The sequence below is a fragment of the Puma concolor genome, chromosome B2 (genome assembly GCF_028749965.1).
Source record: "Puma concolor isolate L17-30 chromosome B2, mPumCon1.1.hap2, whole genome shotgun sequence".
NCBI classification, from domain to species: Eukaryota; Metazoa; Chordata; class Mammalia; order Carnivora; family Felidae; genus Puma; species Puma concolor.
In genome coordinates this window covers 20,348,208-20,420,296 of record NC_141671.1, presented here as the reverse complement: position 1 = coordinate 20,420,296, position 72,089 = coordinate 20,348,208, and the positions used below count along the sequence as shown (strand labels likewise).

General features: G+C 37.3%; 1 long non-coding RNA gene and 1 pseudogene across 1 annotated transcript; both read left to right on the top strand.

Moving 5' to 3' along the window:
* The first annotated feature begins 27,847 nt into the window (after nucleotides 1-27,847).
* Nucleotides 27,848-62,281, top strand: LOC147580783 (uncharacterized). Its single transcript, XR_015250780.1, has 3 exons — nucleotides 27,848-28,103; nucleotides 29,307-29,440; nucleotides 62,057-62,281. It is a non-coding gene; the product is annotated as an uncharacterized LOC147580783 (long non-coding RNA).
* LOC112853633 (elongation factor 1-alpha 1 pseudogene) lies at nucleotides 49,249-50,602 on the top strand (annotated as a pseudogene).
* Nucleotides 62,282-72,089: the final 9,808 nt, after the last annotated feature.

The window sequence follows — 72,089 nt, the reverse complement described above, 5'->3', positions numbered from 1 at the left end:
TTTTTTTTTCAACGTTTATTTATTTCTTTTTGGGACAGAGAGAGACAGAGCATGAACGGGGGAGGGGCAGAGAGAGAGGGAGACACAGAATCAGAAACAGGCTCCAGGCTCTGAGCCATCAGCCCAGAGCCTGACGCGGGGCTGGAACTCCCGGACCGCGAGATTGTGACCTGGCTGAAGTCGGACGCTTAACCGACTGCGCCACCCAGGCGCCCCAGGGACTAACATGTTCTTACGTTAAAACTGAGCATAGGGCTGTCTTGTTCCCAGGATTTCCTGAGATGAGGGAAAAATCAGATTCACAATTGCTTTTTGATGATTATTAAATTTAAAATGTAGAGCCTCAGCTGATACCTGTCGCCACTATAATACCTGAATGTGAGGAACTTGCCGGAGACCACGCTGTTGGTTGGTCTCAGCAGAAAGGTCCTGCAGTAAAATTGCCTACACCCACGAGGCTCCTATCAACTGCCCTGGGTGAGTATGACAGCAGTGGTGTGATCTTAGAGCGCTGCTTCTCAAAACTTCCATGTGCACATTTCAGGAATCATCATTCAGGAATCCTGATTATATGCAGAATCAGGTTTGGTAGGGAGAGCCCTGAGATTTGGGGTTTTGATTGGTTGCGGCCATTGCTCGTGGTCAGTGAGTCACACGTTGGTAACAAGGTCTTAGACTCTCATTGGGCCTGTGACTGGGGTGTGACGATTTGCTATTCTATCTCAGAATAGCTGGTAGAAAATTCGTGGACCTGAAATTTTCCGAGCCAGTTAGGATTAGAATTGAGTACACGTGCCTAATAGTGGCTTACACAAGATAATTTCTTTCTCATGTAGAAGTCCTGAGGTAAGCTGTCTAAGGCTGGTATTGTGGCTCCACTGTGTCAAAGACCCACGTTCCTTCCATCTTGTTGCTCAGCCCTCTTTAGTACCTCACTTCAGGTCCAAGATGGCTACACGAGTTGCAACTGTTTAGGTTGGAACCAGCCAGAAATAGCAAGATCCTAGAAAAGGCTATGCTTATGCCTCTAATAGTATTTCTTTGCATTCACATGAAATTTTTCCATTTACATAGTAGAAACTTCGTTTACATAGGCCAAACAGTCGCATGGTCCCGCTCAGGTGCAAGGGAGTCTGGGCAGGAATGTGCCTGTCGAAAATGGGATTCTGGGTTAAGACAGGGGAAGCTGGGTTTGGGAAGCAACTAGCAGTTCCTGCCACAGTATCACTGTACTGATTTTGATTGGAGGAGTTGCACTTTCTCAGTGCATTAAAGCTCAGCCCATCAATTAGCTATGTCACCTAGAACTTAACCTATACAGATCTTAGGGTTTTTTTGCCTGTAAAATGAGAGGCGGGGACCAGGTGACTGAAATAGCAGGAATGTCCTAGAAGGAGGGGTTAAGTGGAACTGCCACCCGTGGTGAAGACATACTGGATGAACTCACTGGCCTGTTTGGCAGGCCAGAGTAACATCAACTTCCACATACACTCAGGTAGAGCTTGCTCTTTTGTAATATAGCCCTCTCGTATTCTTCCATCCAGCCTGCCCTCAACGTGCCATGTGGTTAACTGTGGGAATGACACCCCATTATTCCCCTCTGTCCTTTCCTCCACAGGGATAGCACTTTCACAGTCTTTACTAGGTAGTCGTGAAAGAGTAACATCTACTAAAATTTGAAATAAAATGCTATTTACTTAGAAGTTATTGCTGATGTTTAAAGTAGGGCCCTTGTTTCCAATCCCAACTTTAATATTTTCCTCAGAAAGAATGAAGGTCATATGTGCACAGCTTTGGAGGAATATAGCAGTGTGCATATGTTTTTTTGTCCGATGGCATTATCTCTTCTGGTAAAGTAGAAGAAAAAAGTTGACACGTACTGAAGATCACATTTAACTCTGGAAACTTAGAGGGGGTTTCGTAAGAGTATATGTGTTGTACAATTTAAAGAGCTCTTTTAAGAATAGAAAAAATCACAGGCCTATGAAGTTGTATTGATGTTTTGCATTAAACCATATAATATTCCATAAGATTCATGTGGTTTATGAAATACCATATTCTAACTAGAAGGCACCCATACCTAATACTGCTTAAGCTACTATCACTGAGTGTGTATGTCTCTGATGGGTTATACATATGTGCAACTTTGTGCAGGGAGTATGTAATAATCTACATGAGGGCATTTTATGAATCAATTTTTATCCTGTGTTATAAAGCAAATTAGACTCCAGGGACTTGTGTATTTATTAAATTCAGCTTCCCTCACTTGCTTATAAAAAATAAATTTGTCCTTCTTTTTAAAACAATCCCCTTGTATAAAACTAGAAACTAAGAAACCCTATTTTTTTAGAGTTTAGATTTTCTGTTTTTTTTTTTTATGTTGGCATTTTAAAAAAGGAAAAAATCTCAACATTACAAGAACTCTCAAAACTTTACAAAATTGAGATATAGATATTACTGTAACTTGAAGTAATATCATATATGCTTTTAATTTTTATAAAGTGAGTCCTTTTTTAAAAAGTCTCTAGGGACACCTGGGTGGCTCAGTCGATTAAGCCTCTGACTCTTGGTTTTGGTTTAGGTCACGATCTCATGGTTTCATGAGTTCGAGCCCTGTGTCGGGCTCTGTGCTACAGTGCGAAGCCTGCTTGGGATTCTCTCTCTCCCCTGCTCTCTGCCCCTCCCCCACTCATGCTGTCTCTCTCAAAATAAATAAATAAACTTAAAAAATATGTATAAAATACAAAATAAAAAAGTCTCTATGTCATTCAGGGTTCAGCCAGAAGACAAAACCAAAAAACAAAAACACAACACACAGTAACTCAAGCAGGTAAAGTTTACTATAAACAATTGTTAATTGGTAACTAGGGATTAGCTACTAAGAGGTAAAGAGGACTCAAGGAAGATAGAGTAGTTAGTGACTCTATGGCTAAGGCAGGGTCCACAAGAAAGGGACATATTTGGAGAAGGCGTGCCACAGCCCACTGGGCAGGTGGAGAAGCTCTTTTTGGTGCTTCAGACTGGCAAGCGAGAAAGCCGCTGCTGTGATCCCAGTGACACTCACTGGGAATCAGCCAGAGCACAAGGGGAACATTCTGGGAAGTTGTCCACTAGACATCTTCCAGACTATCTGGGATCCTGACTGGGGAACCAGCCAAATTTGCTAGGAGGCTGCTGAGGTGTGCTGCTGAAACTTGCCAGGTAACTGAGTGCCCCTGGGTGCCCCCAGGTGCTGGCCTACACTGCAGGGGCAGAAGAGAGGAGAGCATACTGTGAACGGAGGAAGAGACTCTTTTCTCCCCCAGCATCCCTCTGTCACCCTCTACTGACAAAGCTTAGCATGAAGACCAGTAGACGAAGAAATGTTTGGAGGGCCCATCTTCAGAGTCACAAGGCAGAGTAATGAAGGGTGAACTTGGACCGGAAAAGTAATAAATTGACAACTGGTACAATCACTCCATTTTTTTCTTTTCTTTTTTCTTTTCTTTTCTTTTTTCTTTTCTTTTCTTTTTTCTTTTCCTTTCCTTTCCTTTCTTTTCCTTTCTTTTCTCTTCTTTTCTTTTCTTTTTTATATTTTAGTCACTGAACACAAATATGAATTGTTAAAAATGGAAAAAATAGGCCATCTTTTGCCACTGTAATCTGAAAATTATCCATAACCAGTGATGTAGGGAAGTAATATTCATCTAAGCAAATTCATGGAAACATACCATAATTTATGTATTTATATTATTTTATTAAGTTTATTTAATTTGAGAGAGAGAGTGAGCACGAGCAGAGGAGGGGTAGAGAGAGAGGATCCCAAGCAGTCTCCATGCTGTCAGCATAGAACCTGGCGTGGGGCTCGAGCCCATGAACCGTGAGGTCATGACGTGAGCCAAAACCAAGAGTTGGAGACTTAACTGACTGAGCTACCCAGGTGACCCAAAACATATTGTAATTTAGAAAGGGTGGTCTATAGGGTCAAATTAAAGCATTTAAATCAAATTGAAGCATTTAACAATATATATATATATATATATATATATATATATATATATATACACACATACACACACTCACACATATATGTATATTTAATGTTTATTTATTTCTGAGAGAGAGAGCACAAGCATGGGAGGGGCAGAGAGAGAGGGAGACACAGAATCTGAAGCAGGCTCCAGGCTCCCTGTCAGAATAGAGCCTGATGTGGGGCTTGAACTCATGAACTGTGAGATCATGACCTGAGCTGTGAGATCACAACCTGAGCTGAAGTTGGATGCTTAAGCAACTGAGCCACCCAGGTGCCCCTGAAACTGAAGTATTTTAATCTGAAATATCTGAGAGATTACTTAGCCCAATTCCCTCATTCATAAAACTGGGGGGAGCCTAAAACCCAGAAGAATTCAATGACTTTAGCCTTGGGGCTGAAGAGTTAGGGAAAATGCTCATTCAATGAATATTTCTTTAGTAAATATTTATTTAGTAAATACAGGTGCCAGGTGTGGTTCTAGGTGCTGGTGAACAAAATACATCCTGAGTTCACAGAGTTACACTTAAGTTGAGAGAGTCACACAACAAATGGATGAACAAATGAATCCATAATAATTCAGGTATTAGACAAGTGCTATGACAAAAGAGCTGGGAAGGAAGATAGAAAATAATATAAGTGGGAAGGGAAAGGGTAGGTTCTGCTGTTTATGTTATATATTATATTTATATTTATATTTATATTTATATTTATATTTATATTTATATTTATATTTATATTTATATTTATGCCATTTGAACAGATCCTTGAAAGGAGTTCCCCATCTCCCAATTCAAAATATTCAAATAAACAATGACTTTTAGCAAATTAAATATATTTTCTAGTTATGTCATACCTTTTGTATTTCTATTCGTGTTTTTAATGGTAGAATACATATGAATCCATTTAGATATCAAGGTTGAATAGTGTCATAGTTTCTCTTCTCCTGTCTTTCTGTTATGAAGGGACCTCAGGTTATCTGTTTGCACATTGTATGAGTTGATAACACTTTAGGAAACTGTAGGCAGATGTAGCTTGCAGGAATATGGGCTACAATGGACACAAACTACACCTCCAAAACTCAGACTGACCACATATTTTGACAAGTTTCAACAAGGTTACTGGATTTCTGGCTGTTTAGATATTATACATGTCTTAAGGGCAATGTTAAAAATGCTGAAAATCATTCAACAGTCAGTGTCCTACATAAGATGATATTTCAGCACCAAGATATTTCTTAATTATATGTATTTCCACTGTGTGTGTAAGCAGGGGATAAAAGTTGCTGAAATACCACGAACAATGGCTGATGAAATTTTGCACCGCTCTATGCACAGAAAGGGAGTTGAACATTTGATGGTTAGGGTGCGATCAGGCTATTTCCTGACAAGTATAGCTGACTTTTAAAATCAGCATAACTGATCCCACTGTCAGGCTCTAAAAACTTCATCTTAGGTAGGCAATGCAGCCACAGATATACAGTTAAGTTTTGGAAACTAAAAGAAAAAAATGTTCATGATTCTTCTGAAAATGTCATCAAATTTTAATTTGATTTCAACTGGACCTTGTGCAACACAACCTGACTAATCTTTATTTCTCTATAACTGGCCATTCATCCTGTTCTGGCATTTTTGGTTTGTGACTCTGTTAATCAATGTAAACTGAATTGCATTAATGTTCTGATTTGTCAAAATGTTCTTTCAAAGGAGATTCTATTAAAATTCTATAGTTGTTGAAAGAAAATAATTTTCTTTTAAGATAACTCGTTGGTTATTTTTTTTGGCAATTCATTGGTTATTAAAATCACTTTGTTGAATTCCTGTTTAACAACATTTGAATGAAAGTATCTGTGGAATTTAGTCAAAATTGCAATACAAATGGAGATCTTTGAAATGTGTTTATTACCTTGTTTAGATCTCTATTTTAGAGATTTGGTCATTAATTCAGCCCACTCTGTGTAAGGGTGTTAAACTCTGAGACCAAATCACTACAAAATTCGAAACGTTCTATGATGGAAATAATAACTAAAAATCCTAAAATTCTCATATATCTTTTAACTCATGTGAACATGATACTTGACTTAATGCATCTCAGGGCTTACCTTACAATGATCAAAAAACCAAAAACTCAGATGAGAAAAATTATTTCCTTTCCTGATTAAAAAAAAAAAAAGAGAGAGAAAAAAACATGTACAGTGTAATAAAAAGAGCATAGAGACTACCAGAAAACTGCCAATTATAATTTTCTCTTAGATCTCGTCCTAATAAGTTTTTAGTTTGTTTTCTAAGCAAATGGGGTGATAATTAAATGTGCCTGGAGGCCTCCTAGAAACATCCAATTACTCCCCTCGTGGAAATCTTCTCCTCAGTTGCAGGATGATAGACAACCGCTGGGGCATGGAGTTGTGTTGGCCACATTAAAGGAAAAAAAAATATTTTGTAAAGAGCAATGAATGAGAAGGGACAAAAGTTTTAAACAGGTTCTTCATGTCTTGTTACTTCTCAGATACATACCTTATGTTGAATAGCCAGATCATTTTATTATTGCAAATGCCACGGTTGTAATCTTTTATTGCTTGCAGTAGAGGCCTACAGCATTAAGTTAGTATAAAATTACATATAGTTTAATATATCTGTACAACACCTTTAAACAAGCTTCTCTAGGCAAGAAGGTTATCCGTCTTATAAATCTATTATTCCATTGTACATCTTGATAGCCTAGCATTGCTTCTAGCCATGTTTAAGCATTAAATAGTGCATTATTATTTCACATAAATCAACCAGAGATGTGTGAATTCATAAATTTTGCATTTGCACAGACAGTATTTTAAACGTTTTACTGCTTCGTGGGAACGCAGAGCACAAGCCTGTACACAAATCAGGACCTGAGAAATTTCAATAAAATTTAATATCACAATTACATCTTCTCACAGTCAAGGCATGCATATTTTAGAAGTATTTTAACTAAGTCCAAAAATAAAAGTAAAATTTGAAAGGTGGCTTTTTTGTTGGAGTTAGTCAGTTATTGTCATAATAAGCTAATGAGCACTTTGGTTTTTTATTCTTTGTAGCAAAATGGTGTAAAGAGGATAAAGCCTTATAAAAATTTGAAATGAAAGAAGAAATACAATAAAACCAGAAATCGTGGTAATTGTCTGTAATTGGCAAAATAATGCAGATAGAAGGCAGTCCAGAATTGATATGCTTGTATTATAATTAATATACAGCTCTATAGATTGAGGCTGAAATAAACTTAAAAAAAGTCATAGCCTAGGCTGTAAGTCATGGAAGGGTAAGAATGAAGACTTTTCTAGGTATTTTTAGGTGATTCTTTCAGATTTGGAAGAGGGATACTTTCTTTTTCTTATTTCTAGGCACTTTTTTTTTGGGGGGGGTGTGCTGATATTTAATGTTTTTTCAGTGTTTTCATTATTTTTCCCAGAAAATGTTCCTTTTAAGGTTTTGTTTAGTAGGAAATGTCTATAAGATTTCATGTGCAGGAGTTTGGGGTCCTAGGAAGATTTCTGCTTTAGCATGTGTGTGGTGAAAATTACTTTCCTGTTGAAATAATTCCTAATGCATATAATTAACGGAACAAATGCCACACTAATTTGAAAATGACATATTTATCACCTAGAAACAGGTAATGTAGAAAGATAAATTGCTGTGAACATAGAACTCGCTTCCAATCATCATCAAATTCTGGGCAGAAAGCTGATAGGAAAGAAAGGAAAAGAAAAGCAACATCCTCATGAATTTTTTGGACCGCTTAACTGAGACACTTCTTTGAGTTGCCGGTAGGTGATTCCTGGGGAAGTAAGTGGCAAAAGGATAGATACAAATAATATCTTACCATGGACCTTTCCTTTTGTAGTGAGTGTTTTTTTATGATGAGGATTTATTACAACAGGAAACCAGTTTCTGCTTTCCTTTATAAACTTTAGATTTTTTCTCTGCCATTCTGAATCTGCCCTTTCTTTCTTGATGGGCTAAAAGTTCAAACCTAAGGTTAACAGGACCAGAAGATCATTGTTTGGAGATTAATCTCTTTAGGGCGATAAGCAAAAGACAGACACAGGGAGTCTTTAGAACCCTACAGCTACTCAGAGTAATGACAAGCATTACCATACCCAGGCAGGCTTTGGAATGTTAAAGAAAGCAGATCTAGTTACCATCCATAAAAAAAACTAATGGAAACTTCTCTCTTACTCTGATGAATGTTGAAAATGGAGTGGCTTAAATAAAAAATCACTTCCCTTATTATGATGTTTGACTATTTAGCATTCATTGGTTTGGGGTCCATTTAGTTTTTGATGGTATTACTCCTTCTCGCTTCTTTTTACTGTGTGAAAGTTTCATCTTATTGTCTGGGTCTAGACTATCAAGGATATAAGGGAAAAAAATGATTCATTATAGAAATTACATTTTCTGAGCTAAGCCAGAAGGCACTGTCTTTACTTTAGCTCTTGTATAAGCAAGACTTAGTGTTATGTATATATTTTATGTGTATATAATGTTTACTTAGCAATATATATATTTATACCACACAAGTGGCCCATGCTACCATTACGCAAATCCCTCTATTTTTCAAAGGCTATATGGAAACAATTGATGGCTGAGGAAGGAGCATGTATAAACAAACATGTTTAAAAATTCTCAGTGTGTGTCAACACCATTTAAATAAATATATGTGCTTTTTTTTTTTTCATCGCACTACCATTAACTGGTTAGAGGGGAAATTAGAAGGAAGGGATGGACAGTGAATATGTTGAATTCTAAAGCAGAATGAATTTGCTTCATGTCTCTTTCTCTCTCTCTCTCTCTCTCTCTCTCTCTCTTTCTTTAAAAATCTGGTTGCAAACATGGTTGTCTCTATTTGAAACACAAATGGATTCTTTTGTTTACCTGACTCATGGATTCAATTTCCGTTGGAGACACCACAATTAAATTTTGACAAATAAACTTTAGCACATCATCAACAGCACGGTCTCTGTGTTATATTGTTCTATCTTCTGTTTGTATGTTTATTAATTCGCCTCAAATAAAATGTTCAGGTTTAAGGAGAAATGAAGACAGTGGGCCACAAACAGATCAAGAATTGATCGGTCTTAATTTTCATAAATTTTTGCCTCTCCCTATCTATTTTGTTAGACATGTTCATTAAAGATGTATTGTAAGCTGTTATATTGAAAAGTGTGATGTCTTTTACACTATTCATCTCCTCAAATGAGCTCTATATTAATAATCCTTAGATTTTTATTAGAATCTGTGCAGCTAGGTAATAGGAATATGATATTGCCTTTTATTAAGAACAAAGCACCATATTTTCTAAATAAAACTGACCACCACAGGAAGGTAGGCAACATGATTTTGTTTTGTTCTGTTTTCTCTGTGATCAGTTGTTACTGACTATTTATATTTGCTGAGAGGCAATGTAGTGTAGTAGAGAGGGCACAGCTTTAGTATCACAGTACCTTGGTTAAAGGACTGAGTCTATCATTTAATGAACATTTCCCGGTAGACATGAATAACTGTCCACCAAGCTTTCATACTGTAGAGGGATGGCTGGCAAGGATATACCCTGCCAGAGCACATGTCATAGTGTCACCCCACCCCTTGCATATAAGTGCAAATGTACATTTGGGATTCAAACCTGGTTCAGCTTGACTCCAATGACATGGAACGTACCACCGTGTCTCCACCTACAAAGTGATAAATGTAGTTTGCCCCTTGAATACAAAGGGATGGACACATCAAAGACCCTGTCTTAGCCCACGTTCTTCAGAAAACAGAGTGTGAGACAAGGGTTATGGTGCAGGTGCCTGATTTGAAAGATACAAACTCAGAGCAAAAAAAAAAAAAAAAAAAAAAAAAAGACGAATGTGGGAGTAAGGGTTGGGGAGAGAAACAAAGCAAAGTGATGTGGCATGTCCTTGCACTGGCTTTTGCTTGGACGGAGCTCAGAGCTCAGAGCAAGCCACAAAGATGCCCTGTAGGTTACTTGGCAGGTGTGTTTGCCTAGCACAAAGGATTTCTCTACAACTTGCAGGGAATCCATATCTCTGAGTAGTTGTGGGAGTAAGGAAGAACAGGAATGTAGCTGCCTGCACACTCCCTCCCACTCTTACTGTGTATTGTTCCAAGTTCCTCACTAGAGATGAGTTAACTTCTCTGACCTTTGGGATTGCATCATTTGGCCCATTGGATGGACCCTCAGGATGCCGGATCACACGGTGTGTGTGGTGCAGTGTTCCATCTAAGTCTGGAAGTGACTTTTAGGCATGGCTGTCCAGTGGAAACTAAAGGATAGGGCCCAGCATGCCCAGGGCTGATGGTTGGAAGACCCAAGCATAGAATTGCAGGGCTTGACTGGACAAAGATGATGAGGGTTTAGAAGGCAGACAGCAGAAAGGAAGTAAGAAAAAACACAAGAGATCTCTATCTGAAACAGAGCCTTCAATTGATTCATTCAGCTACTGTTTACCAAATGCCAACTGTGAGGGGCATCTGGCTAGCTCAGTCAGTAGAGCATGTATGTGACTCTTGATCTTAGTGGCATGAGTTCAAGCCCCACATTGGGTGTAGAACTTACTTGGGTACCAGCCACTGATAAAGAAACAGCAATAGAAGAAAAAAAAAGTTAAAAATTTTCTGCCTTTATGAAAATGCATTCCAGGAAAGGACAAAGAAAAAAGTGAGATAAATGAGTATAATAAATGACATCTTGGAAGAAGACCAAGATGGAAATGTGGATATAAAGTGTTTGTAAGCAGGCGTAGTCAAGAGACTCCTGAGAGGATGACTTTTGAATAAAGACCTAAAAGAAGTGTGGAGCAACCATGACAATATCTGAGCATGAGTAAATACAAAGGTTCTGATCTGGGAAAGTGTTGCTATATTCATACAAGAGTGAGGAGGTCAACGGGGCTGGAGAGAAGTGAGAAATCAGAGTAATATGAGATAAAGTCTAGATCATGTTGAGTCATAGAGGTCATTGTAAGGAGTCCATCTTACTTATCATTCAAACATTTTAACGTGTCGTCTCACTTGTTCATCACAACAGCACTGACAGATAGGCAGTCTTATCCCCATTTTATGGAGGAGCAAACTGAGCCTCACAATGGTCGGGTGAATTGTGCAAGGTCATAGTTAGTAAAAGCTCACATTGGGATTGCTGGGATCTTCATTAGTAGGAGAAATAAACACACCTGAGCAAACAAAAGCCATATCAGCTCTACTTAGCTTTCAGAACCAAAATACTGAAGTGTTACCAAGCATTGTGAATAATGACAGGTCATAGCCTTTATGAGAAGCTATCCTCATTTATTCCTCAAATAACCCTCTGAGGTAGGCACTATTTTTTTTTTTTTTTTTTTGGTTTTGCAGATGAGGAAATCAGATAATCTTAGTCACTTACCCAAAGTGACACAATTGGAAAGTGATAAATCAGGAGTTGAACATATTCATTGTTTTGTTTTAGAACCTGTGCTGTTAATTAGGATGACACATTCCCTCTACAAATACTTTAGTTATTATTGTTATGTGTCATATTTTCTTTCTCAGAGTCCTTGTCTTTCTTCCTCTTCAATGTTGAAATATAACCATATTATCCTTTGTCCCTTTCAGATAATTCATTTGTGGTCTATACTTTTCTATTTTGAAGACAATGAAATAATAATAATTAACAACTTCTTTTGCTTCCTGGACTATTTTTTATTGCTACCTCTAGAGTTGTGCCAAAATATTTTCATCTCAGTGGTTCTTTTTTCCTGATTTTTATCAACATTGTTGTTCTTTGCTCTTTATTTCTTACTGAATTACATCTTTTGTAAATGTTTCAGCATGTATCAGTCAGCGAATAGAAAACACTCAAAGTTTATCTTCATGTGAATTCATATTTATTTTGCTTTTGTTTTTGAGTTATGATTTAGGCAGGTGTAGACTTTTACATTTACAGCTCTTCCTCCCTTGTTTTCTGTCATCTATTTTTACTAATGAGAATATTACTCATCATTCAATTTTTCTTTTTTGTATTCATGCTCTTTGGATTTTCTTTCTGTTTTTTTTTTTTTTTTTGAACTCTACAGTTTCATTACAATGTTTTGATATAGATTAAAAAAAACTAATCTGCTCAAATTTCTGTTTCCTTCTTCAGTATAAAGGTTTATTACTTGCTTTTTTTCTAGAAAGTTCACAGTCATTACTTCTTTGGATATTACCTTTGTCTTCCCTCTATTCCTGTGGAACTATTACTAAATATACATTATTGGATATTCTTTTACTATTTTCTAAGTCTCTTAGCTTTCTTTTTATATTGTCCATATTTTATCTTTCTGATCTTTCATCAATTCCCTCATCATTTGTGCCTAATCTGCTATTTAACTGAGCTACTGAATTTTATCTTATTTTATTTTATTTTATTTTATTTTATTTTATTTTATTTTATTTTTATTTGAGAGAGAAGGAGAGGGTGAGTGGGACAAAGGGGCAGAGGGAGAGAAAGAGAATCCTAAGTGGGCTCCATCCTTAGCACTGAGCCCGACGTGGGGCTCAATCCCACAACCTTGAGAACATGACCTGAACTGAAATCAAAAGTTGACACTCAACTGACTGAGCCACCCAGGCGCCCCACCCATATACTGAAATTTTTTAAGTCAAATTTATTGAGGTCAAATTTACATACCACAAAATTCATAGATTTTAAGTATAAATCTTGATGAGTTTTGAGAAATGTATACACCTGTGTAGCCATCTATCCAGTAGTCAAGATGTAGAATATTTTCATCATTCCAGTAAGTCCCCTGGGTTCCTTTGCAGTGATTTCCTTCTGTGGCCTGTCCCAGGCAACAACTTATTTATATCACAAAATTGACTTTGCCTGTTGTGAAACTTCATAAAAATAATCACATATAGGATTTATATACTTGCATATAGTTACTTTCAACTCAAAATGATGTTTTTGAGTTTCATCTGTATTACATTTATCAAAAACTCCTTCTATTTTTGTGCTTTGTGGATATTCTGTTTTATGAATATGCTACAGTTTGAATGGTGGATGCCTAATTTTATTCCTCTTCATACACCCCTCCCCCAGAAAACCCTATAACAAACTAGATTTGCAAATTCAACTATACATGACTCACATTTTCAGCATTATGGAATAGAAAAACATCAACTTTCAAATTATTTTAAGTAGAATAATAAACCAAATTCTAGAATGTTCTTGCTGTCTGAGCTGAGAATATACAGAGAGGGAGGAAGGTTCATAAGTCTCCACAAAGAAAAGTGTAGGTCAAACACATAAATCACTCCCAGAAGAAAAAAAAGTCACAGGGGAGGGGACAAAATACTGAACAGAGAGCTGGAATTTGGTAGTCTGCTCTACTGTCTAGAGGGAAGGGCCTTCAAAGTGAGTGGGACCAGAAATAACATCCTTGAGGAATCATTGTTTTCAGGATAAATCAGATATATAGAGAAGGAATGGTATCCTTTGGAGATGTGCCAATGAGGCAAAGAAGAAATAAGAGAAAAGAAATTAAGAATTCTGAAACAAATTGTGAAAAATTGGTAATGCCTTACCCACTCATTATTATCCATCAGAGTGTCTGTATTTTATTAAAATAACAGAAGAGGGCACTCTTGAACTAGTAACCCCATCCACGAATGGAATAAAAATAGAAAAAAAAAAAGCAGATTGTAATCTGCTACTTTACATAAAAGTACTGCAAAATGATAACAGAAAATCTAAATCAGACAATTTCAACTGTTGAATATTCTCCCCACCCAAAAAACCACAAGCAGAAAAGTGTAACATCATTCCTCAAACTGAAATAAATACTCTCTAAGCATTTGGAAATATTAAAAAAAAAATCCTTAAATCAAAAGTTCAAAATCTAATAATATAAATGTATAAAAAATCAGTATAAAATTAAATAAGAGTCAAATTAGATAGAATTAAAAAGAAGAAAATTGTATCAGAAATGGAGACTACATTACAAGGTATCCAAGGGACAATAAATTCAAATAAACATTTAAAATTAAAAGTATTGCTTCCATCCTAACAATGACAGAAAACCAGAGACTCTATAATAAAGTTTTCAGGCTTATTCTGTGAGGGCAGCTGAGACTGGAAGTGGTGACAGGAAGAGAACAAATATATACAGTAGCTGAGTTGACTGAAAGATAGGAGTGAAAAAACACTTATTCATGGAGGGGGTGAGTGGGAGATAGGAAAATTCTTTGCCCAGGGTTTTATACCATTTTTATACCTATACTGATACCATTAAAGTCCTGCTATTTCTAAAGGAGGGGAAATTCCTGCCTAAGATACAAGTCAGAGTTTTGCTGTGACAAAGAGTGAGTGGAAACCCCACCTCTGAGACCCTGGCATCCAGAGAACTCTTTCCATTTCCCAAGAAGAGCATGGAGAATAAACGAAAGCAATATGCCACTAGAGGAAGCACAAGAGGGTGGAAAAAGGGCAACTATATAGTGGAGCGTACAGAGAGATGACTGAAAGCTGAGTTGGAGCAGCAGTACTAAGGAAAACTTCTGGAACCCAAGCCCAAAGTACAAGAGAATGTACCCCACCACTAGAAGAACTGAAGCATATGATATAAGAAAGGTAACTGTAGCAGTAGCGACATCAAAACCCAAATCCTGCTCAACCCATGGCTAGTTTTTCTCAAATCCTGACCCTAATGCCTATGACAAAAGAATAAATATCATAAATGATACTTATTTCATTATGTACTCTTCTACACATAATGTTCTACATACTACGCTACTACGGATCTGTACATAGTGTTCAATAAAAAGGTAGAAGGTACACAGAAAGCAAGAAAAAACAATGATTTGTCAACAGATACAGCAATCAATAGTACCCCATTCAGAGATGATCACGATATTGGAACTATCTGAGGTGTAAAAATAACGATGGTTCACATGTTAAAAGATTTAGTGGAAAAAGTGGATCACATGTATTAACATATGAAAATTTTTCATAGAGAGTCGGAAACTATAGTAATGCAATGAAAAAGAAATGCTAGAATTATATCCACATCCGCATGGCACAGACACCATCGCGCATAAAAAATGCCTTTGGACAGTTCAGAAAATAACCTGATACAGCTGAAGAAGGCATCAGTGAGAAAAATATCAGGAATGTATCATTCCTAAAATGATCAAAACTGACATATATAGAGAAAAAAAAGTGAGGTAAAAGGAACAGAGCATCCAGGAGCTGTACAACAATATTAAATGATCTAACATATCTTTAATTGGATCCTAGAAAGAAAAGACTGAAAGATAGAAAATAGGTAGAAGAACTATTTGAAAATATAATGGATGAGAATATTCCAAAAAGAATGAAAGATATCAAACCACAGATCCAAGTAACTTTAAGAAGCCTAAACAGGACACACACATGCGCGCACAAACACACACACACACACACACACACACACACACACACACACACGTCAAATCATTATAAACAGCTATTAACCAAAGATAAAATAAAATATTAAAGGAAGCAAGAGAGAAAAAAGATCAATTATGTAAAAGGAACAAACTGTTTTATAAATGTCAGAAACTATGCAATAATATAGAAACTGGCAAATCAATTCTAAAATATTTATAAAAATGCAAATGATATGGAATAGTCAAAACATTTTTTTGAAAGTGTCAGTGTTGGTGTACTCTCACAATCCAATTTTAAGACTGAATGCGTAGAGACATAGATTAATAGAATGAATAGAAAGAAAACAGACTTACATATATACGATCGATTGAATTTTGATTAGATAATTAGTGATAAAAGGATATTATTTTTTAAATATGATACTGGAAAAATTGGATATTTGTATATAAAAAAAGAAACAAGCCTACACAAAACAGAAATCCTCGACCTATGCTTCATACCAAATACAAAAATGAATTTGAAATGGAAAATATACCTAATGTAAAACTCAGAACTATAAAACTCCATAAGATTCTAAGTCTGAAACCATAAACTAGATCCATGTGACCTTGGATTAAGGAAAGATTTCTTAGGCAGAATACAGAAAGCTGAAATCATAAAATCTACAAGGAAATAAATTACAAAATACATAATAAAAAAACCCAGCTTTCTCCAGAATATTTAAAGAATTTTTACAACTCAATCATTAGAAAATAAAGAACCTACTTTTAAAAGTACGCATAAGATTTAAGCAAATACGGATTGCAAGTAACTACTGTGGAAATACGGATTGCAAGTAACAATATGAAAAGATGCTCAATAATATATCACATTAGAGTAATGCAAATTAGACCTACAATAACATATCAGAACACATCTATTAAGACAGCTAAAATTAAAACAAAACAAACTAGCTGAAAATACTAGAATCTGCAATGGATAAGACAAATTATAACTCTCAACACATTGCTGGTGTCAATGAAAATGGTATAGCCACTTTGAAAAACTGTTTGATGGTTTCATATAAACTTAAGTTATACTTAGCAACAACCCAACAGTCCTAGACCTAGGTACTTACAAAAGATGGAAGAACACACACACACACACACACACACACACACCTATATCTGAATGCTATGGTAGCTTATTCACAATTCCTAAAAATCAGAAACCACACAAATGTTCATAACCTGGTTAACGTGTATAAAGAATCTTCTGTTCTCTTCCTACTTCTTTTCATCAATGTATCAACTAAATAGCAAAAGTAACAGCAGCAACTGTTTTTTGACATATTTTTCCCTTTTCTCTTTTATACTATAACAGCATAAAAAGTATAAAAAAGAAATTTTGTCACAAAGTATGGTCCTCAATTTTCCATTTCAATGTTTGTGTAGATTTAACTATACATATGTATGTATATATATATATACATACAGATATGTATGTATATATACATGCATGAACTGCATGGGGTCATTCTAATGTGGAGTTTTTCAATAATTACAACACAGTATTGTAAATCTGTTTTTCTCTTCCTTACATTTTTCTTAATAACATTTTTTCCAGCTTACTTTATTGTAAGAATACAGTTCATAATACACATAACATACAACATATGTGTTAATCAACTTGCCCTTGCCCTTACTGACAAGGCTTCTGGTCGTCAGTAAGCTATTATTAATAGTTAAATTTTTGAGGAGTCAAAACTTATCTGTGGATTTTTCAACTGTGTGGGGGGTCAGTGCCCCAAATCTTGTGTTGTTCAAGTGCCAACTGTGTTTGCAGAACTTGTTAAGAACCTGGAAATCTCTCATAATAAAATCCAAGAAGCTAAATCACATCAATTATAACATGAAAATGACTGAAATTTTGCTATCAGTTAAAAAAACTGATTACAGAAAGTTGAGACTTTTATGCTGAATTCTGAGTATTGCATTTCTGTGTATTTTTTAAATCATCAAAAGCATGTTACAAATCATGTCAAAAAATACAAATACTCCAGCCCTTTGGGATGGCAAATGACACAGAAGGTGTCTCTGTATCCCAGAGAGCGGTCTAGTGCACATGAGAAGGAGTGGCTGGTCACCCAGCCCCTTGTGCCCCACTTCCCGGAGTGGAACCAGGATGAAGTTTGCCCCTGACCCGCTGCACCCAAGTTTCTGCCCAGGGGCTGAGTTTGCCACTGAACACCTACAGTTCCTGCTTGCATTTCTATGACTATTCCTTTCAGCTACTCCCAGTAAGCACATACTGGCTCGTGAACAGTCATGGACAATGACATAGGTGGAAAAGTGGAGCAGGAGAGGGTTGGCAGAATCTCCCTAGTTCATAGAAACTGACCCTTGGGCTAGACTTCATAGCAGGACCTTTATGATAGAAATTTTTTATGTCAGATACTGTTCCCCAATCCCAATATTTTCTAACATTTCCTTAAAAATTTGCACAAATTACAGGTTACAACGAATCAGAAAAACAATTATGCTTCCAAGTTATTCCTACTTTTATTTACTTATTTTTTAAATGTTTATTTATTTTTGAGAGAGAGACAGAGAGAGACAGAGAGAGAGGGAGAGAGAGGGAGAGCACAAGCAGGAGAGGGAGAGAGAGAGAGAGAGAGAGAGAGAGAGAGAGAGACATGCAGAATCCAAAGACTCCAGGCTCTGAGCTGTCAGCACAGAGCCTGATGCAGGGCTCAAACTCTCAAACCCTGCGCTCATGACCTGAGCCAAAGTTGGACGCTCAACAAATGAGCCACCCAGGAGCCCCCATTTCTACTTTTAAATTAGAGTACACTTCAGTATTTTAAACTTCCTTAAAATTACATCCATGTGTTAGTATGACTTCATTTCAAATACCTAGCTGGGATCAGCTGTGAGGGGTTGGATGCTTGAGGGCAGGAGTTGGTAAATTGGAGATCAGGGCAGGCCTGGATAGGTGGTTATTTTGAGAATATCTGACCAGCAGGAAGGAGATACTCAATGTCTGTTCTATAGATGAAGCTTTGGGATATTGAGAAAGTCATTTGATTTTTCCCTCCTTTCTCCTTTATTAATATTTCCGGCTTCTTACCAATGCCTCCAGAACACTGAATTCAAATCAGCCTATTAAATAACAAGAGACAGAGAAGTGACACAAACATCAGTTGAACCCCTAGATTCCATAAAAAAGAATGACTATATTAGACTATATACTCAAAATCTGATTATGTGCTTTTTATCATCTTACATAATCTTCACAAAAACTCCCACACACAAGAAATATGAGGTTTACTTGTATTGTGAGCTAAATAGGCTTGGCATGGTAACTTAACAATGGTAAATGTTGTACTGTTTCTTTTCTGGGAATATGCTTTTTGGATTCTGAATAACAAACCTTTGGAAAAAGAAGTATTTGAGACGGCCTGGAGTTGCATTTTATGTTATATGCAAAATTTAAACAAGCACCTTGTGCAATAATTTTCTTAGAAGAACCACCGTGTTCCAGGGAACAATAGTAAAAACTACCTTTGGGACCATATGTCCAACACTTGCTTTTCCATAGTCTCCTCTTTAAATATCCTCAAGTTAAAGCATGCAAATAAATAGAAAACAGCCCCTCTTATTTATAATCTCCAAATATCATCCATAGATTGCATATAACTTTTTGAAATGCTAATCATCAACTATACCTGTGCATAATATCTGCTGAGGTTCACATCTATTTATTTCACCAACCAGTTAATAAGACATCTTGGATGTAAAGTCATTTAGAATTGTGATACATGGAATCATATGGAAGCTGGCTTATAAAACAAAAGTATGCTTCCTATTTTTTTTTTTTTAATTTTTTTTAACGTTTATTTAATTTTTTGGGACAGAGAGAGACAGAGCATGAACGGGGGAGGGGCAGAGAGAGAGGGAGACACAGAATCGGAAACAGGCTCCAGGCTCCGAGCCATCAGCCCAGAGCCCGACGCGGGGCTCGAACTCCCGGACCGCGAGATCGTGACCTGGCTGAAGTCGGACGCTTAACCGACTGCGCCACCCAGGCGCCCCCTATTTTCTTGACAGACTGCTCAAGAAACCTCAGAAAACTGAAAACTTCCATAAAGAATAACACTTGTTTCAAGATAAAAGTCTTTTACTGGGATAAATGTTTAGTTATAAACCTTGTATAATTGCAAAAATGCAGTATCCTCACGTGTTAATAAGAGGTAAATAGATAACTCATTTTCCAATATTTTTTATGAAAAAAAATTCAGATTAGAAGCTAGGATATAATTTCCCATACTTTCATATTGAAAATTATAGCACATGACTACATTTTGAAAACGTAAGTAGTTTGGGAGTCATATCTCTACCCATATTTAACAGGAGAGGGGAAAATGTACTTAGTGCTTTAACAGATAGTGAGATATTATCGTTTTTCATTCAAAATGTTTCAAAAACAGTTTTCATTCTCCTAATCTTAATAACATCCAGGAGTTTGAGTGTATTTCATAAGGATTTTGAAATGTAGCTAATTTGGTGTTTAGTTAATTGAATATCTTAAAGTAATGAGTTCAAAGACAGAATGGAGGCTCATCTGTTTTCAATATGTGAGGATTACAAGTGAAGATACATTCTCCACCCTCCCAAGTACGTTCACATGGACAGAACCAGCAGGGTGTACTTCTGTGGATGTGGTTGGTTAAACTCCAGAAATAAACAGGAAGCATGAAGAGAATGAGGAGAACTGAGAAGATATCAGTTCAGGCTACAAAGACTGAGGAGTCAAGGCCAGCCACTGCAGGGGCCAGAATCTTGGAAAGCTCATAGAAAACACTATTTTTCTGAAGGGCTGTAGGTAGATTATTCCCTTCACTGTCGCCCTTCTGCCTACACCCTCTAATCTCAAACTGTATTTGTGTAACTATGGGCCCATTTAATTGGCCTTTTGCTCATTTCAGGGCTGTGATTTTTTGATCTGCTCCTTTCAGCTGGTCAGACCTTCATATCAGAACTTTGACTTTCTACCAGCCTTTGGCGATCAAATTTTCCTAACTCTCTACTCTTCAGCCAGCTTTCCTGTTAAAGGACCCAGCAACTCTGCCTTAAATACCTTTCTCTTCCTTTTCTGGTAAATTCCTATCAGGTTCAGGATCCATATCAAATGTAAGTTGTCTAAAGAGACTTGCCCTATCCCATGGATTGGTCTTCTGATGTGACAGTTATGTTCATACCTATGCCCCACTCTATTCAGCCCTGCACCACTTTGTAGCACTTACCACAACTAATGGATTAATTACCTGTGCAATTATTTACCGTCTGCTTCCCTTGTTAGAACTTAAGCTCCCATGGTCAGTAACTGTGTTTCTCTCCTCATTCCTATGCCTAAACTGCCACAGTGACTTGCCATTGTAGGCGCTCAATAAATGTTCATTGAATGGGTGAATAAAGGGACATTTCTCCTTCAGAAAGATCACCCTCATTTATACCAGCTGGTAGAGCTATCACTAGTCTGAAGGAGAAATTTTTCTTGGGTCCTGTGCTGTGTAGACTTACTCATTCTTAGCATCTCCATCTATTAGCTTTGTTTAACTTTTGAAATACAAACCTGAACAAAGACCAAGGCTGTAACATGTACTTACCGTCCTGTTTCTGTAAGTTACAATTTACATTTATTACATTAATCTGAGATCATTCTGAGTGAAGTAGGATTATTCAATCTATATTTACTGTGATACAAGGTATAGAGCCTATGTTTGGTAACTCCTAGGCGTTTAAAGATAGTTTTCAATGTTTAATAAAATATGCTATCTAGAATTCTCACTTATAAATTCAGATTTACATGCCATATTAAATATATAATTAAGATATTCATTACTGAAATGTTTTATTTCTCATAACCTCGATATTTAAAATATGAAATATTTTCTTTAAAGTGTATTTATGTATTTACTTATTTATTTATGTATTTATTTATTTATTTATTTCTGAGAGAGAGAGAGAGAGAGAGAGAGAGAGAGAGAGAGAGAGAATCCCAGGCAGGCTTCCCACTGTCAGTGCAGAGCTCAACGTAAGGCTTGATCTCATGAACCATGAGATCATGACCTGAATCAAAACCGAGAGTTGGACGCTTAGCTGACTGAGCCACCCAGGTGCCCCAATATGAAATATGGTCTAAAAGCTTTTCTGGAAGGTGTTTCTGTTCAATGCTGTGGTTCAAACATCTTTACAATCCTTAGTTTTCAGTTGGTATTGATTATGTTTTGGTATTAAATAATTTACAGATCCATTTGACAATTTACATCTAACAATATTAGAAAAAGCAACTGCATTTATTTTTGGTAAAAATATGAATGTTTCAGGTGCCTCGGTGGCTCAGTTGGTTAAGCATCTGACTTCAGCTCAGGTCATGATCTCACGGTTCATGGGTTTGAGCCGCATGTCGGGCTCTGTGCTGACAGCTCAGAGCCTGGAGCCTGCTTAAGAGTCTGTGGTTCCCTCTCTCTCTGCCTCTCCACACTCACAGTCTGCCTCTCTCTGTCTCTCAAAAAGTAAATAAACGTTAAAATTTTTTTTTTTTTAACATGCATGTTTCCTAGTGAGAAAAAGACCACTTGACTGGGATTCAGGAGCCTGGGATTTCAGTGGGAGTTTTGCTAATAAATGACTGGGTGGCCATGGGTGAGATAGAACGACCTCTTGAGCCTCAGTTTCCTGGTCTATAAAATGTGACATATTTTAGTGTTTCCTAAACTGCATTGCTCTGGATACCAGTTCTGCAAGACGTTAGTATTCCATGCTAAAACTGCGATAAAATAAACTTGGGAAAATTTGAGATAAATGAAGTTAGTAGGATTTTTTTCCTCTGAGATTTCTTGGTACTTTTTCTATACAATCTCCATAATTAGGAAGTTTATGTATGATCTTCAAAGTGATTTGGCCATGGAACTCTTTTTTTTTTTTTTTTTTATAATTTTTTTTTTTCAATGTTTATTTATTTTTGGGACAGAGAGAGACAGAGCATGAACGGGGGAGGGGCAGAGAGAGAGGGAGACACATTTTCAGAAACAGGCTCCAGGCTCTGAGCCATCAGCCCAGAGCCTGACGCGGGGCTCGAACTCACGGACCGCGAGAGTTGTGACCTGGCTGAAGTCGGACGCTTAACCGACTGCGCCACCCAGGCGCCCCCATGGAACTCTTTTTAAAGAATTATCTATTGACAAAATTATTGGTAGTCATTATACTTTGTAAAATCCTTAAGGTTCTAGTAGAAATTTAATTCATGGCTATAAAAGTACTTTTTAAGTTAAAACAACAAAAAAAGGAAAGATTAGTAATGAGGAGGAGAAGATGAGATTCAGATATTAAAGAAAATTTTATTGAGTACTTTTGTTCCTATTTTTAATTTTTAGATTAATTTGAGATGGAGGTTTATATGTCTTATGGATTAAATCCATCAGATACAATATTTTTATTTTTTTTATTTTATTTAAGATATTTTTATGGTTTACTTATTTTTGAGAGAGAGAGAAAGAGGGAGAGAGAGAGAGACAGAGTGCAAGTGGGGGAGGGGCAGAGAGAGAGAGGGAGACACAGAATCCGAAGCAGGCTCCAGGCTCTGCAGCACAGAGCCTGACACAGGGCTTGAACTCATGAACCATGAGGTCATGACCTGAGCCAAAGTCAGACACTTAACTGACTGAGCCACCCAGCTGCCCCAGATACAATATTTCTAAATTATTTCTCTCTTTATAAATTTTAGAAGCATAGAGAATGATAAAGAAAATGTGAGAACAGACAATTATAAGGGAAAAGAACCCAGAAGAGTAGAAACGTTCTTGAGAGTAGTAGAAAAGTTCTTGTCTCTTCTTGACGACATAAGGTAGAGTTGTACTGGCAAACACTGGCATATGTATCTCCTCTGGGTGCATAGGAATGTCTCTATGGTCTGCCCAAATCCTTTTAATCTGGATCCAACCTGTTTCATCCTAAGACTCCCAACACTTAGTGTTAACTCATGAGAAATCATCAGCCCGACATCAAGTAGATGACAATAACAATCACAAATCCCATGTATCATACACATGCTACTGAAGGAATTTAATTACAGAAGAAAATCTTTTCAATTGGCAAAGTGAAATAATGATATAAAAATGGAATTTGGAGGTTGATCAAAGAGATACAACCTTGTGCTTTATGATAGACTTGAGGACAAAGAATTTAGTTGCTTTCAGTGGAGGCACATTTCATGACTACTGACTCTATTGCTTGATCTGCTGGTGTCAGCTCTGACCACTACAAGGATCCTGCCACGAACTTGAGTGCCCTCAGTTATGGCCACCATTTGTCAGTGGTGATGCGTATAAGGCCCAAAGAATGTGTTTAGAGTGGAGAAAGATCTGACTAGTGTGTTAGGCCCCTCTACTGGAGAAAGTGAAAGGCAGGGATAAAATAAGTCTCTGAAATAAACACACACACCATGACCGTATTTTGTTTTGAAACTTTTGTCTAGACTTTTCTTTCATTTCCTTCCAGGTATAGCTTGGCTTACCCTCGTAGTCCTAAATTAGGTAATTAATTCACTTGAATTAACACCAAAATGAGGCATTCTGGATAATATCCAACTTGGCTCTTAGGTTTTACTATCTATTACTGGTTAAAATTGACACATATCTTATGAAAATATTGTAATGTTTTGTTAAAAATTATGTATTTCATTTTTTGGATATGGAAGGTACAAAGTAAGTCCAGGGGGCATACAAAGCTATCTTCAAATTTAGGAATATTTTTTCAGGTAATGAGTAGATGATTTTGGTTTATCCCAGCATGCAGCATTTAATTTCTAGGTGATTCCAATATAATGAAAGATTTCATTCTGGACAATTATTTAATTCTTTTTGATAAAAGTTATTAATTCACTAATCTATACTAAAGGAAGTAATTTGATCCATGGATTGTTTATTAAAGTATGATGAGTGGTTATACCAGAAAAATAAAAGTCACCCAAACCTATTTCTTAATAGAAAAAGAAAGGAGAAACAAAAACGATTCATGAGAGGCCAAGTTCCAAAAATTCCCTTTCCCTCAAATATTTTAGTAATAAGAATATATTTTGAGTATTTCCATTAAGAAGCAACACTACGTGAAACCTGACCTAATAGTCATGAGACTAATTTCATGTAATACCTATCAAAATCAGGGGTGCCTGGGTGGCTCAATAGGTTAAGCATCGAACTCTTGATCTCAGCTTAGGTCTTGACCTCAGGGTCATGAGTTCAAGCCTTGCATTGGGCTCTGCACTGAGCATGAAGCCTACTTAAAAAACAAAACAAAACAAAACAAAACAAAAAGAAAAACAAAAAACCAACAAATAAAACCCTCCACCACACTGAGCATGGAGCCTGCTTAAGATTCTCTCCCTGTCTCTCTCCCTCTGCTCCTCCCTCACTTGAGCTCACTCACACTCTTTCTCTCTCCCTCTCAAAAAATAAAATAAATAAAATAAATCATGGTAATCCTCTTGGATACAGACAACATGTGCCATGTTCCTTTGACTCTTTTCACCTTGTTTTTCTAGGATAACTCGCAGGAAAAATTAATGACATCGCCTTTATGAAGCCACTGTTTGGTGAATATACTGTGTCCTAAACACATCTACCTTCCTTTTTCTTTAATGACGGTGCCATTCGTAGTTCCGTTCGTGTAATCTGCAGTTCATATTTGTAATATGGAATAAAATTTAAGCCTCAATAATTTTAATTTTTTTTTTTTTAACATTCATTCATTTTTGAAAGGCAGAGAGAGACAGAGCGCGAATGGGGGAGGGGCAGAGACAGAGGGAGACCCAGGAACAGAAGCAGGCTCAGAGCTGTCAGCACAGAGCCCTACGCGGGGCTCCAACCTACCACCGCGAGATCTTGACATAAACCGAAACTGGCCGCTTAACTGGCTGAGCCACACAGGCGCCCCAAGCCTCTGAATAATTTTAAACAAAGCATCTTGGGGGGAAATTTTGTAAAAGAACTTGGCACACCAGCTCAAGTTGCTTTTGTTAGCAGTGGAGTAGGCAGCTATTAAACTTTCATTTTGGCATTTATTATGACTTTATAAAGTCACTTACCAGATTATCATTTAGTAGGATGAGGAAGCCAATTCTACATAGTCCAGGTTATATTATCTTTGGAATAAATTATTCAGATGATCAATCTGATTCTTTAATTATGTAGGCTTGGCCAAGAAGTTACTTCCTTAAATGAAATTCAAGCAACACGAAAAAAGAAAGTTAACTATACAGAGGAAGCGCCTTTTTGTTTATTTCTGTTGAAAAATAAACTTGGTGGCTCTTGTTACTTGAAATTCAGTCTAACTTTCAAAGAAAACTTCGTTTTGTGTCAGAAAAACATCTCCCTATAGGCTAATTGCATATATTGTAAAGGAACTTAATCTTTTTTCATTCTTTAAATTACAACTCATTTATTTAAAGGAATACTTGTCAAAAGAAAGCTTTAAGTAGTGAGTTAAAAAAGCAGTGTTAAATAATTGAATTGACTGTGATAAAATTGCCTTAGTTTAAATAGACTAGTCTGTTTAATGAATTGTGCTTTTATAGGGTGAGATAAATCTAATGTGAACTCAAGTGGCTACACCAGAAACACTGAATTTGGATAGATTGTAAGAAAGCCAAGATGAGGCATTTATAATATCGCAGTTACATGTGATTTTAGTAAAATTGTCGTTGACTACAGAACAGTATTTTTGTCAAGGTTAATAATAATGAACTTAAAAATATTATGAAGAATCTTACATACATATTAAACAATTCAGATCACCTGAAGAGGAGGGACTATATTTGTTATTATTTTTTCTCCTGTAAAAATAATAACTTGAGTCTTAATTAGGAACATAGCACTCAACTTTCAATTTTTAGGAAGAGACTTCGCTTACAAACTTTCAGCATTGCAAGAAATCATTTTGGCAATGAGATCGTGGCAGGAAATTAATTTTGCATTTTAAAGTAAATTTGGCAGGTTTACTTTCCTGTTTAATGTTGAAAAGGGTTTTTATAACGTACCATTAAGCTACCATGTAGTCAGCCTGTGTAGCAATGCTTGGTTATCACTTCAAAAGAGAACCTTCGCTGGAACATTTTGTAGCCCTTGATTATACTTCTTGTGTTGTTAAGTGTTGAAATACATTTTATGTGCTTAAAAACAGAGAAGCAACTTAAGGAGAAAAAAAAACTAGCCTAAAACAAGTACAAACATACGGATCTGTTCTCATCAAAAAAGAATCATGAACTAAGACTGGATCATGTACTAGGTTGGCAATTCATGTTCAAATTGGCGGAATGGTGGAGACCAAATTCTTTGTTGCATAGGTCAAGGCTAAAAGGAAAGAGTAGGGCAAGATATTATCAGTTCACACATACCATTGAACCATTCTGCAATTTAAGAGCTATCTCTTCTTTTTATCTGACCCATGAAATTCCTATTTTAGTACTTATTATCTGAGAAGTAGCTTGTTAACTTAAGGCAAAATTCCTTTCACCATCCACACAGAGACTTCCTGCGTGGTATGTAGATTCTTACTCTGAGGAGTTTCTAATGATTGCCGTGAAAAAAATTTGAGAAACTCAACAGATGAACATGGGGGAAGGGAAGGAAAAATAAGATAAAAACAGAGAGGGAGGCAAACCATACAAGACTTAAATACTGAGAACAAACTGAGGGTTGCTGGAAGGGAGGTGGCTAGGGGGATGGGCTAAACGGGTGACAGGCATTAAGAAGGGCATTTTTGGGGGGATGTCTGCTGGGGTCTTATGTAGGAGATGAATCACTGGGTTCTACTCCTGAAGCCAAGACTACATTGTATGTTAACTAACTTGAAAATAAATTAATAAAACAAAACAAAACAAAACAAAATAAAACAAATCCTTTCAACAAGCAACAATAAAAAATATGAAGTCAAATTCAAGTTTAAAATGTGTGACGAGGTTTCAACCTGTAAAACCCTGATTTCAAAGTCACGGTCTAGTTTATATTAGCAAGCAAATTGGGGTGTTGATATAACCTGAATAATTCGAGTACATTCCCAAACTTAATTTTCTTTAATTTTAGATTTCATATCAACTTTTTTTATAATTAGATTTTTTGTTTTTTTATTACAGAAATTATGCACGCTTGCTACAAAAACTTATAATGACAAGAGAGGAAAATAAATAATACTCATAATTTTATCCATTTATCCTATGCTCTGTAACAATTTGAGTACCTAATATGTACAATACATATTTTGTGCCTTTATAGAGTTTATAGAATATCAGAGATAACAGATATTAAACAGAGAGTCACAAAAGGATTCTATGATTGCAACAGACTCCAATGCTATGAAAACAGAGTCCAAGGTTCTCTTAGGATGCATGACATGGGGACCTATTGTAGACTAGGGGAAGGGGTGAATATTGTGACAATGTGTTTCAGTCTGAAGTTTGAGCAGAGCCTGGGTAAGAGGGTGGGAGTGGTGAATGGGAGAAGAACATTCTAGATGGAAGGAACTGTGAGTGGCCAGGCCCTGAGGATGGAAGGCCACTGGCAAGTTCCCAGAGGCCCAAATGCCTGGGGAGTGGTGAGCAAAAAAGGAAGGTGGCAGAGACAAAGCTGGAACAGCAGGTCAGAACCAGATCATGTGGCACCTTTGAAGGAACTCAACTTTTCTAAAAACAATGAGAGAGAAACAATATTAATAGCTTGAGCCAACTTGTTCTTTCTCTTTCATTAATTCTCAGAGGATCAGCCATTGTACGCTGTTTGTAACTTGCATCTGTATTCATTAAATGTTCTTCCACAACAATTTTGTTTCTGCTAATTAGTTTCATTATACGGATTTTTCATAGTTTACTTCACCACACTCCTATTTTATACCTTTGAATTTTTGGTTGTTTTAGCTATTATTAACACTGATGCAATGAATATCATTGTAGAGACATATTTGTACACATTCGTAACTGTTTCTTTGGGAAAAATTCACAAACAGCACAACAGGATTTCGCTGTCAAAGGATAAGGACATTTGCAAGCTTTTAATATGAACTGCCAAATTGCCTTCCAGAAAGATTGGAACAATTATTTCCATGGTAGTGTAAAAGACCATCTGTGACAAATCTACTTTTTGAGCCTAAGTTATAGAGATGACTGGGGGAAATTTTCAGGTTCTATGAGATAGTCTTAAATAGCTATTTGCAAAACTGGAATTTACTTGGAGATTCTTAGTTGATAATTAAATCTGAGCCATGTGCCTGGAAATCTATAAAATTCCTGTCTTCCAATCTGATAGGTTTCAGTTAAGTATGAATCGCGTGTGCTGATTACTAAAATATGTTGTCAGCTTCAACGTCTGTAGGTGACATGTCGTTTTTTTACATTTGTACAGGTAGTGAAAAACTTTAACTTATACATAGGACACATAGAAACTCTGCATTTCAAAAATTTGAATTTGGGGCAAATTATTGAAATTCATGATTAACCCATGAGGCTGGGTCCCCCCAAATACAAACACATTAAAAAACAGATTTTGAAAGTGTCAAGAAATATTAGAAAAGTATCCTTTACTCAGTATGATTAAGTCTATCTCAGATGCTCCAAGCTATTTTTAAGCAATTGCTTGAAATTTTCAACACCAGAGCTGATACACTATCACTGGGTTTCTCACTAATTCCAGCTCTTACTCTTGGCAATACACCCCAGCTTTGATCTGCCTCCGGCTCTTTGGCTTCCACATTCAGATTTTGTTCTCTCTGGCTTTTACTCATTGCTTTCCTTAATGGATTTTGGCTTCTCCTAACGTTCTGGGTTTTCTTTCTCTGTACAACCTCAGATGGGCAGACCTTCGTTACCCTCATGCCCGGCTCACCTCACTATGGCTGTCTGGAACACATGCCCCTGTGAACTGTCAATGAGACCCCCCTGGCCTTGTCATCTTTGAGTTGGGGCAGATATTTGAACAAAAAGGTATGTATTTTCTTAACTGTTCAAATAATTGTGTAAACGTCCCAATAAGCCATAAGGTATTTATGAAAAGTTTCTTTCATGTAATTTTGGCAAAAATATAAAAATAAATGACACCTTTCCTATTTCCATGACAGTTACAGTTAATGCTTATAATAACATGTAACTTTGAACTAAGAAATTAATATTTTACTTGAATTAATAAGTGGGGATACAGTATTTTATAGCACAATCACCCTGAGTGACACAGACTTGTGTGTTGCAGACATACATAATTAAGTGCTAATTTAAGTGGCTAATTCAGCAAGGGCTCTAGGACTTCAAGGAGGGAGAGGGGGCTCAGTCACTGTTTGAGTAGTTAGGGAAAGTTTCTTGGATAAAGTGGGCCTTCGAGAGTAAATATTATTTAGGTAAGCAGAAAGGAGAAGACAGAGCACAGAGGAAGGGACTCATTTTGGCAAAATGAAGGAAATGCATGAAGCATGGCATGACTTGAAATGACAGAAACATTTCAATGACGTGTTCAAGTTTTGCCATACTTTGTGCTGTGATCATTGACAAAGTGGTTTTCTTCAGACATAAAATTAATGCACTTGACTGACCCACCTTTGTCGGGGTACGTACTTTTTTAAAAAATTTTTTTAATGTTTATTTTTGAGAGACAAAGAGAGACAGAGCATGAGCAGGGAAGGGGCAGCGAGAGAGGGAGACACAGAATCTGAAGCAGGCTCCAGGCTCTGAGCTGTCAGCACAGAGACTGGCGTGGGGCTTGAACTCGCAAACCACGAGATCATGACCTGAGCTAAAGTTGGATGCTTAACCAACTGAGCCACCCAGGCGCCCCTGTACCTTTTCATTGTATTTCCTAATAATGACATTGGCTCTATTCTGCCATTCATCCTGTTTTATTCTTACTCAAGAGTATGTGAAGCTCATAGAACAAGTACTTGGAAAATTATTTCTAAATGGAGCAAATGGAATATAAGAAATCGAATGGAGCAAATAGTTATTTAACACTCCCATTTCTTCAGCCTCTCAGTTGTTCTTTTACCTTTCCTCTCTCTTGCATACCACAATCAAATGCTCATCACGAACATTTTTTTTTGCATTCACATTCTTCAGTCTTCCCTTCAGCAACTTGTACAGGTCCCTCCGAATTCAAACATAGTATAGAATAATAGAATAATATTCCCTCAATTGGTGTCTCTGGTATCATTTCTCTCTACTCCACTTTCCAGACAGACTGGTAATTCGACTACTTAAAAAATACTGCTTTTATTTCAGGACATTTCCTGATCCAAACCCCTACACTGGTTTTCCATCATCACCTGAAAGGCAGAGTTCTCCACACCACCCAGCCTACTGCATCTCCTGCTAGTGCCCGAAAGGTCATTCCTCAAAAACTCGCTGGTTTTTGTTTCATTCCCCACTGTGGAATATTTCCACCTCTGCCTTCTGAATTCACCATGGCCGGTTTCAATGTTTACTTCCTTCTTCACTAAGCAAACGGGCCTGTATAGATCCTACTGGCCGGCTGACTCCTTTTCTGATCAATCCTGTGTACAGAGCTTTCTTCCATTATGTCCAAAAATGAATTAAAACTTAGGTGGCACCTACAATTGATCAATCTTGTATTGTTATTTTATGTTCTTCTATATTATATGGTTATTCCAAGTAACGGATAACCTCTTTGAAGATGGTGACAGACTTTCCATTACCCCACCCCCACAGAGTAGGCCTTACTTATGGCATTTATAAGTCCTGGATTACACTCTGTTTGTTTTTTAAGTAACCTTTAAAGGTATGTATCTCACTGGTAATAGGAAAAGAAAAACAGGAAGGAGTGAGGGAGATCTGCTTTTCATAGACAGGACACTCAACTTTTCAGCATTTCTTTAGGAAGTTCATGCTGTTCAACTGTTGCATTCACCTTGGTCTCTTCCATAGCATTTCACAGGTTAATAAAACCTAACACTTATCCAGTAGTTGCTACATGCCAGGCATTATACCAAGTGTTTTACATGAATTCTCTCATTTAACATTCATTCTATTCCTATGAGATAGACATTATTGTACACATTTTGCTGAGGAGGAACTAGAAGCTTCCAGATCAGTATCAGAACAAGTAGATGGTAAGACCAAGATTTTCATTCAACTGGATTCAATGCTTTTTCTTTCTTCTACACATTTCTCTTCTTAAAGAAGATTCCTCAGTGAACCAAAGTGGAAATCAAGAACTTTTGTAAAGCTGAAAGAGAAGTATAATGTGGATGATTGGGAAGAATATTTTTCTTTTTGTAGGGAAGCATGATTCCTTGATTACACAAGGTGACAGGAGGTAGATGAAAAGCTGGTCCTTAAATCAGTGTAAGCATTTGTCCTGGTCAGGTAGAATATTGAAAGGTGATTGGCTTTTATAGCTAGACATGACATTTGCTGGCACATTGATCTGTTACTTCCAAGAATAGTTGTTATCTCCCTGATCTTAGCCATAAGATTATTGATTTCCATGGAAGATGTGGGAAGACACTGGATGTAGAATGAAGACGATTAGAAATGGATCTGAAAGTATGAAACATTTTAGAAAACTGATGGAACAAAAAAGATTTTCATTATCCTGCTTCTTCTTATTCTGTCACCATGAACTTTTCCCCCTGTAAAGGAATCTATCTTCCCAAGTGGGGAAAAATGATTTTTAAAAAGATAAGCCTGAAAAAATTAATTTAAACTTAGCCATATTAGGGTGGCATTAAGGCACTCCCGGGTATATTTTATTGGTCCATTAATATAGGCCCCGAGTGGTTGAATACACCTAAGGCATGTACTGTATTAATGAACCAATAAAACATGCCCTGGAGTGCCTTAATGATATATTACAACCATTTCTATTACATACATAAATGCACTATTTGCTGGCTGTCTTGCATAGTTTTAAAGAAAATCTTCAATTAACCAAAAATATTGCATCAAGAACTCTTACCCACAATAAAAAAAAAAAAAAAAAAAAAGGCAACAAAGAATCCTGTAATTAACTTACTGGGCTAGTTACCCATGAGGTGATTCTGGATTGATTTAATCTTTGGAGCTTTTTCACTCCACGACTTAGGAAGAACTAGTTCTTTGGATTTACAATTGGATACTTTTAGGAAAGGAAACAGATGAAAGCTGACAGAATTCATGCATTCCTTTCTTACTTCAAATATCCCACCCCGGCTTCTGGTTATAAAATTAAATAGATTTTAATGACTGGATCCAAATGTTAGCCTTCTGTGTTCACATTGAAAGAATATATTTTAGGAATTTGGGGAAAATTTTTTTGCAGAGCAATAAAGAATGCTATACACTCATAGGCAAACATGACAGGATTGCGAACAGTATGTGGGATCTGGTAAAAATGTCTTCTCCTGACCAACGTGGTGTCCCACTTATTTAACTCAGTGTTAGCTCCGCTGTTTTTTCACTGGAGCCATCAATCCAGACACATTTCTATGAGTAGGAGTGGGTGAAAGAGGGAATGGAAAGAAGGAGATATAATGATGATGAGACTGGAGATGACTTCTTTAGAGATTATTAGACAATGTTTTAATTATTTTTAGATCTATTATCTGTGGAGCAACCTTATGAGGGGGCTACTGTTCAATTTGTTGCATCGATGGGATATCCAAAGTAAAACCAGAAACTCTTCCACAGGTAGGTCTTGGGTTTGATCCCAGCCATCTGAATCCAAAGCCCATACTCAAGTGGGTAAAGTTTGGTGTGGCCACTCTGAGAAAAACAGAGAACTATTAAGTTAATGCTTTCTTTGGATTGCAAGCACCTTTAGAGTAGGAGTCATTTCTAAAGTCTATACATCAACATTACATTTTACATAACATTCTTTCTCTCCGCTCCCTCTTTCGAGGGGCACACTGGTAGTGGAGAGACAGCTGGTAGACATGAAGGAGCCTCTCAGCAGGAGCTTCAAGGATGCAAGGTGACTTGCATGGAGTAATGATCCAAGACCCTGTGGGAATGGGGAGATTGCAATACTAGATACCAATGGCGAGAAAGAAGATAAGGTGTGAATGTCTCAACATTTGACCATGGTGAGAAGGTGGTGGTTGAGAGCCAGACATCCTTCCATTCCCACTGATACTGTGATACTAAGTAGATCCCTTGACACTGAGATGCCACCCCTGGGATAATGAATGAGTACAGAAAATCTTCAGGTTAGTCATAGCTGGAGAAAACACTGCACTGACTGATTAATCCTGAATTTGACCATGAGACTGACTGGGGGTGCATGATAGTAATGAGTTGCTAAAGAAAATATAAAATGAGAAAACTTTGTATACGCGTGTTTGAAGCCTGAGATTACTATCCTAAGTTGTTTTATTCATGGACATTTTAATTGCTACAGATTTGCAACCTAAGAGAACCTGACTATGAAATGTAAAAAGTCACTGAAGTGACTGAAGTTATTGTTTGTGGTAGAGTCATAGGTTAACCATCATGTAATAAAACTTGCCTTTTCAAGGAATTGCATTTGAGCTTAATTTCTTCTTTAAAAAGATCTGTAAAACACTAGGAATTTCATTATTTTTTTCAGCTTTTTCAGAGCCAGTTTCCTAACTGGATTTTATAGTCCTGGAAAACAGTTGCTTATGGGTCTTCTCTGACTCCTTTTGATTTTTACTCATAGTTTATATTTGCCTTGCATGTTTTGTACTCAAGTGATATAATTCTACTGGCTTCATTTACAGAAGGGCTTAATCCATGTGTTGAAAGACATACTGCAGTGTTGTTCACTCAACCATTAGGACGCAAGAAAGTTGGTCAAATAAGCCTTTACTGCATTGAAAAATTCTGAGAAATCTACCAAACAGGTTATGCAACAATATCTTTAAAAATCCCACATATATTGAGAAGTAATTGATCCATCTTTATTTAAAGATGTTACTGAAGATTACTTTTTAAAGACAATTAGGTTGGTGCTATTTATAATGAAATAGTAATTTAATACCAGACAGTAAATCTCCCATACAATTTCACTAGATAAATCCCTGCATCATGCAAGGTCACTGAGTTTGTTAAGTGACTCATGTGTTGGTTTATGTTCAATTTGGGAACCAGGACACAAGCTCTACTGCAAAGTTGGCTGGATGAGTAAGCTCAATGTAGTCAGTTTCTTATAATAAAGCAGCATCAACATGTAGGACATAATAGTGATGGCTGGACATTTGCAGTGAGTAATTTAATGGATGAATAATCTCACTATTCTTACTTTTAAAAAATTTAATGCTGGTTTTGCTGATGGAGGCATCTTTGCTGACTCTAATAACAGCAACCTAAGTGTATGCTGCTTTAAACATTTCTGAAGTGCTTTCTCAGGCAGTATATCTTGTTGGATACTTTCTATGCCCTGAGACATAGATGTGGACAATATCATCCTCATTTTCAGGTAAGGAAATTATTACTCAGAGAAAATAAGTGGTTTACTTAAGGTAATTCACCTGCTAAGTGGCAAAATGCATTAGAATCAGGTCTTCTTATGTGTACTCAAGTATCTTCGTCATTCTCTTCCCCACACCGACAATTGGATATCAGTAGGTCCAGGCAGTGGGTCCAGAGTCCAAGGTGGTAGGTTGGGCATAAATGCTGAGAGGCAAACAGAGGAGAGGAAACACTGTTGAAATAATGAGCCAAATCTATATTTGGGGCATAGATGTTGCCTTTTAACTTTCTTTTTTTTTTTTTTTTTTTTTTTCAACGTTTATTTATTTTGGGGACAGAGAGAGACAGAGCATGAATGGGGGAGGGGCAGAGAGAGAGGGAGACACAGAATCGGAAACAGGCTCCAGGCTCTGAGCCATCAGCCCAGAGCCCGACGCGGGGCTCGAACTCACGGACCGCGAGATCGTGACCTGGCTGAAGTCGGACGCTTAACCGACTGCGCCACCCAGGCGCCCCCTGCCTTTTAACTTTCTATAACACCGTAAGATAAACTGAAAATGCTTTATAGACCAGAAATTCAATTGAATCTAAAATAAAAATGGAGCTATCATTTGAAGATCAGATGATATTATTAGCCCGTAACTTATTCAGAAAACTTTAGATATCCCGGAATTCTCATTCAATAAATATTGATTCTACCTTATTGACATAAAATGCTTTATAGTGGAATATAGGTGATGACCCACACTAACCGAAGTAGGAGGGCATCATGGGACAAAGGGGAGCACATTTGATATAGTGCTAGGTTTGAGTTTAACACCAAATTCTTCTGCCTCGCTTGGGCGAATCATTTAGCTTCTTTGTGGCTTAATCTTTTCAGTTGAAAAATGGGAATAACAAAACGTATCTCATAGAAGTGTTGTGAGGATTAACTTATAAATTACAGGAGTTATTCACCATTGCATGGATTTTAGGAAATCAATGAACCTTCCATAATTGCAATGCAGTAGTATATGTATATAGGCTCATGAACAGAACTCTAGAGAAAGTGCTCATTATTGCCATTAGATGCTCAAAGGACTGTTAGATGAACCAGCATTGTATGTGAAAAGGATTTTAAATTGTGAAACACTATGTAAATAGTGGCATTCAAGGGTAAAGAAGCAATGCTCAGGAGGGAAAAACAAAATGGTAATTTTCAGTAGGAGAAAAAAAAATGTCCATTTGTCTTTAACAAACTTGGACTAGAATTCTATAAGATGATTCCGTAAGTCTAATTTGCATACAACATAAATTACCTGTAATGGCAAAATTACTTTCACTTATAATAATTTTAAATATAGGCTTGTTAAACAGTGTGTTTGAACATATTCCATAGATGATAATCTCTAATTTACTAGTTTCTGTTTCTTTTTGAAATTGTAATACATATATTTGAGATCCTTTTATAATTTTCCTTAGGTGATGTTGTTGAACACTTAAGTGTGGGATAAAACAAGTCTTCCCTGTTCCAAGTAGTTAAATAATCTGTTCAATTCTTACCTTGACTTAATGAATTGATTTATAACACTTGAAGCATGTCAGTCCTTACCTCCTACTAAGATCCAGTATTTGGAGTTACTAATCAATTCTCAACAAATATGACTTTTATGAAAATTGTCCTTTCCACACGTAAAACAAAAACAGACTCAACCTGGGGTAGAGTTGAGGGAGTAACATGGGGAAGAAGAAATAATATCAAAGATCTTACATTAGAAACCTTCCCTAAAGTACTGAAGAATCAGTACTGCATTTAAAAAATAGGTTGGGGTTGGTCAATGGAGCAATAGATATGCAATTTGGATGGAACACTTGCTCTCTCAGATATAAAGACATCATTGTCTGCGGAAAGAGTTCTATTGCATAAATAATGTTGAGATGACAGTGGAATTTAGATCTCCCAGTCTCTTCCTTGATTTTGGCAAGGTTGAATGTAGTGGAAACCACAGTGGTTCAGGAAGAATGCCATCATGATGTGATGTTTTATTACAGAAAAACAAAACCAGATGGTATAGGTTAGAATAATGTATCAGTTGATGTCCCAGCAGGAAATAGATGATTCATTCCAAAGAATATTTCAAGGAGTATTTAATAAAGGGGCCATTTGTGAAAATGTAGGTGGGATATAGGAGAACCATCAAGGAGAAGTACCCCAACACTAGTCACTCAGAGCCAATTTTCACCTATAGATCTGAAGAGGTAAATTACCTGGAAGGAGAGTCTTGTGGAGGGACCACCTTGTGAAGAGCCATGATCTTTATGGGGAGGAACCAGCAACCCACAGTGACCCACAGAGAGGGAGTTAAGGGATTATGAATACTCTGTTCCCACTCTCTTCTCTCCCTCTAATCTCCTGCCAGGTCTCTAGTGGTTGAACTCACGCAGAAGCCAGAGGGCAAGACAGCTCACTGGTATACTCTTTACAGGCTGGCTTCCTGCAGCAGAGGAGGGTGGATAATTTAACTGAAGGGGTAAATGGAATATATCTGTTACTGTTAAGCTGCAGGGGCAAGAACTCCCCCAACTTGGTGGCTTGCAATCCCAAAGTCTTCTCACTCAGGCTGAATGTTCAATGTTTGCTCTATTCACTATGGAATTTGGCAGGGAAAGAACACACAGAGTAAGTTAGAAGCAGCTAAGCTTAAAGTATCTGAAGCTACTTTCCTATCAGCATTCCTGGTGGTACTCAGAAAATATTTTCAGTTAGCCTTCTATCTAGGACTTATTCCCAGAAGACTTTGCCTTTCACGATTCAGATAAAATGAAGAATAGTTTCTTTCTACCAAAATATTAGCAAAGTAGCATCATGCTGTATATCCAAAATAGACTAAATATCCAGCTTCCAAAACAACTCATAACATAATAACTTTTCCTTAGTATAGATGAGATTACCATCACCTTGCCCCTCACCAGTTATGTATTAATTTGGTTTGGCTTCCAGTTGCTGGCAACTGCTTCCCTTTGCCTGAGGGCATTCTCTGGCCCATGGAGTCTGCTCTGCCTGGGCATGCAACAGCCTCAGAGTACTGAGAAGATGCTGCCATGAAGGAGCGTCCTCAGTGAGACCCAGAGGAATTCTCTCATCCATGGATGGGATGGCAGTGAGGTGCACATTCTAGAGGATCTCTTACAGTTTCCTAAGGCCATAAGACTGTAGCCATTCAAGGGCAAATTACTTGATAAAGCACCTTTTATCGTCTTCCTTCCCTTCCTTTTCTCACTTCCCCTTTCTCTCACAGTATCTCCTGGGTTCACCTTCCAAATAAACTCTGAGGACTCAAATCTTTATCTCAGGGTCTGCTTGGAGGGGGTAAGGGGGTAGGGGCAGGGCAGGGGCTGACATAAACTAACACAGTGGACTATTTCTTCAGCTACAGGATTCCTTTTATTTATACTGAATTGTGGGACCTGGAAGGACATTAGGAAGTCTTTGGACAAATATCATTGGTGGGTAAAGAGGTTATAGGCAGAGACAAGGAAAGTAGCCTAAAGTAGTTTAATGAAGACCTTGATTATAAAGCCTTTCACTAAGGAGGATGTGAAAATATTACAGATCTTAAGACTTGGAAATTCCTGAATTAGATATCGTTTAGACATTATCTATCTATCTATATATTTCATGTTTTGCTTGAATCATTTAATCTATAAAGATTGCGAATGATTTATTAGATGGCTAAATTAGTTGCAAGGTTTCTGTCTCCTCCACTTTAGCCAATGTGCACGGTGGAATAGAGACAGGATGACTGTAATAAATAGCCCATTCAGAAAACAGAAAATTGCATTATATGTAGTAATTGCCGTCCACGGTAATGATGAAATCCTTTTGGACAGCTGTTATGAAGTCCTGGCTGTGAGTGACATTCCTTGCTTAGAACTCAGTTTTGCTTTCGGAGAGGAACTTCCTTGTCCTCTGTGGTCTCTGGTTCTGCCATCTGGGGCTTCTCGCTGGTCCATGACGTGACATGGCCACATTTGTAGTGGGAGTTGAGGGCTCCAGAGTTTTTTGCTGCGTACTTCCTGTCTGTATGAATTGGGTGGCTTAAGAGTTGTTTTAATTCTCCGTCAAGGGCTTTAAAAAGAAAGTATATTTTCTGTTTTTGCTATTTCATCAGACATGATCATTCAGAGAAGGAAAGGAGCCTATGTCTAGGCTTAAACTTCAAACGTCACCAAGAGAAGAAAACAAATCCAATAATAATAATAATATTCCCATCATGAATATTTTTATGTCTAGCAATGTTTCTGCTTTGCAGGTGGGGGCAAAGGAAAAAAGGTTTAAAGATACAAATTCACAAATAGACATCATTTATATGGATTTACAGTAAAAAATATATGATACATATTTTGGCCAATAGGAAATTCAAAATCATTTACATCAAGAATTTGTCATATAGGTGATATGTCTAAATAAACATTAACTCTTAAATTTCAAAGGATTTCAGGGTATTTTTCCAAAAACCACATCAATAAACTAATAAACAAATGAATAGAAAACTAATCAGCCAAAGACTTTTAAGTTTTAACTCATAGCTGTTTTGGCAATATAACTTCCTTTAAAGTTACTAAGACTTTCCTCTCTTTGCTTGTAGTTAGTTCAATATGCTGGTACTCACAGCTACAATTCTTTGTTAGACATAATTCTTAAATCCAATTAATTTATTTTCTTTTTCATCACAAATTTTTTTTCTCTAGTCAATGACATTTACCTTAGGGACATCAGCCTTGGGTTGAGGGCCCAGCTCAATCTAAACTTTGTCACATAATTATATTATCAGATCCTTAATGATTCAATTAAAAAAAATCTTATTCTCTAATCTTTGGAATCTAATCTTTGAGATAAGCATACCCAAATTTTCAAAGATTTAAATTTTTGGAGGCTTCCTTTCTACTCTCTCTCTCTATATATATACATACATACACACACACTCATACTATATACATATATATATATATATTTTTATAAAAGATTTCTCGATATATTTTTATATATTTATAAATTTATATATATTTATAAAAGATTTAATGCTTTTCTTTAATCTCTTGTTTATTTTTATTTACTTTTAAGTCAACTCTATGCCCAGCGTGGGACTTGAACTCTCAATCCTAAGGATGATCTACTGAGTCAGCCAGGCACTCCTACTTTAATCTTTTAATATGCAAAGACTGCCAATTCTTTATTAGATGGCCAAATTAGTTGCAAGTGTTTTCTGTGGTCATTTCTTCTAATAGCTTGCCACATAAAGTTACTAATATCTAATGCATGCTAATGTAATTCTGTTTTCCAATCTCTTCTGCTAGAGCCACAGGCTAGGAAGGTGTGTGGTTTGCCTCTCCAAATATCATCAGCATCATTGTAACTGAATATTTTCCCACTGCCTAACTTGATGATTCACTTGCCTAGCTTCTGATATTAGTTTCCTAGTTTTCTTCTGCCAGTAACACAGATTTTATATTTTTTGTTACTACCCACTCTGACTGAAATTTCTATGTAAGATAACACTAATTATAGTAGCAGGTAAACCTTGAAATATAAATGACTTAATTTAACAAGATGTTTGGTTTTTGCTCATGTAAAATCCAATAGTTGGAGGGGCTGTGGGTTCTGCTTTATAAATTCATCTAGCAGTCCAAAGTAGCAATACTCTGTTGTTTTAAATATATACTTTTCAAGGCACTGACACTTAGCCAGCAGATATGGAAGGGAGAATGCATATTTGTTTATGGGAGGTTTAATTGTTTTATTTTTTTCTCTCTCATTATCTTTATTGATACTAAAAATCAAAAACAAGCAAAGTTTGGGGTGCCTGGGTGGCTTAGTCGGTTAAGCATCTGACTTCGGCTCAGGTCATGATCTCACAGTTTGTGGGTTTGAGCCTGGAGCTTGCTTCAGATTCTGTGTCTCCCTCTCTCTCTGCCCCTCCCCAGCTTGTACTCTCTCTCACAAAAATTAATAAAAACATTAAAAAAAATAAGCAAAGTTTGGTCTCATCTGCTCCTAGAACGTTTTCTTCCTTCTTAGAGTGCAGCTTATGGGAGGTTTTTATAGCCCAGCTTGGAAGCAGTACAGATCACTTCTGTCACGTTGCATTGGCTTGAAATCAGGCACTTGGCCATACTTAACTATAAGGTAGCTGTGGGCCCAGGAAGCTGTGACAACATGTAGATTTTGATAAATCCATAATATTATAGTATTCTTTACTACACTGACTGAATATTATTATTTTTAAAATTATCTTTTGATTCAGAGGACTCTATTATTTATACATAACGGTTGTGAAGATCATATTCCAAAAAGAACTATGATTTTTTAATTTCCCACACTATGATATTTACTCTTAAATAAAACGAATAACTTTAATTTTATGCATGCTCCTAGTAGCACAAAACATGACCTGAAAATTAAAAGACTAAACTTTTTATTTGAAGCCTGGTACGGTCTGGCTGTTTTATCTCGGGCAAATTACTTATCTTCTTTAAATTTGATTTCCTTGTTTATACACTGAAAGAACAGCACAAGGTGAGTAGCTTTCAACATTTTCTATGACAAAACTTTGGTTATCTTCCCTCCCTCCCCCATCATTAATTACCATCACTTACAATGTTAAGTGATTATTTATTGGATAGCAATTTTAATTAATCAAAGATACAGGTAACTACCAACACAGATCTTCAAATCAGCATGATTTGCCATCATTATCACAATGACAGACGTGGCTATCTTGGCAGGATAGATGATGAGAGGTAATTACTTATTCAAGAGGTATTACCTATGGGTTTATGTTCAAATAGACAAGCTATTTTCTGGAATTTTGAGAAATTTAAAGTTAAATAGTGTACACGTTATCATCTATGGTTACCATAATTAAGTCGTCTTTCCAAATTCGATAAAAATATCTAGCTTCTTATTGTGTATTAAGATATAACTATCTTGCATCAATTTCCAGGTACACATTGTAGATTTAAATATATGGATTCAAATTTCTTATGAAGAAGAAAGTTTTCTTGGATTGTAATTTTAGTATTTGTTAATCCCATGGTTTTGATTTTCTTCAACAGGACCTCCAATTATACTCATGCTAGGTCTTCTTTGTCCTATGTCTATCTCAAATTATTTTTAATCTCTTTGTTTACTTTTTTTAGTTCTATTTTTTTTCTTTCTCTTTTCCTAACATTGCTTCTTGAGTCGTCTCTCTACTTTTATATTAGTTTCCATTCATTCTTCATTTCTAAACCTATTACTTTTATTTATAATTCTTTTATGTGGTCTTTTTGTTCTCATCTTTCACTATATATGTATTTATTTCTTTAAGGTTATTTAGTCTACACATTTATTTAATATTAAATTAATATTTAATATTTAATATAATAATATTTAATTTAATATTAAATTAAATAATATTTAATTCTTTTCTGTTGTTCATATTGGACTGAGCTGGGTACCTCTATACTTCAAAGAAGAGATTCCTGTGTAGGGCACAGAAGTGGGTCAAGCTAGATTTTTTTCTAGAATTTGGTTCTTCTTTTGTACTCCTCTCTGATTTTGTATCCTGTTGTTGGTGCAGAGTATTAAAAAATATTGTCTCTCCATATAGCCAAGCATCCAGTATTTTCTGATATCTGTCTGGTGCCCTCTGGCAATTGTATCTGAATTTTCTTCTTTACTCCCTTAGTTTCTGACCTAATAAATTTATGTTTATTCCAAGAAGTTTTACCTCAGTCCAGGGTTCTATTTTGTTTTTTTGCTGGGTATTTCTAATACCCCTGAGAAGAGTCTTTTAAAACAAAGACCATAACAACAGACAAAGAAGCACATTACATCAGATAAAGGAGTCAATCCAACAAGAGGATATCACTTTTGCAAACACTTATGCACCCAAAATAAGAGCATCTAGACATAAAAATCAAATATTAATAGAAATAAAGAGAGAATCAGATAGCAATGACAGTAGGAAACTTTAATATCCCACTTATGTCAATGGATACATTATCAAAATATAAAATAAATGAGGAAACAGTGACCTTAACCAACATATTAGACCAGATGGACTTTATACAGAGAATTCCACCCCAAAACAGCAGAATACACATTTAAAAAAAATACACATGGAATATTCTCCAGAGTAGATCACATGTCAGGCCACAAAACAAGTCTCAAGAAATTCAAGAAAATTGAAACCATATCAAATATCTTTTCCAACCACAATGGCATAAAATGAAAAATCAATTACTACAAAAAAACTGGAAGAAAGCCCCACAAACAAGTGTAGAGAAGAACATATTACTAAACAATCAATGGGTCGATAAAAGAATCAAAGAAGAGGGGCGCCTGGGTGGCGCAGTCGGTTAAGCGTCCGACTTCAGCCAGGTCACGATCTCGCGCTCTGTGAGTTGGAGCCCCGCGTCAGGCTCTGGGCTGATGGCTCAGAGCCTGGAGCCTGTTTCCGATTCTGTGTCTCCCTCTCTCTCTGCCCCTCCCCCGTTCATGTTCTGTCTCTCTCTGTCCCAAAAATAAATAAAACGTTGAAAAAAGAAAAAAAAAATTAAAAAAAAAAAAGAATCAAAGAAGAAATAAAAAAAAAATATTTTCAGACAAATGAAGATGGAAACACAACATTCCAAAATCTTTGGGACACAGCAGAAGAATTCTTAACAGGGAAGTTCATACAATACAGGTCTACCTCAAGAAACAAGAAAAATCTCAAATAAATAATTTACCCTTATACCTGAGGAAACTAGAAAAAGAACAAAGTCCAAAGTAAGAAAGTAGGAAATGATAAAGATCAGGGTGGAAATAAAAAAATACAGACTGGAAAAAAAAAAAAAAAAAAAAACTAAAGCAAAAGATCAATGAAGCTAAGAACTGATTCTTTGATTGTCTTTGAAAATTCAACAAGTTTCTAGCCAGAATCATTAAGAAAAAAAGAGAGATGACCCAAATAAATAAAATAAAAAAATAGAAGAAGAGAAATTACAGCCAATACCACAGCAATATAAAGGATCACAAGAATGCTGTAAAAAATTACATGCCAACAAATTAGACAACCTAGAAGAAATGGATAATTTTCTAAAAGCATATAATCTTTCAAGACTGAAATCATGAAGAATTAGAAAATCTCCACAAATCAATTAGCGGTAATGGAACTGAATCAGTAATCAAAAAAGTCACAATAAACAAAGTCCACTTCAGAGGTTAATTCTACTACACTTTTATTTTTTATTTATTTTTTTTTTCAACTTTTTTTTTAATTTATTTTTGGGACAGAGAGAGACAGAGCATGAACGGGGGAGGGGCAGAGAGAGAGGGAGACACAGAATCGGAAACAGGCTCCAGGCTCTGAGCCATCAGCTCAGAGCCTGACGCGGGGCTCGAACTCACGGACCGCGAGATCGTGACCTGGCTGAAGTTGGACGCTTAACCGACTGCGCCACCCAGGCGCCCCTCTACTACACTTTTAAAGAAGAGTTAATATCTACCCTCCTCAAATTATCTCCAAAAGTTGAAAATGAAAGAACACTTCTGAATTTATTTTATAGAGTCAGGGTTACCCTGATACCAAGACCAGACAAAGACATTATAAAATAAAAGAAAAAAGAAAATCGCAGGCCAGGGTTACTAATGAACATAGATGCAAAAATCCTCAACAAACAAACAAACAAAATTTACAATAAATTAAAAGGATCATATACCATGACCAAGCGAACCCATTCCAGGGATTCAAGGATGATTTGACATCACGAATCAATCAACATGACATACCCCATAAAAAAAACAGAAGATAAAATTCTTATGATCATCTCAATAGAGGCAGAAAATGCATTTGACAAAATTCAACTTCCATTTATGATAAAAACTCTCAAAAAAGTGGATAGAGGAATACACCTCGACAAGGTAAAGGCCATATATGACAAACCCACAGTTAATGTCATACTCAAAGGTAAAAAGCTGAAAGTTTTTTCCTCTAAGATTAGGAACAAGGCAAGGATGCTCACTATTGCCACTTTTATTTAACATAGAATTGGAAGTTCATACATATAGTAAAGAATGAAATCTTGCTATTCATGACAACATGGATGGACCTAAGGTGTATTATGCTAAATGAAATAAGTCAGAGAAAGATAAATACCATGTGATTTACTTACATGTGGAATTTAAAATAAAAACAAAAAAATTTTTTAAAAAGCACAAAAAAACAGAAAAAGACTCACAGATACAGAAAATAATCTAGTGGTTGCCAAAGGGGAGCTGGGTGTGGATGGGTAAAATAGGTGAAGGAAATTAAAAGATATAAATTTCCAGTTATAAAATAAATAAGTCACAGAGATATAATATACAGCATAGGGAATAAAGTCAATATTTGCATAATTTTGTGTAGTGACAGAACTATTGAGGTGATTCTTTCATAATGTAAAAAATGTTAAATCACTATGCTGTATACATGAAACTGTTGTAATATTGCATGTTAATTTAATTCAATAAAATATAAGTTATAAATGTATGACACTCTCTACTCAAATTTATTTACTTCCATTTTGTACATTGGTTAGCAACAGAGCAAAAATTTGTGCTCACCTCCACTCCTATATATTATTCATTGATTATTCAAACAATTTCTGAGCTAATGGTCTACACCAATCATTGGTCTGGTGCTGGGTATATAGAGACAAAAACATTTGTTTTTATTTTTTAGGGCCTTGTAGTCTTTTTGAAAAGACAGCCATCACACATGAAACTTCCAATGGAATCGACTTTAACAGTTACAAAGAAAATGGAACTGAAGTTAAAAGGATAAATAACCACATGAAATGTTTCAAGTCTGCTTGGAAGAGACAACATTTGAATTGAGTCTTAAAAGATGAGGGGTATTTGAAAGAATAGGTGAATATAGGAAAGGACCTTCCAGAAGAGATAGTATGCTTATTATTATGGTAGGTCTATTGTGCTTAGCAAATGGTGATGACTTTAGTAAAATGACTTTAGAGGCATGTTAATGGCTTGGAGGAAGTGGACAAGAGTTTACATGGAGTTGGCAAAGGAACACTAGGCCAGAACTGTGGTAGAAGGGACTTCAGAGCTAAAATAAGAAATTTGACTCTAATTCTATAAGCAATAGGAGCCAAGAGAGGTTTTTAAGCAAGTGAATGACATGATTAGACTTAATTATTAGGAAAATAGCTAGAGTCACTCAACATTACCAACTTGGTCAAGGGGTTCTGAGCCAAAAAGCTGTTCTAAGAACCTAGGCAAAAGATTATAAAGTTCAGAATTAGTCAAAAAAGATGGAGCAGAGGACTGGATTTAAGGTATTTCTGCTACAGATCCCACAATAAAAAGAGTGTTTAGACTTTAAAATGCTTTTAGAAGGAAGCAAAATAAAATCATAATATGTGAATTTCATACGAAGATCTTTCAATTGAATTTTTGCTTTTACCAAAGAAGCATATATTAGAAGCATATATTAAAGAGTCTCAATTTTTGGTCTGCCAGGTTATTTTTACATGATAAGAGTTTTCAAGAAAGAAGAATCTTTCCTTTCCAAAGAGTGATAATGTCCACTTTGACACCTCCCTAAATATCTCCAACATGAGCCAGTTGATATAGACAAATCCAGGTCTTCAACAGCCATTGGAGCTTTTGATGCAAGACAAAAACAGTCCAATACGGAAGTGTCTGTTCCCATAGTGCTCGCCAAAGTCAAGGCTCAGCACAAGCTGCAGTTATTTTCCTGGGTTTTATGTGTTCAAGGGTATGATAATAAAAAAGAAAAACAAGTTCTCTGGTAAACCACATTTATAGGCTCCGGGACTGCAAAGTTCACAGCAAGGGTCTTTCTCTTTTGAAGTCAGCATATTTCTTGAGAAACAGAAGAGTACAAGGTCTGTGGAAGACAGGAAGGAGGGTAAGAGAGCATGTGAAGTGTTCTGCACCTGGGGCTCATGGCTCTATGGAGTACATGGAACTTCAAGCCCAGAGGCAGGCTACAGAAGGCCTTCTAACTCTCTGAAATTATGGAACAACCATGGTGGATGCATGGATTTTTCTGGGGAAAGTGTTCGTTGCTTTCATCAGATTCTCCAGCTTTAAAGAGCTGACCTTTGAAGATAAGACTGGACACGAACTATGACAATAAAAATCAGTTTATGATAAGAACCAAAAGAGTGATTTACATCATAAGGTTTTGCTACTTCAGAAGATGTAATTAGTTTGTCTCAATGGACTTAGAGTCATCTCTTTAGTTATGTATATTTATAAAGTTTGTTTAAACAGCCACACAACTTTGGGCACGTTTGCGTCTCTGAGCCACAGTTTTTTCCATTACTACCTCCTAGGTTTGTTGTGATAATTTATATAGAACAGTTTGCACAATCCTTGGGAACGTTTTAATTACATATTTATGACAAATGCGGGTATGACATTTGTTATGCATGTGTATGCATAGTAGCTATAAATACAAAACTGAAGCTTAGTGAATTGTTGAGGATTAGTCATATTTTATTTATGATCATCTCTTGGAAGCTGAAGAAAGAATATCAAGTAGCAAGAATGTTTATGTTTTGCAAGTACTGATTTTAAGAAGGCAAACGTTAGGTTCTGATGTTAACCACCTGTTGCCAAGCCATGAATGAAGAAGAATTTGAGTAAATATGACAATCCCTAGTTGAGTAAATGACAATCTTTAGACAGAGTGAGTCAAAGTGACAATTTTTAGGAGAATGTACAACCAATAAGGATCAGACCCCACTTCTAATGGCAAGGATTATAAAAACATTCCATAAAAAAATTGAATCCTGGTCAAACCCAGGCTGCTGTTTTTCATATCCTGCTTGCTGAGTGATCCTGGAAACTTAATCTGATTCTTCAATTTCTCCCAACATAAGTAATTGAATTGTGGGTCAGGTGGGGCCCTGTGTCAGCAAGCTATAATCAGGGGGTTTGGTCACTCCATGGCTTCCTTAACCAGCACACCAATCTGATTAAGGAGCCCAGTCTACAAAAGGGCCTTGCTTTAGGACACAGGCAACTTCTTTGTCCACTGACCTCCAATGATTAGGCCTCTGACTCAAGAGCTTGAGTTTTGAAGACTTAATGTAATTGGACGACCATGATGGGTCCCCTTTCTTTCTCCCAGTCTACCTCATCCCTCCATTATTTCCGTGGCTAGCTTACAGGTTACCTAGAACACTTAATAATCCTTTTATTTGATTCCTTTGTACTGATGTATGTATATTTTCTCAGACAGCCTTTCCCTCTGACAGAAAAATATTTTGGTAAACCAAAACAAAGCAACTCACCCACCAGACAAAGTGATTACTAAGTTGGAGATCTCGTTGGAAGATATTAGCCAGCCGTGAAGCAGAGACCTATTTTTCTCCATGCTTTTTCATAATAGTGTTCATAAAGTCATATGTAAGTTGGATGGTGTGTGGTTAGAGCAGTGAGGAAGGAGAGAAAATGTGCTGGAAGGGAAAGAGCACCGGGCTGTGCTGTCAACGGACCGGGGCTGAGAGCCGGGCCACGGGTTACTTACTTGCTGTTATCATGGCGAACAATTTACTTCCTAGAAATGTCCTCTCTGTGAAACATGGATGATGATGCCTGACAGGGCAATTCTAAGGGTTAAAGGTAAAGTGGGTAAAGTGCTTGGCACCAGTGAACACAAGCACATTAAACGTGTTTTATTGTTTTGCTCATGTTCAATTCGTGTTCTACCTTAATGAAACTCCATATCGAGTACTTTATTTTTATGTAGGCAGCACATTTGCGTTAATCATTTGGTATGTGCCTAGTGGTAGGTGCTGGGACACAAGGGAATAAAGCAGAACCCCTACGTTCAAAGGCATAACAGTCTAATTGTTTGGGGGGTGTTTGTGTACATGTTCAAAGAGTAGAGCATAATGAATCCTTGCCTTGTTGAAAATATTATCTAAACGAAATGAAATCAGTGAGGTGGTATTCTCACTGTGCCTGGAGGACACAAAAATACATAGATAGCTCATAGTTAGGAATGGCGGTTATGGGAATTCTAAGAGGTGAATATTGAACTCTGAAATATACCAGGGGCACAAAAGTGATGAGCTGTGTTTGTGTGGTTAGTTTCCTCGTAGTATTTTTCTCCTTCACTTTTTCAGCAATAACTTAAAATTTGTCACGTTGGATTCTTTCTGAAGTCAATCTGACTTGAATTTTAGACCCAGGATCTCCCTTTTCATTTATTTCTTTTCAAAATACTAAGTTCCCCAAAAGATTGACAAGTTTTTAAAAAGATATAATCAGATTTTTTGCAACAGGTTTGCTGCCAGAATACAGGTGTCATGAAAACCCCTGCTTAACCTAACCCAAAATGGGAAAGGAAAAGGCTCATATCAATATCATCGCCACGGACACACAGATTTGGACAAGTCTGCCACTTCTGGTCATCTGATCTACAAATGTGGTTGACAAAAGAACTATCGAAAAATTTGAGAAGGAGGCTGCTGATATGGGAAAGGGTCCTCTCAGGGAGGCCTGGGTCCTGGATAAACTGAAAGCTGAACATGGACACGATATCACCGTTGACATTTCCCTGTGGAAATTCGAGGCCAGCAAGTGTTATGTGACCACCGTCGTTGCCTCAGGACACAGAGACTTCATCAAGAACATTATTACTGCACATCTCAAGCTGACTGTGCTGTCCTGATTGTTGCTGTTCGTGTTGGTGAATTTGAAGCAGGCATCTCCAAGAATGGGCAGACCCATGAACATGTCCTTCTGGCTTACACTGGGTGTGAAACAACTCATTGTTGGTGTTCACAAAGTGAATTCCACTGAACCACCCTCCAGCCAGAAGAGAGATGAGGAAATCGTTAGGAAGTCAGCACCTACTTAAAAAAATTTGGCTACAATCCCAACATAGCGGCATTTGTGCCGATTTCTGGTTGAAACGGCGACAATATGCTGGAGCTAAGTGCTAACATGCCTTGGTTCAGAGGATGGAAAGTCACCTATAAAGATGGCAATGCCAGTGGAACCATGCTCCTTGAAAGTCTGTATTATATCCTGCCACCAACTCGTCCAAATGATAAGCCCTTGCGTCTCTCCCTCTAGGACATCTACAAATTTGGGGGCATTGGTACTGTCCTTATGGGCGAAATGGAGACTGGTGTTCTTAAATCCAGCATGGTGGTCCCCTTTGCTCGAGTCCATGTTATAACCGCAGTAAAGTCTGTGGAAATGTACTGTGAAGCTTTGTGTGAGGCTGTTCCTGGGGACAGCATGGGCTTCAATGTCAAGAACACATCTGTCAAAGATCTTATCATGCAATGTGGCTGGTGACAGCAAGCAGCTGGCTTCACAGCTCAGGTGATTATCCTGAACCATCCAGCCAAATCAGGGCTGGACATGCACGTGTGCTGCATCGTCACCCAGCTCACGTTGCTCGGAAGCTGGCTGAGCTGAAAGAGAATATTGACCGTAGTTCTAGAAAAAGTCTGGAAGATGGCCCCAAGTTTATGAAATCTGGTGACACTGCCATTGTTGATATTGTGCTTCGCAAGCCTGTGCATGTTGAGAGCTCCTCTGACTATCCTCTGGGCTAATTTGCTGTTTGTGACACGAGACAGATGGTTTCTGGGGGTGTCATCAAAAGAGTGGACAAGAAGGCAGCTGAAGCTGGCAAGGTCACCAAGCCTGCCTAGAAAGCTCAGAAGGCTAAATGAGTATCATTGCCACCACCTGCCACCCCAGTCTTAATCAGCGGTGGAAGAACAGTCTCAGAACTCTTTGTGCCAATTGGCCATTAAGTTTAGTAGTAAAAGACTAGTTAGTGATAGCAATGCATCGTGAAACCTTCAGAAGGAAAGGAGGATGTTTTGGGGACCCATTAAGTGTGTGTGTGTGTGGAAGTTTTAAGTTATTAATTTCTCAAATCAGTGCTTTTTAATGGAAACAAGTTGACCAAAAGCGTGTCACAGAATTTTGAGACCCATTAAAACAAAAGTGTAATGAGAGAAAAAATTAAAAAATAAAAGATATAATCAAATTTTGCTCTGCATCCTCTTTTGCCTGCCCCCCCCCCCCCCAATCTCCAGGAAACTTTTTGACATCCACTTCATAAAATAAGCAAGTAATTATCTGTTTGGGGGATGGAAAACAGAGGAGGTGGGAAGTGAAATGACTGGCCTACACTCCTGTTATTTAGGCATGGAAATTATTTGTTTAGTGATTGTGTCACAATCATGAAACAGTTTTTGCATTGTCTTGGCCTCTTTGTGTGTTTTGAAAGAGAAGAGTGCACTTAAAACATTCTTTTAATTCTTGGGAATTACATGTATATTTGGGGAGGGTGTAAAAGAGGCATTCTTGAAAGAAAAATGTTTTAAGCACAACTTGGAAGACATGTTAACACAGAAAAAGGAAAATGAATAAAAAATTTTACTTTAGAATTGAAAGAGATTTTAGAGCTTATCTTGTTTAACTTCCATGTGTACAGATGAATGGCCTGGGTTTAAATGTCTTGCTCATAGAAGGTCACACAAACTGAGATGTCCTGACTTCTAGAATAGGGCTTTGCTCCCCTCCGTTATTATGAGATGACATGGCATGATGGTCTAATAAATATTGTTGTGTTGCTGTGACTGCTTGTGAGGGCAGGTTGTTTGTACAAACAAAGTTTACATAATACCTGATACAGAAATCCTAGTGCCCTGATGTAACTTTAATGATGATGCCTTTGCTCTCTAGTTTCATTTATTTTTTAAATTTTTTTAAGTTTATTTATTTATTTTGAGACAGAGAGAGAAAGCATGCATGAGCACAGGGTGGAAGGCAGAGAGAGAGAGAGAGAGAGAGAGAGAGAGAGAGAGAGAGAGAAAGAGAGAGAGAGAGAGAATCCCAAGTAGGATCCATGCTGTCAGCACAGATGCTGATGTGGGAATAGATCCCACAAACCGTGAGATCATGACCTGAGCCAAAGTCAAGAGTTAGACGCTTAACTGACTGAGCCACCCTGGTGCCCCTGTAGCTCCATTTCATAAAAGGTCTCCTTGAGGGCACTAAATCCTGCTCTTCTGGAAGAGCTCATCCACCTCCCATGGGTAAACAATTCGCTTCTTTACAAATTTTGTTTACTCACAATCCATAAACAGAATAAATCCTGTTTTGTGTGATTGCTGTTACCACAAAATTAGACAGGCTTCACTTGAATGAACAGTGGTAGACTGTTGCTAACATGGGCATCAGTTCTGCATAGTGTCATAGAAAGGAAAAAAGTTTGACCAAACATATTGGATTTACAGTTAAGTGACTATAATTATTTAATTGTGGTTACTCTGAATACTTCTGCAGTGATGGAAAGCTAGTGGTCACTATGGTTGGTTTAAAAATCAAGTAACCCATTCCATAGTCTATAGGTGAATGTTTCTGAGTTTTAAAAAAGTTTATCAGATAGAACGATTTGCATTGGTTTTACCATTATATTCACCAAAGCCATATTCTCTCTATCTATACTTCGATACCTTCCTCAGCATTTGATCTTTAACTTCTCCAGAGACTGAATTTCAGGGTAAATTATACAAAAGTAAGTTTTGAAAGAAGCCAGTCAAGACCTAGATTTTGCTGTTTCTCAAACAAACTTTTCTTATTACTGTAGTTGAGGCTGGTGAGATTAGTGACTCTATTTTTAAAATATTTTTATAATTCAAGTTGTTTGGATTTATTCTTTTTTCGGAGGGTTTCTTTTCTTTTCCTTCCTTCTTTCCTTCCTTCCTTCCTTCCTTCCTTCCTTCCTTCCTTCCTTCCTTTTCAAACACAATATATGTGAAGAAGAAATAGTAATTGATGACCATTTATACCCACTTGCTTCACTCTGGAGAATTCTCTCACCTCCTCATCCATGCCCTTACCAAAAGCGGCAGATGAAAGGAAATTTCCAACTGTATGTAAAATTTTGGGAATATTGCAACATACTAATGGATCTTCTATAAGTTTGAAGCGTCAGCTCTTTATTAAGACCAATTTATTAATATTTTTCTCTTAGATCATATTTATGAGAGCAGATCTGCTTTTAATGATATTACCAATATATACAAGGTACAGCTATATCACATCATCACATTGCACATCAGAAACACAAAACACACAACTAATTTTCATCTTCTCCAGGCCTCAGTTTCCTCATTTGTAAAGGAATTTTACAATGATTTTTTTTTAAGTTTATTTATTTTGAGAGAGAGAGAGAGAGAAGATGTGCACATGACCAGGGGAGGGGCAGAGAGAGAGGGAGAGAATCCCAACCAGGCTCCATGCAACCAGCACAGAGCCCCATGCAGGACTTGAACTCACAAATTGTGAGATCATGACCTGAGCCGAAATCAAGAGTCAGGCGCCTAACTCACTAAGCCACCCAGGTGTCCTAGGGTGGAATGATTTCTAAGGTGATTTCCTGCACAAACTTTTTATGAACGTATTCTTAACACATGAACTTCCTAGCAGTCCTGACAGCAAAGAACACTCTTACCGGATTATTCCCAAGTGTTAACACTTTTTTTGTGGTTTATAATTTAAATCTAAAAATGTGGATGATGTACATTCAGAAAGATTTAGGTTAACTTAGAAAATTATGGATGGATCTGCCATTTCCTATTTTAAATCCTTAACACAGGCAATCCACTGTGTGTTGTTTATTTCACGAAATGCCTTAATCCTTAAAGATCATAAGAGAATCAGAATATTCTTGTAATATTACTCTTCACAATTTAAAAACTTTGATTATGACTAGCTTTGTTCTTGTCTTTTAAGATTAAAGGGTCACAGATTTTTTTTTATAATGTTTGCTTATTTTTGAGAGAGAGAGACAGAGTGGAAGCAGGGGAGGGGCAGAGAGAGAAAGAGAGAAACACAGAATCTGAAGCAGGCTTCGGGCTGTCTGCACAGAGCCCAACACGGGGGTCTAACTCACAAACCGTGAGATCATGACCTGAACCGAAGTTGGACGCCTAACCGACTGAGCCACCCAGGCGCCCCTGAAGGGTTGTATTTTTTTTAAATGCCCTCACTATGCTGCACTCTTGCTGTCACGTGAGTACGATCTGGGGTGTTTCCATGGCCCTCCTCCAGCTTCATAATGGCCTCTTTTACAGACAGGCAAGAAATTATTAGATTAATTTCCAGGCCTGGAGATGGTTCTGTATATTTTGAATTTTATGACCGTAAGATGTTTGATGGACCTCCTATTCTATTTTCGTTGGCAACAGATGCAGTACATTGGGGTGCTGGAGAACTTAGAAGAAAAGCATCACATAGAAATACGCACTGAAACTAAAGCAGCGGCGATTTTAAAACAAATAGAACTCAATCCCTCTGTAGGGATTTAGAACTGTTTTAGAACTGATAAAACCTTTCATTTTGAAAATGAAGAGGAAAGTGAAGACATAAAGTATATTATGTGTACAAAATAAGTGAAATTTTCTTACTGCTAATCAGATAACTTGGAGTTTCTCCGACACCACACCTTCCTTGTCAATTACCCCCTGACATTGATCAGCCTCTGTTTTTACATCTCCATGTTAAATACAAAGAGTTTCCAGCCTCTACTTTTTTTTTTTTTTTTTTCTTATCGGTGAAAATTCTAAGCAGACGTTGTCACAGTTGTTTGGATGCTTATTTATCTAAGCTCTTCTAAAACCCAAGAAGGCAGAATTTGTTTCTTTCTTTCTGCTTTCTTCTTTGTATTCTTAATCCTAGCAAAGTGTCTGGCATGCAGCAGGAACTCAGGGCGGATCTAGTAAATATTTGCAGCAAGAAGTACTGTGAGCCCTGAACACTAACCGCCACTGACGTCTTTAATGTCAGGTTTGCTGGAAGGAAAGCTCACGTGCTAAGAATTAGGTTCATAAAAAGTTTGCGCAGGAAATAATCTTAGGAACTATTCCATCCTCTCACGCTATTTTACAGACGAGGAAACTGAGGCCTGGGAGAAGATGACAATGAGTTGTCTTTTTTTGTGTTTCTGATCTACACATTTAAAATTAAAAAAAATATAATGTTTACTTATTTTTGAGAGAGAGAGAGAGCGCGGGGGAAGGGCAGAGAGAGAGGGAGACACAGAATCTGAAGCAGGCTCCAGGCTCCGAGCTGTCAGCACACAGCCTGACGTGGGGCTCGAATTCACCAACGGTGAGATCACGACCTGAGCCTAAGTCAGACGCTCAACCAACTGAGCCACCGAGGTGCTCCTGATCTGTACATTTTAACAGAGCATAAACAGTAATATTAACATATAACAAATTATATTCACAACAGAGCCGGATGATATAATTTCTCACATTTTCCCCAGCTTTCATGAGGCATAATTCACAAATAAAACTCTTATATACATAAGGTGTACAATTTGATGATTTGATATAGCTGTACATTGTGAAATGATGCCCACCATCAAGCTAATTAACACATCCATCGTCTCATATCGTTGAGCACGAACCATATGGCTACTTACAAATCAGAACATTTTGCCTTTTAATAGCTTTGTTGTGATATCTGTTGGGTTGTCTCTGAGTGCTCAGGGTTGGGCTGGCTCGCAGATGGGAGTTATGATACAGCAGCCTCCGGGGGCTGTGGTGGTGGCGATGGAAGGGCTCAAGAGCCTTGAGCAACATGGCCAGTGGGAGCAGAGGTCCTTGTCTTCAGGGTCCTCCAAAATGAGGTGGATCTGAGGGGAGAACTAACCTGGAGACGGCAAACAGGTGGATCCTTGCAGGCTTGCGGCATGGAGACAGTTTCTACTTTTCTCTTCTGATCTGATATTTGCAAATAAGATGGAAACCAGAATATACTGGAATATCTAAGAAACCCAGCCAGACACAGGCCTGTTGTTTGTTCTGTCTGCAGAACAACACAGGTTGTTTGTTCTGTCTGCGAGAGTCTCATTTGTGTGTGTGTGTATATATATATATATGCAGAAAAATACATTGGGCTGGTTTGTGAATATTCTTTCTATTCTTACTGTTAGGATTAGAGATAGAAATGTGAAGGTGAAGACAAATTGAATTAAAATTTCCAAAGTCTCTGGGAGAAGTGAATGTGTACCATGTTGAAAACAGATATTCAAATAAGATTCTAAAATATCTTCCCCAGAGCTAAGAAAACAAAAACAAAATGAAACCCCCCCCCAAACCCCCCAGTCTTATTCCTAAAAGACTCTTTGAAGCAGGTGTTTTTGTCAAATAGTAAATCTATAACTAAATATTTCAAGGGTATGAAGATTCAGAAAACATAGATATATTCTAAGAACTTTTTTTACTTGATTGGGTTCTGTCACAGGTCAGTTTTTGTTTTTGGCTACCATTTTATTCAGCAAATATATTCCAGAGTAACGTAAAATATGTCCATTTCGTTCATGAGTTTCTTGAAACAGTTGGTGTCTAAATAACTTTATTCTTGGCAGAAGCAACTTCCTGTTTTAAAAGAAAATAAGTTAAAAGGTCTTATAAGGAAGGCTCATACGTCTTCTTGGAAATCAAGTGTTTCTTACAAAACATTTTGATGTGTTTAGTACAGAGGAATTAGGAACATATGGGTCACATTTTCCTTAAAATGCACATGGTTTTTAAAAATTAAAGGGTAATGTTCTTGGTAAAATAGGTTTTGCCAAACCCAAACTGCTTAAAAAATTGTTCAAGATGTGTAGCAAGGCCAAAGGGCCCCAGGCTTCCACAGTCCTAATAATAGAATCAATCAGGAAAACCAGAATGAAGTCACTAAACTCATTTTAACAATCTCTTGAAAAAAACCAACAAAAATAAATCTCAATGTAGTAACAATCACAAGCAATTAGAATATAATAACTTTTATGCTCATACCGAATAAAACCCCAAGCTGGTAGTTAAAATCGTGCTAGGAATTCTGGAAAGTTGGCAGTGTACTTTGCTTGACTGAAATAATTGATTACATCTATAAAAATGGCGAAGAGACTAGAAGGGATTGCACAGATAAAGTACTTACCAGAAACGATTTAAGAATTTTACTGTGGTTGCTTAAGGAATAGAGGTTTATATGATTGTTTAAAACCCACACATTCTTTAGTAGAAAGATGTATGAAGAGGCAATGACCACAAAAATTTCATTAACCTGGTATTGAGTACTACTTGTCTTGTCTGGAACAGAGTCTATTAAATCGCCTAGTGATGTTCCCAGGGATGATGGGATAAAACGACTCCAGGACGTCAGACCTGAGGCTGTATATGTATATGGCCAGAATCAATTTGGTGTCCCATCAACTGTCAGCAAACAAATCTAAAAAGAATCCAAGTCTCTGCGCGTCAATATTTGCTTCTCTTAACTACTTATTTTGATGTGATATCTTGGTCTCGCACATAGTAGGGATCTGTTAGAAATGTGCCGATTGGATTTGGTTTCTTTGCACGAGAATACCTCGCATCCTTTTTCAAGGTCTTCATTTTCCCTGCATGATCTGCCTCTGGGTATTATGAGTAAACCCTCAGGGTTTTCCTCTGCTGGTTGACTCATTGGTGTTTTAAGAAAAAAAAAAAAAATACTGCAAGGCCTTAGAATAATAATAATAATAAAAATCTTATTCTTCTTCAACTCAGACTGAATATAATCACCTCCAGCAAACGACAGAAACATTATGTTTACCAGTTGGGCAAGTTGAGCCAATAGTGCAAAGGTTCTGGAATCCTTCCAGTTTCCTCTTCTCTGCTCAAGATGCATGGCATTGTCTCCTGCTGAGAAGAATTCTAATTACTAGACAACGTGGGAACAGGGCAGACCATATCAGCAGACTTCTGCATGGGACGTAGAGTTTGCAGAGACACAAAGTGCTCATAGAAATAACGCCAGTGTTCCTCTTTTTTTGTTTTACCAGTTCTCTAGGAAACTATATGTTTTGAAAGGGAACAGGACTGATGCATTTTAAGTCACAGGGAAGGATTTGGAAGGGTGTCTAGGTTGAGCCATAGGGGTTATGGTTGTATTATTGTGTGTATGCAGGGTGGAGGGTGTTACACTGACTTTCATCTAGATCTAAGTGGGTAAGGAATTGTGTAAATGTGTCAGTGTGTGTGTGTGTCGGGAGGGGACTTTGGCTTTATCAGAATTACTGGGTGATGTCAGGGAAAAGTTTATCTCAAAGGGCACTAAAAAGATACATATCAAGGCTAAGGATTCATTACTAAAAAAGTGATTTAAGAGGAGTGATCTAGTTCAGTTGATTAAGATTTCTAAGGGGAATGAACCTTCAGATGTCAAAGAAAAAATATTTTAATTAGAATATTTCCAAGAAGTCCCTCTCAGTGACATTGACACAAGCGTTTCATTTACTCTCCCACCCTTCCTGCTCTATTGCATCTGACTCTAGCCTCCTTTATCTTATTCAGTTTAAATCTTGGTCACAGCTCCCTAAAATGATTTCATTCTTGCCAATGTGTCTTCATCCACTGTTTGCAAAACATTTCTCTGTGAAGCTTTCCTTGATAATTCCAGCCCACTGGTGCCTCCCTCAGTTGTCTAAACTCATAATACTTTTATCATTTCTATGGTTTATTTGATGCATGCCAATATATTACATTTAATTTGTCTCCTTGTCCTCAATCGGGTAAGAGAATGTATGTTGTATATTTCTCTGCATTTCTTATAATATCTAGCACCTTCTGCATTAGAAGTACTCAATGAATATTTGTTGAGTGGATTAATCAGGTTCATGCATAAAAATGTGCACATATAACCCTTGTAGGAAGGGACAAAAAATAACAGAAGGCTTTAAAACTTATGAACCGGTTTTTTTGTTCTGTTGCCCTAGCAACATTTTGTTGAAATTCTTCATATTGAGTCTAGTCATATTGTTTCTTGATTTCTTAGGGAAGTCCTGGCTTTCCAGTGAGTATGAATCCTTATCAACAGCTACCAACAGTGCACGAGATACACAATAGTCCTTCTATTCCACAAATGATTTTGATTTCATTTTGAGGGCCAGTCTCAACATGGCAACAGAGTTCATTGCAGTTAATTTGGGATTTCCCTACATTCATTTTTCCCTGAGTCGTATATGACTCTGAAGACGTTAAATAGTTCTATGGGTGTGAGCAGAAATGGCCCTTGGCCATTAATTTGGGGGTGTCATGACTGAGATATCTTTGTCTACCCTGTCTCATTGGGTCTTGGGCTCTTTCTCTTAAGTCTGTGCTGTTTTTAGGGCCAAAGATTTACTCTGCTGTTTCTTCTCATGCTAGGTCACAGAAATCTCTAAGAGACTGATCCAATCTCATCACTCTATATTTGTTAGGGTTTCCATCTCTGGGGTTTTGGCTTCCTAAGGAAAAGGATCCTGGGATTCTTTTTGGAATGTCTTCTTTAACAATTCCCCTGAGAACTGTCTCCCTTTCTCTCATGTGTGTAGAGACATATAAACCAATTTTATTATTTGTGAATATGGGATCAGAGCAGAATCTATTTTATTAAGTTTAGTTTATTTATTTTTGAAAAAGAGAGAGAGTGTATGTACACACAAGCTAGGGAGGGGAAGAGAGAGAGAGAGAGAGGGAGACAGAGAATCTCAAGCAGGCTCTGGATGTAAGTGCAGAGCTCAAACGCATGAACCATGAAATCATGATTGGAGCTGAGATCAAGAGTTAGATGCTTGGGGCGCCTGGGTGGCGCAGTCGGTTGAGCGTCCGACTTCAGCCAGGTCACGATCTCGCGGTCCGGGAGTTCGAGCCCTGCGTCGGGCTCTGGGCTGATGGCTCGGAGCCTGGAGCCTGTTTCCGATTCTGTGTCTCCCTCTCTCTCTGCCCCTCCCCCGTTCATGCTCTGTCTCTCTCTGTCCCAAAAATAAATAAACGTTGAAAAAAAAAAAAAAGAGTTAGATGCTTAACCAACTGAGACACCCAGGCACCCCTCAGAGTAGAATCTTATTCTCCTCAAATCTTTTGCTGTGATTATAACATTTCTTCCTGGATTTCATAGCATTGGTCTCAGGAGTTTTTGTTTTTGTTTTTTAAATAGTTCAGAGGCAGGAAATAACATATACTTAATGGTGTAAATTCTTGAGGAGGAGTAGGAATAAGGGTGGGTTAGACTTGCAAACTATTATGAGAATATATTGATTAGTATCTCAAAAGTGTGAATCCATTAAGTTTAATGGAATCCATTAAATTTAGGAAAGGGAAATAAGAGGTTTACTCAAGCTGTTTCTACCCATGCAAAATCATGGAGCCAGAATCAATGGTCTCTCCTAGGGCACTTAAAGAAACTGAAGGAATAGTTGGCTTGAAAGAGAAGTCTATACTAAAAGTATTGCCATGACCCAGGTAGCAGAGTAGAGTAGAGAAATCTGATGACTGACAGCAGATTAAGTGCAGTTAATGAGGCTATGTCTATTAGGACAACCAAAGTTAGGTAAGATGTGACCCTGACTTCCTTGGTCTCTTAGAGAATGGTAAGGATGCTTCGATAGCCAGTATATTTATAAAGGTTTTATAAAGAAAAAGAAGTCCAATTAAGAGCAAGCAAGTTGACATATAAGAATATTGAGGCTGTAACTGAGACCTTGTGTTTGGCAACTCATGACCACATTTTACCTGATCCTGGAGAGAAAGGTTTGGTATTCGTTAAGAATTGTATCTGTGTTGGGGTGCCTGAGTGGCTCAGTCAGTTGAGCACCCGACTCTTGATTTGGGCTCAGGTCATGATCCCAAGGTCGTGGCATGGAGCTCGTGTCAGGCTCCATGTCAGGCTCTACTAAGCATGGAGCCTGCTTGGGATTTTCTCTCTTTCTCTCTCTCTCTCTCTCTCTCTCTCTCTCTCTCTATCTCTCTCTCTGCCCCTTCCCTAGCTCACATATGGACTCCCTCTCTCTCTACAGAATAAACAAAATAATAAATAATTGTATCTGTGTTATACATAGCTTAACTGGTTTCATAATAGTGTATGTGTAACATATAGATCCATACATTTGCTAGGTCTTACTGATTGAACTGGATAGATTTGTTCATGCACTGAAAACCAGTTCATGAGCAATGTTTATATGCATGATAAACTTGTGCTATTGGAGAAGAACCATGACAGGCAACATTTTTGTAGCCTTCATGGAACTAACATTTCGGAGCTAGTCTCTATGGCGTTCTTTTGGCTTTGCTCTATTAATTTCCTCCTTTTCAAGCCTCATTGGAAGATTTTAGTAGACATATCTGGACCCAAGTTTGGACACTTGTTCATGATATTGGTGATTAGCCAGGGAATACCCTGACCCAATACATAAATAGGAGATGCTTCTAATTGGGTGCTTTATGGTATCCAGTCCAAAGGTATGAACCAACTGAAAACACCCAAATCTGACATTTACCAGCTGCCTGGTTTGAGCCTCTTCTTCCTATTTGATAGAGACCCTTCTCTTTGACTACATCTCTTGGACCTATTTTGTAGGATCTCTGGGGTGGGGGGGGCAGATTGAGATCATTTCGAAACTAGAAGGAGCTACATAAATATAAGATACGGTTACATGTTAACATAATGTAATAATATCTTTTCATAAGCAATAATTGCTAACTAAAATTATTTAAAGTAAGATGACAGCTTCTTTTTAAAATCACTTTTGCTTTTTATGGCCTCTGATAGAATTAACCTCAGAATTATCTCAAACTTATGTGCTCAGAAATATTCAAAATATAAAAACATGTGGTAGGATGCCTGAGTCATGTCTGTTAAGTTTACTATGCGGTGTACTAATTTCTCCGTTCAAGCTGCTACACATAATAATATCAAATCACATTATGATAGGAGATCCCAGAGTGGTGACTCTGCAAATGGTGATGGGGAGGGGATAAGGAAAGCAAGAATGTCCTGAATACTAAAAAGTTTCCCATCACCAGTCATTTGAGATGATGTAGACGAAACTTGGTTGGATGCATAACTAGAATTAAAAATAACTATGTTTCTTCAATTAAAGACATTAAAACATTGTAGACTTGTTGAAATCATAACCTTAGAGGTTTCTGACTTCTTACCTTTCTCCAAATATACTTTTAGGAAAAAAATCCTAAAATATGATATGGTCAAAATATTCACATTTCCTGACATCAGCGCTGTAACAAGGTTCCTAAACCCTCCTATTTGACTGAATTACTGAAGCCTTTCACTTTTTTTTTTTTTTTTTTTGTCAGCTTCACAGATACCTTGGATATGCCCGTCCTCTCCTGCTTGTGTTTGGGCTAACCAATCTGCTAACGGGAAGAAATCAGAAATATTGCTCAGCTTTTGTTGTGTATATTTGAAGACTTTTCTGGGATGCTCAAGAGACAGAAATGCCATCCCAGAAAGTGGACCCTGGGAAAGCTGTGAGAAAAGTTGGGATTTAGGCTGAGAAAACTTTAAGAGTTCAGAACTTGAAGCCCCAGTTGCTTAAACCTATAATGTTTGCTGCCTCTATTTAAATGGATAATTAGATCAAGGGACAAAGTCAAAGATTCCTGATATGTTCTAGTTCAATTCTCTGCTGTTTGATATTAGTTAAAAGTCTTTTAGCTGCAAGGGAATAAAACCCAACTCCTGCTGATTTAAGTAAAAACAAAGTAAAAGCAGGGTGTGGTGGTGAAGGGGGGCTCGTTAGCACATGTCACCTCAACGCCAGGGCTAGTCTGTAGAGATGGCTGGATCCAAAGATGTGGGCAATATTAAAAGCATCAGTGACTCTCTCCACTGAACTTTCTTGTGTGGTTTCATTTTTTTCCAACACGGTCTCCTTATAAAATGGCTACTCTCAACTCATACCCTTTAAGCTTAGTAAAGCCTAGCAGAAGAAGAAAATCTCTTTCATGATAGGTCCAGTGAAAGTTCTAGGGTTCAGTTTGGAATGAATTCATTCTGTGCTTCTCTCCAAACCCCTGTGGACAAAGAGATAGACTCTATTGGTTGGATCTGGGTCATGTTTTCACCTAGCTGGTGGGAAAGAAAAGTAAGGATGGCGGTGGTGGGGTTTGGGAGGAGGGGGTTTAGATGCCCAGAACCGCATGAACAGAGAGAAAAATCTAGGTACTGATATGCGGAGGAAGGATGGCTGGATAGCCAAAGATAAGAAATGCCCCTTTGAGTGTGTTTGTAAATTACATGAAAACCCAACACTGTCCTCATGAATTGACCATCTTCACATTTCTATTAATGAAAAAAAAAAAAAAAAATCACAAAGAGACAAAAGACCAGAATCCAAGGGCCAGTGCTATTCCTTGAAAAGTTGCTACAAAACTGAAATCTGCTTCAAAAACCATAAAGTGCTATATTCGTTCAAGCTACATACATAAAAGTGCTTTTAGTTGTTCATCTGCTATTAATTTTTATATGTACTTATAATAAATTCAAGTAATCATGAGATAATGCCTCTCTCATGATTATCTGATACTTTACAGAATTTTAAAGGAGACATATAATGAATCCTAGAGCACGGAATTACCTCATACCTTGCAATATCTTGCAAGGAAAAAAAGTCTTGCTCTTCAAAATATCCTTCTGTCTTATTCTGTGACTGAGACTTATAGTCACCTGTGTAAATATGCCATTTGCTGCTTTAACAGTATGTGAAACACATGTATAAATACATAAATATAGCAAATGAACACAGAACAACATATTGTTGAATTTCAGCTATGTAGAGCATGTCACATTTCTGTCAAATCTGGAAAATAGAGCATTAGCTTTGGAAGAAAATATATTTTGCTTGATTTTTTGTTACCAGTTTTTTATATAAGTATAAAAAAACTGATTGTGGCCCACTCTGTCGCTGGTTAGTTGTCACCTTGAATTTAGTCATTTAATATCCTTGGGTTAGTTTCCTAATCTGGAAATTTAAGAAATTTAATTGGATGCTATGTAAGGCTGCCACTAGCCGTAACATTTTATAATTCATGCAATCTCTGAAAATGCGAAATAATAAAACGTGTGCTTTGGAAGTGAACTAGTTAGATTGCCAAGGGCAGTGGCACATTTTTTTTTTTTTTAAACCTGGGTCCCTAGGGGTGCTTGGGTGTTTCAGTTGGTTTAAGTCACGTCATGATCTGGTTGGTGGGTTCCAACCCTGGGGGGCTCTGAAGCTGGCAGCAGGGAAGCCTGCTTGGGATTCTCTCTCTCTCTCTCTCTCTCTCTGCCCCCTCTCCTCTCAGGCTGTCTCTGTCTCTGTCTCCCTACAATAAATAAATAAACTTAAAAAAAAAAAAAAAACTGGATCTGTGCAACTCATGTGGTTACTTGATTCTGTCCAAACGGTTGTGAGAAACCCAGGGTCATTGTGTGCATACTTCTGTTGAAAGGTTTCGAGCCTCAGACGGTCCAGGAGCACCCACGTGGTTTTTAGACCGGAAGTTTGATTCAGCTTTTCAGTCCAAGAGAAAGGCGGTCCCAGCCAGCTCAGGACAGGATTACAACGGAGAGCGCATTGTGATCTATTTGAAATGTTTCAAAAGCACAGGGTTGGTTTTCTGCAATTCCGTTTTACTGAATTGGCTGCTCGTGGTACCCCAGATGTCAAAAGTTTTGCCCTCCTTTTCTGTTGCCACCTCCCTCTCCCTCCAAGGATAGGATTGCAAATCTGCCCGCTCCCTTCTCTTTTCTCACCACTTAATGGTGGACTCTACATGCTGTTATCCAGGCACGGCCCTTTGAGAACATTTCCCAACCAGGAGAAACAAACAAACAAAATAACCAATAATAGGAATGGCTACAAGATATAATTAATTTTTCTGACTATTAACGCAGGAGGAAAATGTCTAATGGGTTGCAGATTTCTTCCTATTTGAATAGCGTGACCGTGACCAATTCAAAAGGAAACCCTCAGCCGAAGTTGCATTTCCGTAGATCCCCTGCATCAGGACAGAGCCTGGGTCTGGGTGATGCTTGCTTTCCTGGTGTCCTACGCATGGAAAGGGAAATGTACAAACTGGGAGGGTTCACAGTGATCGGAAGAGAGCAGAGTTCTCTAACCATGATTAAGAATAAGGCAGCAAGACTCCACTTGTCCTGCTAACCGTTAAATATTTTTGGCTGTCTGCCAGCATCCTTCACTATTTCTTTGAAGCTTTCTTTTACTTACTACAGTAGAGTAATTAGAGAATACTTTTTAATCTTAACACACACACACACACACACACACACACACACACACACACACACACACACCCTAGTACGTTTTGCTCCAACATGTGCTTGCTAGAATCATCCTTCCAGAAACCATCCATAGATGCTCTGCATCTAGGAAAGCTCTTAAGAGCAGGTGGCAAAGTATTGATTCCTTTGCGCCCCTCTGTTTCTGATTCTCTGTTTTTAAATGTTACCCTAATATATCTAAGATAGGTTCATCCATGATTGGGAGCTGATTACATTTTACAAAGAAACTTCCTCCCTGGAGGCAATTAAAAATGGAATAAAACTCTCCTTATCTGGTTAGATAGGCAATTGTTAATTTTTGGCATTTTTCAATTTACCTGATTATAAGATTTTTTTTTGGAAAGGTAAAAATTAAACATTTTTAAAAAGTTAAGCACAAAGCAGTTAACTCCTCTGGACAAGTATATATATATATATATATATATATATATATATATATATATATATACTGGGAAAGACTCTCTTTCAAAATATGGCCATCACCATGATTACATTGATTATATTAATTTTATTTTTTTAGAAGCCCAACAAGGCCATTTATTTTGTCTCCATTTTTCCTCTCCAAGCTACTAAAATGATTGCAACCATCACCGTGCCTATCACCACAATAAGAAAATCCTGAGAAACAAAAGCATCCTCTCTTCTAGAATATTGTGGCTTCTGCATTAATATTCACTACATTGTTATTTTATTATGTTTGGATTTAATTCAATCAATAGTTTTTTGGGGGAAGTAAAAAAAGAGTAAAATAAGAAAGTGATTGAAGATAAAGTAATAATGTGTAGAGGAGAATATGTTTTTTTCTTATACAATTCTAAGTAAGCCATAGAACGTTTCGTATACTTGACTATTTATGATGTATAATAGGTTCATGTTGATCCCCAAACACATCATGTGATAATGGTGACAAGTCTGACTTTTGTCATTAGACAAGACAGGTCCACATTATTAGTTGCTACACTTGTTCCAAGAGGAAACCTAAGTTCAGCACATCTCAGGGAGGGACAAAGAGTGGCCTTAAGGACCTTACCCCTCTGAAGGAGAAACTCCAGCTTTCTCTCCACCCCATGTGTATTCAGGTGTCTGAGAGATGGTCTGGCATTCTTACATGAATAAGTAAGTAAAGTGCAAGGTCATCTCTGGTGGAAGTAAGCTAGGCTACAGGAAAAGTTCAGGGGAAATTCTGGGCTGTAACTCTCAGACTACCTATGAAACAACTGCCAACTTTCTTCAGGGTCCTTAGGTATGGGGGTTAACGTGGCAACATTTTAACAGAACAAATTATACCTGTTGAAATTTGCTTGGAAAGGCACGCTATGGCACATTTGGTCTGGTAATTGTTAGTAGTCCATTTTCCACTAGCAGGTGGAGGGACACTATTGCAGGGGTTGGCTACAGGCACAGTGCGAAGATGCCTACTGTTGGCAGCTGGCTGGGAATCAACCTGCTTTTATTGATATGTTCATTAATGGCAATTTTCTCTGGCACTCAAGCCACTAAATTTGTGGCTTTCAAATTTCCAACATGGTTGATTATGATCACTATGGTGTCTTCCAGGGTGGTAACATGGACTCTGGTGATGAGATGAGGAAGGTGGCTGCATTTTGGGGGTCCGGGTTGGAAGGACAACGGCTCTATGTCCTACTTGCCTTCCTCAGGTTACGAGAGCAGGACTTCCATGAAAATTCAGGCAGGTAGGAGCAGACACAATACATCCCTGAATGATGTAACTTTTGGGTGGATGCAGTGCCTACAGTTTATGGGTTAGTACACTGTGTGTGGTTTGGACCCTCCACCAGGAAGGCCAGGAGAGCTCACAATAGGAAAAGTCAAGAAATGAGCATTGTTTTCATGTTTAACCTCCAAGACAAAACCACCAAGAAATCACGTTTTTTTAGCTGTAAAACAAAACAAACAAAACTAAAAATAGTATTCAGTTGCCACCCTTGAGATGTGTTTATACTTAAAAAATATATATATTTTGGTGATATTTACCTGAAGTCAACAAAACCATTTACACCATTAGCATTTTTCAGGGCAGATAAATAGCTTCAAAGGTGACATTTTCTCAGTTAAAACCTTTCAATTAAAGTTTCAATTTTCGGGGCGCCTGGGTGGCGCAGTCGGTTAAGCGTCCGACTTCAGCCAGGTCACGATCTCGCGGTCCGTGAGTTCGAGCCCTGCGTCAGGCTCTGGGCTGATGGCTCAGAGCCTGGAGCCTGTTTCTGATTCTGTGTCTCCCTCTCTCTCTGCCCCTCCCCCGTTCATGCTCTGTCTCTCTCTGTCCCAAAAATAAAAATAAACGTTGAAAAAAAATTTTTTTTAAAAAAAATAAAGTTTCAATTTTCATCATATTGGGTAAATTAAGAACTGTTTTGGTTGTAGCTATGTTGACACTGTCTACTGAAATCACGTTAACAAAATAAACACCAGAAACACTAAATACCAAGGGAACTTACCTAATAGATAGAGAGTGCAGGACACAAACTCAGCTCTCTCTGATTTTATTTTTTTTTATTTTATTTTTTAAATATGAAATTTATTGTCAAATTGGTTTCCATACAACACCCAGTGCTCATCCCAACAGGTGCCCTCCTCGATGCCCATCACCCACCCACCCCTCCCTCCCACCCCCCGTCAACCCTCAGTTTGTTCTCAGTTTTTAAGAGTCTCTTATGTTTTGGCTCCCTCCCTCTCTGATTTTAAAATCGATCTTCTCCTCATCATACTATACACATGTGTGTAGGTGTGTGTAGTCCATATTGCATGCTGCTGAAGTTGATTGGCTAAAACTTCATTTTGAATTTTTCTATTTCTGCTTGTGTATGATGTTGATTTATTACCTTCTTCTCTTGTGTTATCCTTCTGGTTTGGTATCACATTTGTACTAGGCAGCTAACAGTATTGTGGATGATTTCCTGCTTATTGGTTTTCTGTTACATTCATTTTGACTTACACAGTATGTATTATTTTATTCTTAGGTTTTTCAGTTTTACATTAGTATGCTTTTTTTAGCTTTTGAATTGAAAAATGCTTTCCTCTTTTTCCTCAGTCTTCATTCTTATTTCTTTTTCCTTTTTAAGTATTTTTGAAGTATTAATTTATTACTAGGTATTACTTTAGCTGCATTTCACAGTTGTTTAAATAAGTACTTCCATTGTTTGGTTTCATTTATTTCAAGTTGGAAATATTTTATAATTTCCATTGTTATTTTCTTTTTAAACTAAGGAGTTATTTAAATGTGCTTGTTTAAATTTCCAAGTATAGAAACCTTTGTTTTCTCAGTGCTGAATTCCATTTTATGTTTCTTTTTTTTTTTTTTTTCAACGTTTATTTATTTTTGGGACAGAGAGAGACAGAGCATGAACGGGGGAGGGGCAGAGAGAGAGGGAGACACAGAATCGGAAACAGGCTCCAGGCTCTGAGCCATCAGCCCAGAGCCTGACGCGGGGCTCGAACTCACGGACCGCGAGATCGTGACCTGGCTGAAGTCGGACACTTAACCGACTGCGCCACCCAGGCGCCCCTCCATTTTATGTTTCTTTGTCAGAGAATATGATCTCTATGATATTATTTTTCTAAATTTATGACCAACTGAATGAGTCATATGTTCTGTAAATGCTCCATGTGAATTTGATAATAATGTATATTTTTATGATTAGTTCAGAATGGATTTAAGTTTAATGTATATATATATATATATACATTTTTATTACAGATAAATTATATAGTATAAATATTTATAATTTTATTCTTAATTTATTTATAATTCCATACTCTATATTCTTAATTTTTTTTCTCTGCTTCTGACAGAAATATACTAAAATATCCCACTCTGATTTTGTTGTTGTATTTTTCCCCTCATAATTTTGTTAACTTTTGCTTTATATTTTTCAAAGTCATGTTGTTAAATGCATAAAACATGTATTATTTATTTTAGATTAATGTTTTCTTAACAATGAATTATACTTCAGTGATTTTATAATCTGGTGATAAGAGGTATTAGAATTACTAGTTATAGGGGCATCTGTGTGGCTCAGTTGGTTGACCATTCAACTCATGATCTTGCAGTTTGTGGGTTCAAGCCTGGGGTCAGGTTTTGCACTGACAGCATGAAGCCTGCTTGGGATTCTCTCTCTCCCTCTCTCTCCCCCTCTCCCACTTGAGTTCTTTCTCTCTCTCAGAATAAATATACTTAAAAAAAGAATTAGTAGTTATAGTTAATTAGAATTAATTAGGATTTACCTGATAGATCTTTTTCTAGTCCTATATTTTTTAAAGTCTTTTTGATTTTAAGTTGAGTTTTAAATATTTAATCTGATCTAATAGTAAATGAATTGTCTTTGTTTACCTTAATCCTAATTATTTCTGTGTTTGAATTTCTTTCATTTTATATTCTTTGCCTATTCTCCTCTCCTTCTTCTGACTCATGTTAGTTTGATAAAGTTTTTATGTTTTCTTTTGTCCTCATCCTGTAATAATTGAAAGCTATTAGTTGCATCTGTATTTTTTTTTTACTATTTTTATTGTTTAAGTTTATTATTTATCTTCAATTTTTAACACATGCACTTAGCCATGAAATCTTTTTTTTTTTTTTAATTTTTTTTTTCAACATTTATTTATTTTTGGGACAGAGAGAGACAGAGCATGAACGGGGGAGGGGCAGAGAGAGAGAGGGAGACACAGAATCGGAAACAGGCTCCAGGCTCTGAGCCATCAGCCCAGAGCCTGAGGCGGGGCTCGAACTCACGGACCGCGAGATCGTGACCTGGCTGAAGTCGGACGCTCAACCGACTGCGCCACCCAGGCGCCCCAGCCATGAAATCTTTTAACAAATTCCAAACTTACTCAATAGTTTTAATTATTTCTCAAACCCAAAAAAGGACCTTAGAGTATTTTGGTGATCTGTTAAGCAAACTTCTCCCATTTTCTACTGCTTTTAAGAGTCTTTTTTTTTTTTTTTAATTTAAAAGTATAAACAGATATCATGATTCTATATTAAAGTATATTATTTATCAAACTTGTCAGCTTTTTTTTCTTTTTTTTGAGAGAGAGAGAAAGAGAGAGCTCATGCACTTGTGCGTGAATTGGGGAGGGGTGGAGGGAGCCCCGTAGGAGAGAGAATCTTAAACAAGCTCAACACCCAGCAGAGCTAGATCTCATGACCAGGAGATCATGACCTGAGCTGAAATCAAGAGTCTCAAGAGTCTGACGCTTAACCAACTGAGCCACGCAGGTGCTCCTTGCCAGCTTATTCTATCAAAATTTGTCCTCATCTTTGTTCCTTACATACATTTCTTTATCTGTATTAACTTGGCTTTGGAGTACCCATTAGTACTGAAGGTCTATGGGTGGTAGATTATTTTTATATGTCTAAAATGACTTATTTGAGGCTTATTTTGGAAGGCAGCTATGGTCACCACTATACCACCAATGCTGCACAGGGGGCTCATTTTGAGTAAGACTCATCTATTAAACATATCCTGACAATTATTTTCCAGCAGCATTTGAGGATACTATCCTATTGTTTCCTGGCATTTGTTGTTGATACAAAGCCAACTTGCTATTTCTTTGTAGTGTATCTTCTCTCTGATAGCATATGGGATTTTGCTTTTTCTCTTATTTTCTGTAGGTTCACTACAGTATTTCTAGTGGATTTATATTTATCTTCCTTGACTGTCTTAGTGCACTTCTTTTTTTTAATTTTTAATTTTCAAAATTTTTTAGGGGGGAAGGGGCAGAGAGAGAGGGAGAGAGAGAATCCCAAGCAGGCTCCACACTACTAGTGTGGGGCCTGATGCAGGGCTGGAACTCACAAACCGTGAGATCATGAACTGAGCAGATATCAAGATTTGGACGCTTAACCATCCAATTCAGCCACTCAGGTGCCCCTAAATGCACTTCTGATCCCAGGTCTAACGTATTTTTTTTTTAAATTATTATTCCTTATGGGGCGCCTGGGTGGCTCGGCTCAGTCAGTTGGGCGTCCGACTTCAGCTCAGGTCATGATGTCATAGTTTGTGGGTTCAAGCCCTGCATCGGGCTCTGTGCTGACACCTCAGAGCCTGGAGCCTGCTTCAGATTCTGTGTCTCCCTCTGTCTGCCCCTCCCCTGCTCACATTCTGTCTCTCTCTCTCTCAAGGATAAATAAACAAAAAAAAATTTTAATTATTATTCCATAAAATTATCGTTTAATATCTCTTAAAAATTCTTCAAAATTTGCTGTTTCTGGTGTTTTTTCAGGGGAGGGGTATACTCTAGCCAAATACTTTAGTACCATTTATCAACTCCAACATTCTTTCTTCAGGTGTGTCCAGTTCGGTCCAGTTATTTTGCCATTTGAAATCTTTAATTTTGAAATGTTTAATTTTGAAATCTTTGTTGTCCAAACTTTGTCTTTATTTTTCATTTTCAAATCATCTATTTCTCAATCACCTATTTCTCCCTATATTTTATTATTGCCACCGTTTCTTCTTTTAAATGGATGTTGACACCCCATTCATTGTCCTAATCTAATTAAAGTCTTTGTTGGACTATGAAGACGAAGTTTTTCACATGCATTCATGTTTTGATGCTATTGATTAACTTGGTTGACTTTCTCAGTATTAGAATTCCTCATCGTGTGTTTTGATATTTTAGTGACAGATTGATTTTGAATGGAAGGTGATTTGGTTATTTGTGTCATTTCTCCCCCCACCCCTCCCTCTCAATCTCTTTTTCTTTCCTAATTCTTCTTTCTGTGGTGGGATGCTTCTTTCCAGCTTTTCCAGCATTCCAGTCTCCAAGTCCAGAACTTGGCCTTACGGTGTCACTCTGGAGCTCTTCCCCGTGGTGGGTAGAGATATCACTGATCCAGTAGTCACCAAAGCAGCGTTGGTTTAGCACTAGCTCTGCTTGAGGAGGTGATCTTGTCCTCCGCCACCAAAGACACAGTCTAAACCAGCGGTCAGCAGCTAATTTTCGATTCAGCTTCCTTTTCCTAGCAAGGGATATTCTATCCCAGGCTTTTGCCTCGAGCCATAAGGTGAGCTCTGTTCCTCAATC